Below are 72,089 nucleotides of genomic sequence, written 5' to 3'. Positions count from 1 at the left end.
GTCCGTCTTGTACTTATTCACCAGTTCGTGAATTTCTATTTCTTCCAGGAACATCATTCCTCTAGAAGTATGCATGATTGTCTGAACTATGTTATCAATTCATTGTCTCTTTATTTAGAATTTAATTTGTTGCATTAATTTAGTAAGCTGTTAGTATTATTAACTTGCTAAAATATCATTAAGAGACATCACGAAAACAATACATTTACTTTTTTAATGCGCATGATTTTCTCGTGGAAACATCTGCAAAGATGATGAAGGATGTAACTAATTTGTTCAATAAAGTGCCCAAGAGTGTTCTTGTAGGAAGATGATCAAATAGATTTTGTGTAGTTTCTATATAAATATATGCATGACCTATTTTTGAGAGATGTTGTCTATTTAATTGCGCCGTTACCTAGCTAGAATGCTTTTTATTATGTAGTCAAGAAGAATAAATAACACATGTTTGATTGATACTTTGTAATTAGCTACATACGCAGATGGCCCTTATTTGAAAGTTTATTAGGTAACCGTGTTGACATGAGTCGACTACATTATCTTCTTATATATGTTGTTACTAGTAAAAACGTTGAATATTAAAAGGTAACAAGGGAAAAAACTAAAAACAAATAGCGCTATTAAAAAAAAACAAAAAAACAAAACTGTTTCTCATGGTCTATTTTGAACTTTCAACGGACCTCAATAATGAATCCAGACGTGGCCTAATACCGATGACAAAGAACATTTCATCACTTCCTGCTTCCGACAAACTAGTTTTTACTTTGATAAATAAAATTAAAAAAAAAACACAGTGCTTGTACTTTGTTCGAGAGAATCTTAACAAGAGCTTTCCCAAATAAACTGGGTTTACCGTTTGTATGTAAATTGGCACAACTTATTTAAGGGGTATTTAATATATTAGTAAACTAAAAGTGACACATATGACATGGACGTGAAAAATGCAACAAAAGAGAGTGCGTACTGCTATTGCTTCCACCTCCACATTGAAGGCATGCATGACCATATCTTACGTTCATCCTCCAAGTGACACGTCAGCTATTCGTATGAACGTGATTTTGCCAACAAGAATATATATATATATATATATATATATATATATATATATATATATATATATATTATAGTTAAAATGATGACTTTTCTCACGTCAAAATATTTACAGTTAAGACAAGCAAAAAAGACATGCCATCAAGAAAGTGTTATATATTGTGGTCGAGGGCCAGATAGAATCGAATAATATCTCTAATATCTATCAGCTAGTGTTTATTCTCTTCCTTTCTCTACCGATGACACATATATAACTCGTTGTACACTGCAATAATAAATAAAACAAGACATCTAATAATAATAAGAGGGATTCATGGATAATTTAATTCTTACGGCCGGACCTATATGGATTTTTCCATTCTCATAATTGACATAATGTTTAGCGGATATCTATTTGATTATTCATTCAAGTAACTAGACCCTCTGCCATAGTTGGCAATCTCAACATTTTTTTACAGCTCAACTCCTTGAAGATTAGCTGTTAAACATCATTATTTGGATTATTTAGTCTAGCTACTTGAGCCAAGCCTTTGACCTTGTAGCGACCCTAAGCTTTTAATTTTATTTTAAAAGCTCTTGAACTACTCTACAGCAACATGTTAACAGTTACTTGCTATTCCATTAATGAATTAATGACGACATCTTCATTTATATTCACAAGTTTTAATGTATATACATTTTCAGCATTAATCAATGAGAATAGCTATGATTAATTTATGACAATCAACTCCTTAACTCATCATTTTAAGTTTTTTAAAAAAGGGGGTAAACATTATAATTAAGTTTACAATATTGATTTTCATCGGTAGCTCTTTGCAGATACTGCTAATGTGAGCTAGAAGGTGGGTCTCACCCACTGATTGCTCATGATACTAGCTATTTTTTAAGGCGTAAACAATTATATTTCTAATTAATAAATTAAAAGATAAATTACATTGTTCCCCCCTCAACTATGGCGTTGGTAACGTTTCACCCCCGAATTCTAAAATTGTGCATGACAGACCATAAAATCCTACATTGCAACAAATTTACCCCTTCTGTTAAATTTTATTGACGGACGTCCAGTTATTTGTCATGTTTTGGTCATGTGACCATTTATTTTTGTGATAGTACCAAAATACCTTTATAAAAGTTAAATAAGAATACAATTTTATTTATCTCTCTCTCTCTCTCTCTCTCTCTCTCTCTCTCCTATTCTTCTTCTTCTTGACCCTAAAAATCCTTACGATTTTTTTTAATAAGGCAAGCTAGCAAGATCGATTCACAGTTTGTTGTCGATCAAAGGAGCGAAGGTCGCGACTCACGAGCATGGTAATTTGTAGATTGTTCAGAAAATTGTCGCAGCCACAGAGATTAATCCCGCCGTTCTTCAGGCTAGCGAAGATCAACCCTAGGATCTCGAGTTTAGGATTAGGTTGACGGAGATCGACCATTTCGCCGCGCTCCGCCTCACGAGGCCCTTGACTGTGTTTTTTTTAACAGAACATGGTGAAAAATGTGGGAGAGAGAGAGAGAGAGACGACGGTGACAAGATTGGGAGTTTGTTGAAGTGCTGGATCTTGGACTTTATTTTGTTGGTATAAAGAATGAGATTTCATGGCCCTGTTTGGCTAATTTGTTGACGAAATGGAGGTAAGGTGTAATATGGCCAAAATTCTTGTGACTCCATAAATGTGTTTTCAAGGAAAGAAAAGAAATTTTTTAAGATTTTAATGTCTTTACGAGAATTAGAAACCAAAGATTAGAGAAGGTTTAAGGATGTTATAATAATTTTGTTGCACTTGGTTTGATGGGTTTGTTTGACAGGTTGACTTTGTGGGTGTATTAGCAATGGTTTTAAGATATGGATTAATTTCAGAGGAAGAAAACAGAGAGAGCTATAAGTGATTCCAAGCAACAATGTAAGGCACTCCGATTCCAAGCACCAGACTCAGCTCGAAAAACATCACCGGCATGGAATCACTAGTTCCGTCAGAAAAGCCACAGATCGAGCATGAGCTGGGTTAATGTTTTTTTTTTTAGTTTACATAAAGTTGTTATTAACATTGGTGTGTTTATTCCAATTAGAAATAACGACTTCAAAATGATTTTACACTTTTATCCCTAAATATTATCCCATATGAGCATTGACCGTTTAAAATCTGATAATTACTTAACTGAAGGGATAAATTTGTTGTAATGTAGGATTTCATAGTCCATCATCCACGATTTTAGAATTCAGTGGGTGAAACGTTACCAGCGTCATAGTTGAGGGGGCAACAATGTAATTTATCCTAAATTAAAATATACACAATAAATAGAGTTTTTAAAGCCCAAAACAATAAACGCTGTTTTTTTTAATAAATAATGTAAATATCAAGAAAAATGGTTTATAACTTTAATAAATTTATTTTTCGCATAAAAAACTTGACGCAACTCAACTCGGACGGGAGATCGGAATCACGTTCGCGATCCACCTAATGCTAAATCCCCAAAAAAGGGAAGATCCCGACTAAGAGAGAAAACACTCAGTTTTCTATTTCAATATCAAAATTATCTGTCCCCGTATTACAAAGCATCTGTAGGTATTTATAATCAACATACAAAAAACGACGAATACAGATAAACGACAATATAAATTCAAATGACATAAAGACTAATAAACAACAAGATAGCTCCTACAAAACTTTTAAAAATGCTGCAATTATTACTTTCCAAAAAATACTACCACAGCTAGTTTCACCATAATATAACTATTGAGTTCGTAATTGTTTTTTTCTCTTGAGCTCAATTACTTGTCCATCCTCAAGAACATTGTACAATTGCATGTGATATGATATGGACCATATGGTGTTTTGTAAACTTATCACAATAGTTTTATCATGAATATACCGCATTTCATTTATAAGCGATCATTTTTCTCTTGATATCTAAACATTTAATTTTTAAAACATATTTACTACTTTGTGTTCTATGTTTAACATTTTTAGCAGTTTAATAAATGTATTAATATAATTTAATAATTACTCATATAATTTGCATAGTCCGAGCAAGAGCCGAGATGCACCGAGAACGAAAGGAATTCAGCACGGAGCTCGAGTTAAATAGGCCTTAAGTCTCATTAAGTCTAAGGAACGACCCGTGCATAAGTTAAGAACGAAACCTATCGAACATAACTTCGGAGAGAAGAGAAACTAGTAGGTCAAAGATTAGTCAAACCAAATATAAATACGCGCACATCAACAATTATACCGAGCGCTCGAGGGAATAACCACCCACTAGGCACGTTAGGAATGGTTACTTGATAACTGCCAGGAATGTGGGATTGATCACTCCACGTACTCGACTCCGAGGCCTATAAATACAAAAAGACGCCATTGAAACAAGGGATGGAATTTTCACACACACAAACGCACGCCTGAAGTTTAACCTATCGTTCAGCACTCTCAATTACTTGCTCTTTTTTTTATTAGATTCGTCTATATTTAGAGCTAATCTTATTTAGACACTCGGATTTCTCGGGACTGCGTGCTCGAAACCAAGTGCTCTTTGTGAGATAGTTGTTGTAATAAGTCATGGGTTGTCTCTGAAAGTCATGTTATAAAATTGGAAAATACCTCAAGCAACTTTATTTAAAACTTAATCCTTCAAATTATCATTTTCTTTTATTTCACAAATAGCTTGTTTATAATATTTTACTTATTGTTTACCGTTTAATTTGATTTTATTTTTTTCATGTTCAATGTTCATATAGAATAATGCTAAAACCGTACAAGAATAAAAAAAAATGATATATATATTGCGAAAATGGTAGATTTTCTAGGAATTTCCATCTTTAAGTGTGTATATGTGTAATTTCTCCCGATAAAAAATAAATTTATATCTTTACCTTTGCTGTACCTATTGGACTTGGGATACTATTGGTACACCACCAAAGTACTGAAACCCAAACTGCCAATTTAAATTGTGGGAATTGTTTCGGGTAGCCGATTTTTGTTACTTTAACACGAAATTAGCATGGTTTTTATTACGAAATAGTCTTTTTTAAGTTGTAAATAATTCTTTTTCTTTGATGTTTACAATTTTTTTTTATTTACTGGGCTTTATATAGCTTTATTTACTCTGTACAATTTTATTTTTAAAGAAAATAGTTATTTACCGTTTGGAAAAAAGACTCTTTTTGAAAGATTTGATATACCGTTATTTTGGAAATGCTACACTTGAAAACGGTTACTTTTGTGATTTCCCGATCTAAATTAGCGTCCACAAGTACAAGAGGAAATAACGAGCATAACGTTCCTCGGTGCAGAACATCTGACGTGTACACAACAACGACCATGCTTATGCTCAACACAGACCCACAATAAATAAAATAAAAATATTATAAATTATAATTCAATCTAATAAACAAAGGTTTAAGCAAAATCATTCTCGTTAGACGAGTTGGGTTTTCAGATTTTTTTATTCATAGTTGAGAGAGAGAAAACCCATTCGACTAAATACACATTCACTAGCACTGCATTCGTTGTAATCTCGGTTTTCATAATTCATGGCTATGCACGTGAGCAACGCGTGGTGTCTCTCTTCCGTTATGAGCCGCGGGAGAGTGAAACGCAGTGTCAGAGCTGTCGTTTCTGAGAACGCTTCTCCTCCGAAGATTGAGGAAGAGAACAAGGTCAGACTCGGCGCTTCAGATTTGAAGGTCACACGCCTTGGGATTGGAGCTTGGTCGTGGGGTGACACTAGTTATTGGAACAACTTTGAGTGGGATGGTAAACTTCCATTACGATTTTTTTTTCTTTCACTTTAATTTCTGGGTTCTGTTTTGGTTGCCTAGTTGAAATGACTTGGTGAGTGTTTGTTGTAATTTTTTTTTTTTTTTTTTTTTATATGGTCATGTAGAAATTTTGTCTGTCCCAAACTAATGCTTGGATACAGATACTATACATATATTGTGATTCTGTGAATTGTGAATCAAGTCTATTGTTATATTGTTTCCTTTTGGTTTTGTGCAAAACTTCAGATAAAAAACTGAAGGCTGCCAAGGCGGCTTTCGATGCCAGCGTGGATTCCGGTATAACTTTATTCGATACAGCCGAAGTTTATGGCTCAAAGGTGAGAGAAACTGTGTATCATGGGATTCCCTTTTTCAATGTTATTATCTTATCTTACAAAAATATATAATGATATTCTTGCAGCTTTCTTTAGGTGCAATAAATTCCGAGACTCTTCTAGGAAGGTACAAGTTGTAGGAAATTTTGTTCTCCTGTTCTCTCTATTATGAGCTGTACTAAAAAAACAGTAGTGGGTTTGATACAGATTCATCAAGGAAAGGAAAGAAAAGGACCCCGAAACGGAGATTGCTGTTGCCACAAAGTTTGCAGCTTTGCCGTGGAGGTTTGGTCGTCAGTCCGTGCTCGATGCCCTTAAGGCTTCTCTTGAACGACTTGAACTTTCTTCGGTTGAACTCTATCAGCTTCACTGGTGCGTTTCATCCTCATTTGTTTGTGAGCTTCGATTAAATATCAAGTATCATAGAGTTACGACTCAATATCAACTAGCAAGCTTTGTGGGATCTTCAACGTCGAACTAACAACTCTTTTTCCCCGTGATTTTCAGGCCGGGGATTTGGCAAAATGAAGGTTTTGGCCACGACACAATATTTGCCTTGGATCATTTATCAGATAAAATCTACACATGAAAATCTCTTTGCTATAGCTTATCACTAATTAGCTGAATATTTTAGCCTACATTGATGGACTCGGAGATGCCGTTGAGCAGGGATTGGTGAAAGCTGTTGGCGTCTCAAATTACACCGGTAAAAACAACGTTTACTTTTTTCTCTAATATTAAATTAAACTTTTTTTCTTTCTTTCTTAATTTGATTGAATATTTGTAACAATGTTTTTTCAGAAAAGAGACTAAGAAGTGCGTTCGAAAAGCTTAAAAAGAGAGGCATACCATTGGCATCAAACCAAGTGAATTACAGCCTTATTTACAGGAAACCCGAGGAGAACGGTGTGAAATCTGCCTGTGACGAACTCGGGGTCACTTTGATCGCATATTCACCAATCGCTCAAGGTGATGATCCGTTAGTTGCTGATCTGGCATCCTTTGGTTTGCTCAAGGAGAATAATCGATTCTCTGTTTTTTTTTTTCGTTCCCACAGGTGCTCTTACGGGGAAGTACACGCCAGAAAATCCACCAAAAGGGCCTCGGGGCAAACTCTACACCCCTGAGTTTCTGACCACAGTAAGTCCTGTTTATTGTGACCACACTGTCTTCAACTCCCGGGAAAATATCAAATGTACCCCTTGTGTGTTAATGGAATTTTGCGTTTATACTCTGTGTCTTACACTTGATCATATTCCTCTCGTGTGTTTAACATTAATTCCGCTCGCGTGTTTACGATTTGTTTCAATTTAGTTGACTTGTAAGTGTTGAATTGTTAAAAAAAAAAAAACGCTTCTGATGCTCAAGATATTATTTAAGAAAATTAATTAAACATGAAATGTTTTTAATTAAGTTATTTAAGAAAAAAAAAAAAATCAGTCCTTTTCTTTTGTTCCAAGCTCTTCTACTCTGCTGAATTTCTTTTATTTCGCTGTGTAGCTTCAACCATTGATAAAACGAATCCAAGAAGTAGGAGAGAAGCACAGTAAAACTCCTACGCAGGTAAAAGAAAAAACAACTTATGATCTCGTTTGAGAATTCCAAGTTACTTGTGCAGTAAGTTATATAAAATTTTGTTCCTCGCTGCAGGTTGTGCTGAACTGGCTTATAGCTCAAGAGAACGTTGTACCGATCCCGGGAGCAAAAAATGCCGAACAGGCTCGGGAATTCGGGGGCGCGCTCGGGTGGAAGCTCAGCGACAACGAAGTGAGCGAGTTGCGATCTTTTGCATCCGAAATCAAACCGCTCATTGGTTTCCCCGTCGAGAATTTCTAGATGTTCATATGATTAAGTGACACATTAAATAAATAAATAAGTAGAAGATGTCATCACTAGTTCACTACTCATTACTCATTTCTCTGATTAGTCTTATCATTATACAAAAATGATAAGGGTTCTCGCTGTGATAGCAAATCAATGATAACATTAGTGGACAGACATTATCCAAGATGACAAAGAAAGGATGGGTGTGAATGTAATCATATGCGATAAGGACAACTTAGCCGCTTCTTGCTGTGAATAGTGTGAACAACTTTTTCTTTTCTTTTTTTTTTCTTTTTTTTTGAGGGAAAAAAACGGTTTCATTAAACCTAAACCAAGGAGGAAATATCCTTTTGAATACAGTTTTCAAGCCACGCAAGGCACTGGAAAGACACAAAATCTGAGCTTACAAAATTCATACGAGCCTTAGCAATACAGTTTGCTGGTTCATTACAAGATCTCGGGACCCACCGGTAAGTAAAGGGGAGGCGCAGCTCAGCCTCGACAGCGACAATATCAGCTATAACCGGTCCTTGAAGGCCATTAAGATGTCTCCCTCTAACCAACTGGGTTGCTCTGAGACAAATAGTGTGAACAACTTTGGACCAATTGTTCATTGACTAATAAGAATTGAAGAAATGGCTCATTGACTAATTCACAAATTTCAATTTATGTTGATTATGAATATTACTTTCCCACCATATTTGTTCCTAAATAAAAGGAGACATTTTTGTAATTTGTATTTATAGTAATTTATTTACTGATTTCTTATCGCTGAAATTTAGACAACTCGAAATTCACCGGAATACTGGAACGATAGATTGGATCGCAACAACATACGTGCAAATGGAGACGGGTTAAGGGTCTTTTTCCTCGGTCAAATCACATTTTGTCCCTCAAAGCCATAAACCATAAAAGAGTAGGTCCGAGATCAAGAATTGTCTCCGGAGGCAAACTTGATCATAATTTACCTTGGCTTGCTCTTTTGTAGGGATTACGTAATAAGCGTTTGAGCGATTTGAACATTACGGTAGCTGTCGGGTTAGATCATATAGTAATTTCATTTTATATTTTATAGCAGTACATTTAAGGAGGGGTGAGAGTGGATGAAAATTATCTGTAAACGGCTAGCTCTTTTTGTTATTGTGAACATTAGAAGACGATTCAAGTCAAATTCTGTTCAAAGAGTTGGACAGGGTTGATAAGACCAACTATTTGGAGGTAAAACTTCAAAGTAGATTGTGACACCTCAAGACTTTATATGATCGAGGTATATATCCATAATTCAATTTTTTTAATTATCATCCTTTGTTTGCATAACATTTTGAAGGCAAACATAGATGCTATGTAGACAAATTAATAACAATTAATTGAGTAATTATGCCACTAAAATTTGAAGATTTTATAAATAGTCAATTTTTTGTAAATTTTAAATAAATAGTCATTCTAGTGATGTGGCATAATTTAGACGTTTTTAACATTCTATTTATGCCCATGGATTTTGATGATTATTTACAATTATTAACGAATATTTATAACTATTATGTCTTTTTAGTTCTGTTAATAAAATCTTGCGACTCTTTACTTAAAATTTATCAAAAGTTGGTTATATGACAAAATTTAAGTTTTTATATGGCTATATATATAGTCCAATTAATAATTGCATAAAAATTAGAACTATGAAAACAAACTGCCTGCACAATGATTAATTATATCACTACAACAAAAACTGGCAACAACCGCGACAAAAGTCATGGTTGTTGCTATGAAAGTCGTGGCTATTGGAACTTCAACCACAACAACAGCCACGACAAAAGTCGTGGATGTTGCTCTGTTGCTATTGACCAACAGCCACGACGACTAGTCGTGGCTGTTGTCGCTGCTGATTTTGGCCACATAATTTTGCCGGAAAATCCGGGAAACCTATTTTCCCGCCAATTTTTCCAGCCAATTTTTTCCCGTCAATTTTTAAATGTTTCAAATGTAAAAATAATTACACAAATAAAATCTTATAAATATATATTTCATTCATACGATGAATTCATAATTATACTAATAAAATGTCTCATACTAATAAACTAAAATACAATACTAAAATAAATAACGCTCGCGGCGCTAATAAACCAAAATATAACATACTATCAAAAGTAAAGTAAATCACTACTTGCACTGAGTTCTCAAAGCAGACCAACCAGTTCTCTTCTTAGCTCTCTTTCGTGCTACAGTAGGCACACTCCCAGAGCCAAATCCTCCTTCAGCTCGCAGTGGACGTGAAACCGAGGGCGGGGTCGTCTGTGCCGGAGGGGGTGCTTGAGATGGCTGGGTCCTCAATGTCGGTGTGCTCTCTTAGCCTGGTTCTGCCTCAGATGACTGTTGACGTGGCACTGAAGGCGGAGTCCTTTGTGCTGACGGAGATGCCTGAGTTTGCATGTCTGCTTGAGAAGGCTGCGTCTAAGTGCTAGCGGGACCAGCACCAAATTGCGTACACGTCTACAAAATCTTGAAGAATCGGAAGCGGAGCACCTGGATTCATCGTCTTGAATGTTGTTATGAGAGTATCGACGACCCCAAATAACGCTCACATCATCTGATCGGGCTGGCATGGTGCTGATGGTGGTGCTGACGATGATTATGATGCGGCATCGAGTCGCTCTGCGTCGACCAGATCTCTGTGCTGCATAATCGGGTCTATCCCGGTAATATGATCACGTCTGACACCTAGAGTAATATGCATCGCTTCCTCCTGAAACGCCTTTTGGTCATCGGCTCGACCGTCGTCCAACACCTTATCATGTATCTCTTTGGAGAGTTGTATCATCTCATCCTTTATAAAGAACAAAAAATAAAGAGCGGGAAAAAAAGAACGAATATAATCTGTCAAAACAAAAAGAAGTGTACAAACACTTACGTATAATAATTCTTCAGTAGGATTCTTCCACTCTTTCTTCGCGGTCTGGTGTAGGACCTTCCAGTTTTCAAGTGGCAATCGCATCTCACCTCCAGTATGTCGTGATTGCAAAATAAAATGAATATATTTATCAAAAGTATATTCTAATTAATAGTAATATAATTGACGAGAACCTACGTTGTTGTAGCGATGCCCAGCAAAAGAGACAGTTCCCTTATGGCCATTAGTCCTCTTATGCTTTCGATTTTCCGAGTTTCGCTTACTGTTCACCTACACATCTATAAATAAGATAATAAATCTGTTAAAAAATACATAATTTATATAAAAATCGATATACTTCAAACAAATTTCACCTTAAACTATTGAGATTCAAACATTTCAACCGCCGCACGCCACTTGTCGGTGTCCTCACAGTTGTTTGGCGGGTGGCTATACGCATATTCAAGACCTTTATGGCACTTTTTTCGAGTAGTGCTTTGAAAACTTGCTTTTCGTCTCTCGTAGACACTTTGCCGCGTCTCGTAAGATCGCATTCTCAATCACGTGAATGCTCTCGCCCTCTGCTCCTTCCACATTGGTAATTTCATTCCATTTTCGAATGTCATATCGTGTATGCATGGTAGACAAGATAGCCGTATGCTGCTAAGCTGTCGTATCCTTCCACGTGAATGTGTGTGCAGGAACAACCGCCCGAACCGCCAAACCCAGTGTCACACTGAAGATCGATAGAGATGTATTGTGCACTCGCTCTGGCTGCAAGAATGTCTGAGAGTTCTCGTCGTAATGTACCAGCTCCTTCCTATGCTATGTCCATGCCATCTGAGAAGTGGCTCCAGTAGTACTACCACGCCTCAAAACACTTTCATCATCCTCTCTTTCACTCCCCGAAGGCACTGAAGTTGACATGTCTGCAAAAATAACACATTTTTAGTAACGTTACAAAATCATTAACAAAAATAAACACAATCATCTTAATAGTAAATTACTCATTCGCATTCTGATTCGTTTTGGATATCAGCATCAAATTCAATATCTTCATCAATAAAATCGTCATCATCTCCGACTAACACTACACTAGTGTCTTCCTCATCTTCAACGTTTTCATTTTTTGTTCGAGTAATGACGTCACTATCGATCACAAGCTCGGGTAAAGTTGTTTCGTGTCGACAAGGTAAATCATCTACATATGTCGGTTGGACTGCCAAACGAGTTGTAGAAGATGAAGGATCATCAATAGTGAGAAGGCCTCACATGTGTTGATGGTTACATTCCTCTACAACCTTCCATCTTCACCCATTATAAATATCGTCAATGTAAAAGACTTGTCGTGCTTGAGTCGCAAGTATGAACGGATCACCGTCGAACCATGTCGTATCCATATATACACTTGTCACTCCAAACGTCTTATCTTTGCGAGCTCTATTTCTTGGATCGTACTTGTCTCCATACCAAAGACATTAGAATAGTACGACATGACAATCGTTACGATACGACATCACAATGACATCTTCCATTTTCCCATAGAAATCGTGACCATCTTCTGAAGGCACATATACACCATTGTTCTGAGTTGTTCGGTTCTCGTCTCGCCGACAAGTGATGTATTTCACCCCGTTGACCACACAACTTGGATAGATCTTAGTGGAAAATGGTAACGGACCATAGCGAGTACAACTCATCTGACACATATGACCCTTCGCGTCTAAGGTCATATATCTAATAATAAGAAAAATGGAATAGTTAGATCATATATAATTGATCATTTAAACACATGTATTTAGTCTACATACTCGTTTCCAAATCATTCTTTAAATTCCTTCTTGTGTGCCTCGTCAACATTAGGACGGTCTTCTGCTTCCAAAATATCCAAGTGTTCTCTAATTTACCAATTCAATGTATTAGTGTACGAGTAGAAACAAAATGATTATGTACTTGTATTGAAGCTTACCTCAAGTATGTATCAACTTCAATACAGTTATTTAAGATGTACCACTCTGCTAGCGTACAAGTTTTCTCATCCAACCGCATCGTCTTCATTGCTCCAAAAGGCTTACAATTGTGAGATTTAAAAACTGAAAGCTCGGGCTCTTTTACTTCAAAGTTTGAAGCAACATCTGTATGACGTCGCATGTTGAAACGACTATCAACACTTTCTAGATACCTTGAACAAAATGTTAAAGCTTCGTCTATTACATATGCTTCCGCAATAGAGCCTTCGAGTTTAGGTTTGTTCTTGACAAAATATTTTAGCGTTCCTAAGTATCTCTCAAACGGGTACATCCATCTCTTATGCACTGGTCCTCCACTCAATGCTTGATGAATTACCAGATGAACCATGATGGCGAAAAACGTGGGCGGAAAGATTCGTTCCAACTTGCACACTATCAAAATGATTTCATCTTGCTTTCTCGAGGTCATCTGTGAACAAGGTTCTAGTGCTTATGATTTTAAAAAATCGACAAAGTTAAGCAATTGTCTCGCGAATAGGCATTTGGCATAAATCCACGAATTCCAGGAGCCAACAACCTTTGCATGATCACGTGACTATCATGAGACTTTAACCAAGTCAGTTTTCCATCCCTCGAAACATTTTTCTTCAAATTTCTAGCAAATCCGTTAGGGAACTTGATTGACATAAGGAAATCTGTAAAACGCTTTCGCTCTTCTTTAGCCAAAATATATTTAGCTGGGGGTTTGTACCACTTGTCACCTTGCGACTCCAAGTGCAAATCCTTCTTGATATCCAAGTCCATCAAATCTAACCTTGCCTTATCTGTGTCTTTACTCTTCTCTTTGTTGAGCAAAGTTCCTAAAAGATTATCGCACACATTTTTCTCTATATGCATAGCGTCTAGGTTGTGTTGCAAACAAAATTGAGACTAATACGACAACTTATAGAAAAAGCTCTTTTTGCTCCAATTCAGCTCGAGGGTCCGCGTTTCCGTTTCTTTCCACCAAAGTTAATGTGTTTTCCCGGTGTTGCTTGAGGAACGTGTCGCAACTGATACCACTTGTTGGTGAATCGAGCGCGTATCAGACACGAACAATCGTTTGCTACTCGTTTGAGATGATTCCACCATATAATCATATTAATGCGGAAAAATAATTAATTACGCTGATCATAAGCTAATTAAATTATGGTTATAATTAACAAGATCTAGTTATGTTTAATTAATTTAATTCACGAGAACATATTTATCAAGCAACCGATTTGAGCGAAAAACGAATACTTACATTGATTTTCGGTTCAGCTACAGAACGCTCCTAAACCAATCGCGTACTCCCTGCGTCGTCTTGATGAAAGACTCTATGATGACACCTTAGTCTTCCGAAACGTAATCTCCGAGACGAATAAGAAAGATGAGTGGGCACAGTCTTTATCTCACTAGATCACGAAACTAGGTGTTTCGAGATCTCTCTCTTATTTTAATAAGAATGGAAACGAATTTCCGAGGGGAGGGAGAGGCAAAAGTTTCACACGGCCAAGGGAGAGCCACGAAATTATTAGGTCAAAATCCTTAATTGTTGCCTTCTCACGAACCCCTATTTATAGTAGTAAAAGGAGATATTCATTGAATCTTCCAGAATATTTTATTTCCTTTTATTGTGTTCACACTAGTGGATTAAATCTAGGCCATTGGATCTCAACAAGTGAATCCTACTTTTTCTCTCATCCATCAGATCAATATCTATGAGATATTATTCTCTATTTAAATAGAGAATATTTTATTTAGTGAGAGAATAAAGAGGAATATATTATTTCCCTTTAAATATATTCTCATATATTCTCCTAAATACTTTCCTTTAAATAAGGAGAAAATATAGGACAATATCTTATATTATTCTCTCTCCTTTATTTAAACAACTAAAGAGAAAATATTGGTAAATACCAATATTATAAAAATTGAATTTTAGGCACACAGCCAAGGGGAATTTGCGCAAACCCTAGTGCCAAAAAACCTAATTCGACTTTCATATTTTGTGCAAGGCCCAATTGCTTAAAACCCAATTAATTCTTTATTTACTTGGTCCAACAATAAACAAATAATTAATAATTGTTTATTTACTTGATCAAACAATAAATAAACAATTCTACCATAAATATTTATTTAATTCTGCGAATACTCGTTTTCCAGAATTAATGTTGTCAATCACAATTACAGCAAGTGAGATTAATAATGATAAACATTATTATACGAAAGTTCTTATCCGCCTTTATCAGAGCCAAATCGGGGACTATGGACCTAGTAATGGAAGCTTAACAAATCCTATGAAAAAGACGAAATAGTCCTTTCTCTTTTTCCATCGATTCGTCTAATCTTGGTCAAATACTCCACCTTGTAAGCCAAGACTGAACTCTCCTTTATACTAGAATTATATTTACTCATCGTGACGAGTGTCCACTGATATAGTCAGTTCGTGATCAAGATCCTCCAGGTTCAACCCGTGTCAAGAGAAGTCAATTTTTCCGTTATACTTCTCTTGATACATATCAGCCCTAAGCATTGTTGCTTCACCAGCGAAAGATTCTTTCGAACGTTACTTACTTCGAAAGTGCTAGCAATCTATCGGTTCTGGAATCAACCCTTAGGTGAGTGAACATTAACCTTCTTTCAGGAAGGCTGGATTCCGTATCTGTAAATCACTTCCCACTCGAATCATGCTCTGAGAAAAAACTCCCAAGACATAAGCTGTGATTAGCATGAATAGCCTTTTAGCGAATGAGTCAAAGAGCTCAGTAACATAACCCAGTGTCCATGATCACTTCAGGATTTAGATCAAGTCTCACTGTGACCATCATAGTGGCCTCGGTTAGTGTGTCGTAACGGTCCTTAAACGACACATCTACACCAAGACCTGTCCAGATCGTACACTTACCACAAGTGTAGAATGCTCTCACATAGTGATCAGCCTTCACCCATGTGTTCCACATATATGACTTTAGATATAACTTTCCAGGCGTATATCAGTCATCGACCTCATTTTAGCTCACCGCCCGAACTCAGGTGCCCAGCACGTGACTCAGTTTAATACGGAGGCTATGGAATATAGTTGTTATTGATTCTAATTGTTTAGAAATCAACCCACTAATCATATAATGCTAATAAAGTAATCTTATTATCGAATTTAATAATCATTTATTCATTATCTTCAAGTGGGCAATATTCCCAACACAAGTAAGTCACTCGCTGAAAACTTATGTGGAGGCAATGTTTTCTCATTTCGTTTTACGTAGTGTATGCTCTTTCTCATCGGGTGTCCCGCTGGCAAAAATCGACAATGGTCGTAATAGACAATTTTGCTTCTACACATCAACGGAGGTGTACCTTTGTTGCACGTAGAGCATCCAAGAGACCATTGTCCACTCCACCCAGACAAACTACTTCGTGCTGGATAATCATTTATTATCCTTCCATGGGCTGGCGGACAACAAGTAGTGGCTCTGAACGCTGCACGTGGAACTGTCCAAGTGGGTCACGATTTACCTAAAGGACGTGTTCTTCGCTAGAACGATCCCCACCCAAACCCTCGTCTTGAGCTGAATAAAATTTCAAACCTTTGTGAAACAAGTTGATAAACCACATTCAGTTTCAACTAAAAGTGTAACAAACTAAAAGCTCCAATGAAACTAAGATCAAGGAACGAGTAGAAAAAAAAATAACTAGACCCGACGAGAATCTCAGCACCCTCGGCGAGGAAGAGAGTAAGATGGTTGGTGAGGTTGAACGGCGGAGTGAGCCACCGGCCTTAGCGAGCTTGGTGGCGACAGAGATGGCCCGCTTGAAGGCCTGTGTGTTTCACAGAGGACGAGGGATCAGCCGCGTTTTACTTCGACGGGTTCGTCCACAAACACACGTCGCTTAAGGAGTTCGTCAAAAAATATGACCTCGCCCGGCACAGAGGTCGAGGGAATGTCGATCTTTGACACGAGGCGGGTCGGCGCCAGCGGGGTGGGCGGAGGTCTTCGATTTGGGGTTAAGAAATTTCTAGGGATTCAATTTGGGGTTAATAAATTTCTAGGGATGTGAGTCATGGCGGTCGTCGGGGTGGAATGGCGGAGCTGGGCATTTTGGTTGTGAGGCTGTGAGATCGAGGGTCGGAGAGTTAAAGAGGGTGAGAGAGAGGCGGAGAGGTTATGAGGGTTGGAGAGGGGTCGAGGGTGAGAGAGAGGCGGAGAGGTTGTGAGGAGACTCGAGAGTTAGAAATAAACTCAGAGTCGAGAGAGGCGGAGAGGTTGTGAGGAGAGAGTCGAAGGTTTGTGAAAAATAAAGTCAGAGAAAACACGTTTAAATAAATTTTGACCTAGCAATAGCTGCGACTTGTCGCGGCTATTGTCGTGGCTGATCATATTTAGTCAGATTTAGCCACGACAAATTGTCGTGGCTATACAAAAGTAGCAAATACTGAGTGCGAGAAAAAGTCTGCTCAAATGAAAAGATGAAAATAGCAACAGTCACGACAAGTCGCGGTTGTATCATCAAAAGTCGCGGCTAATTAGTCACAACTTCTCGGGGCTATTTCCGAGAATAAAAATTGTGGCTATTGTCACTGTTTGTTGTAGTGATTTCATGGAAATTTTTATTAATTTATTAATAAACATATGTGTTTTCCAACAACTTACTTCAAAAACCTAAGGATTATATAGTGAATGTTCATAAATGATGTTGATTACTGAACATAACATATATTTGATGCATGGATTGAAACTAGCAATAACTATATTAGAAATTAAAAAATATATATAAAAAAATAAACAAGTAGACGAACAAAGAAATTGCAGGAATTCTTTTAAGACACGCACTCCATTTACTGCACTGCATATGTTAATTAAACTTGATTTTTTAAAAGTGGTTCCCAAAAGAATTGAAGAAAAAAAGCTTTGCTTAACAAATATTTATTGTTTGACAATAACAAGAAACCTATCCACCAGAATTAAGATGTGTTCAAGTGGCTAAATAGCAACAGCTTCAATCCTTTGAGGCAGTTATATTAAATGTTATTCAGTAGTCACTTAATATTAGTGGACACTAGCCAGCCAATTTTTTTTAATTTTTTTTTTAAGTAGAAGTGACGGTGGGCTAAATTAAACATCTAAAATCTGACTAACAATATACATATATTTATAATTTTATTTATCATTTTTTGTCTTTGCGGTCACTCGAACTCTATGTGTGAAAAGAAAGATAGAATGCTTGCCAACTCTGCTAACCTCTCTCGTCAAAAACATAAACAATCTAATCTTCATTGTATTATATTTTTTATAATATTTTTATTTTATTTCAAGGGATGACGAAAATGTCCATAATTAAGTCCAGTCAAATAACATATATATACACTTTTTTAGCTACATACTCTTGACTATACATATGTACTAAATTACAAATAAGTGTTTATTTAGGTGTTGCATATATCATACTGTGCTCGTTATGTTTTTAAGAGTATCATTATAGTTTGAGACAAGATCAATTTTATTCCGACGGAGTTGGCATATACACTTAAGTTGAATATAGTTGTCATATCATTAAGTCTCTTTCGATGTTCATGACACAGTGACACAAAATGTTCTTGATATTTAAAGCATAAACAATAAAGTTACATTCATTAAATACACACACATTCATGGTGAAAAATATTCGTGCCAATTGTTTATATATTTTATGAAAAAATGTTAAAATTGTATTGAAGCCTAAAATCAACATAAAGACAAGTCCGAGTATCAAGTTAAGTACAAAACAATCACTTGAGACTATCCAAGAAAAACCTGCTGTGACGACCCGACTTTTCGGACCGTCTTACTTATCTTACTTATTAAAAACTTAGAACATTCTTTTAGAAAACTTAGAGGATTTTTTTTTATTTTAAAACACATCGAATCAAGGCGAACTAAAATTTTGAAGATCTTAAAAAAAAAACAAAAGCATTTAAGAAAAATATGGAGATTGCATATTGAACACTTCATGAGAAATACTTAAGTAAAATTGAAAATGCGAATTTAAAACAAAACATAACAGCAAATATACTAAAACATAATATTCCATATTCTAAATCTCAACCAAATTAGAAAACTCTTTGAAACTTCATAACTTTGAAATAATTGAAAATAAAAACTTTAAAAAATATTTATTTCTAAAAGACTTGTAGCGGAAGACATATTTCTTAATAACGAAGACAAAACTTTAAATTTTATTACTTAATAACTGGTAGCGGAAGACTTATTTCGTGAATGGAAACCATGACCCAACCCTCTCGCTATCGACGCCGCTAGTCCGCCCTGCTCAGTTCCTTGTAAGATGTTTACCTACAACACAGACGTATTTTTTTCGAAGAGATGAACTTACGCTCAGCGAGAATAATATAAAGCTCACAAAATAAAAAGAGTTATGCAATGCATGAACCGGTTATTAGTATTTTAAAACTAAACGGTGACTTGATCTTTCTTTTCTTGATTCTATCAACTTTTAATTCGGGGTGCCCCTAGGGTAGTCGTACCTATTTCAGTGCACACTTTAGAGACGAAGATATGGGGTTGCAAGGTCTCACACTTCGCTCTATCTTATAAACTTATTAGGGCCTCGGCCCGAGAAATTTCCCCATTTGGGCCCCTAAGTCGGCTCGAGAAATTCTCCTTAAGACCTCCGTAGCTCGAGGCGGTACGACTCCCTTGCTTATCTTTATCTTTTCACTTTTTATTTTCGTTACATGTACGAATTACGTGTGACATAAAATATACATGATAACATGACTAGAAAAAGAACATGATATAAGTATTCTAATTTATAACATATCATCACCTAACATATCATACCATCTCATATCATCACATAGCATACCATACCATATCATAAACTCAGCATATCATAACATATCGTTCGTAATTTATCATACCATACCATATCATTACATAACATAATATACCATATCATATCATAAACTACGCATACATAACATATCATTCATAATTTATCATATCATACCACACATATGTCAACAATCACATAATAACAATAAAAAATTATTATTAACTCATTCAGATCATATACTTATCGTATTTTATTTTGAACTAATCTGTGTTGCAGTGAGATTATTCTCACCTTGACAAAACGAGAATAAAGCTCTTTGGGTCGAAGACGGATTAGAAGCTCTACTTGACTCGAAACCTAATCGGGGTAAAATACTATCGGGGATCAGCTAAGAAAAGGATTCAAGACATACTTTAGATTATGGAAGTTTTCAGAAACGACATTCAAAGTGAAATTACAAAAATACCCTTGGCTATTAGGGTTTCGGTGAAAAACTAAAACTCTGAGAAAACTTCTGTAAACATTTCAGTGCGTATAAAAATAATTTTGATCACTTTTTGTGAAGGCATCACGGCCAAAATAATTTTTTAACTATTTATTAAAAATAAAAGAAGTGCTAAAATCTAACTTTAAAATTTTTGTCAAAAACTGTCTGCGCACCGTTTTCAAAATAATCAGAAAATATTCTGTATTTCATAAAAATATTTTTCGGTTAAAATTTTAGATAAAAGACATTTAAACCTAACTGTTCCAAAAAGAATCAACGCAAAATCAAATTTGTTGAATCCACAGTAAGCGTTTAAAGTCTGAAAATCGGAAATAGGTCTCAGGTCTGTGTACTGATTTGAAAGTAATCGGAAAATATTCTGTATTTCATAAAAATATTTTTCGATTTCGTATTTAGATAGAAGACATTTAAAACTAAGTTTTTCCAAAAAGAATCGATGCAAAATAAACATTTTTGAAACCAGAGCAAGCGTTTTAAGAAACCGTTTTCAAGGAATCCGAACCAGATAGAAAAGAGAGCATACCTATTTAGAGCTACGAATTTCCAAACAAAGAGAGGAATGGGGAAGGGAGAACAGAGAAGAAGCGTTAAAAGAAAATGATGGGATGCTTATATATGGTTTAATTAAACTCTAAAAGCCCAAACTTTAAAAGCCCAAACCATACTCCTACTTATTTTCTTAATATATTAATTATTATTATTATTAAAATAAAAGATACACGGCTGATATATTTATATATATATATAAGTGTTACGGGATAAAATAGTCAGACTCCGAGTAGGGTAGTCGGAACCCCGAGCAGAATGCAAAACCCAGCACCGAACTCAGGTAAAATAGACCTAAGAGTTAAACACTGAAAATGAACGACCCGTTCATAAGTTAAGAACGAAACCTACCGATCAGAATTTCGGAGAGAAGAGAAGATCGTGGGCCAAAGACTAGTCAGACCAAAAGAAAACATGTTTCAAATGCTTAAACGCGCACCTTGACGGTTCAGAAATCGTGTAACCATCCACCTCAGTGAGATGGAATCGACAGTTACCCAAAAAACCGTCTAGAACGTGGGATTGATCACCCCACGTTCCCCAGAATAACCGTCAAAACCCACAACCACGAAGCTACACCAGACAAGTATAAATAGGAGCTCGCAGAGGACTTTAGGGGGAGATTACGGATTGATTGATACTTAGAACCTCTAGAAAACATTGCTCTCTTGTATTAGATTCGTCTGTATAAAGAGAAAGTCTTACCTAAATCATCTCTGTACTCGGAGTCCTTGCACTCGGAGTCTGTGTATTTTCGTGAGATATTGTTGTACTAATTTTACAGGTCAACAGTTGGCGCTAGAAGGAGGGGGCAACTGAAGAATATGGCTAGCTCATCCACCCCGATCACTATCCCCAACCAGGAGACGGAGATAGAACACCACAATCGCACCTTGCCTCTCACCCTGGAGGAAATAGCTTAACTTCTCCCAAAACCTAGTCTCGAAGAACAATTCAGACAGATGCAAGAGCGTCTTTCGGTCTTAGAGGCGAATAACAGGGAGCTGAAGAGAAGGCTGCATGCAAAGAAAGTCACACTGCGAAGCGCGGTAGTGATCCTAGATGAAGAACCCGCACACCGATCAGGGAAAGAACCCGTCGGGCAGGATCCGCAGGTTAAGAAATCTCGGAAACATGCTAAAGATCGGTATGAGAGGATGGAAGATGACTCTGAATCCGAGAAAGAGCAGTCCAGTCAGGAAAAGATTCCTGATCGGTACCAGCCCACTATGGACAGAGGTCATTCAAACACTTTCAGAAATAGCATGGTAAGCTCGGAAACTGAAGACAGCGCGAGCACCAACAAAACAAATTTTAGAAGATTGGAGCGTCGAATCGAAGAAGTGTCCCTAGGTCAGAAGGAGTCTATCCCGAAAGTTGGAGAAGTTGTCTCCCCTTTCACAGCACGCGTGTTAGAACACCCGCTGCCTGATCGTTTCAGGATGCCGAGCATCCCAGTATACGATCGAAAGACCGACCCAGGAGACCATGTAGACACATTTTCTTCTTGGATGCTGTTGCAAGGGGCCGGACCAGAAGTTATGTGCAGAGAATTCTCTATCACTTTAACTGGCTCAGCCAAAAGGTGGTATAGAAAACTAAAGCCAAACTCCATAGGATCCTGGAAGCAGTTATCCAAAAAATTCATGGAACAGTTTGTCGGCTCCAGCTCGGGAAAAACTCCCAAAGAAAGGCTGCTAGCAGTGAGACAAGCCAACGACGAGTCATTGAAATATTTTATTAATCGCTATTCGGAGCAAGCTCTTCAAGTTGACGATCTGAACGAAGACTTTAAGCTCTTCGGGATCTCCTCCGGCGTCCGAACAGAATCGGAGTTCTGGTGGTCACTTCAGAAGACTAGTCCAAGGGACTACAACGATTTCCTGAAGAGAGCTCAGAAGTATATTAACGCGGAGGAAGCAAGGTTGGCGGCAAGAAAAGCGAAGCCACCGAAGAGCTACCGAGAAGAGCACAAGGAGCGACATTCTGAGGATAACCGCCCACCAAAGAAGAGCCGATCTGGAGCAGGACCTCTGAAGCCTTTTTCCAGTAAGTTTGATAAATATCATAAACTCAATGCCCCGATAGAGGAGATATTTAGTCTTACACAGGACAAAGAAGATTTCCCTAAGCCAAGGCCGATCAAGAAAGATATCTCAAAGAGAGATAAAACAAAATATTGTGCTTTCCACGCGGACATCGGTCATCGCACTGCAGACTGCTTCAACCTCAAAGAAGCTATAGAAGCTCTGATCCGAAGAGGAGCACTGGAGAAATTCAAGGCCGAGCACGGGGATCAAGAGGATCAAAAAGGTGAAGCATATGCTGAAATCTCGCTCATAGTCGGAGGACCACATGTGGGAGGAACTTCAAGGAGCGCTCAAAAGAGCTATGTAAGAGAGGCCTACGCGGGCCCCCGACAAATCTTGTTCACAGCCGAACAAAGGCCTAACAAGATAGCCAAGCCTAGCTCGGAGCCCATCACCTTTACAGCAGAGGATGCTCAGTGGGTGATGTTTCCTCACAACGATCCACTGGTCATATCAGCTCTTATCGGTAACAGGAATGTGCACCGAATATTGGTGGACACTGGGAGTGCCGTCGACGTGCTCTATGAAGACACCTTCAACAAAATGGGTCTTAAGCAAGATGCATTAGCTCCTTCTCCTGAAAATCTCTATGGTTTCACAGGAGACTCAATCTAGCCTAAGGGAGTAGTCTCACTCCCGATAACTGTAGGGGAGAGCCCGAGGAGTAAAACCACTAACACAACATGGGTGGTGGTCCCCGGAAAATCTTCGTTCAACGCGATCATTGGCAGGCCAACCTTGCAGTCCCTTGTGGCTATCGCTTCTGTGGAATATTTGAAAATGAAGTTTCCTACCGAGCACAGGGTAGGTGAAGTAGTCGGTACACAGGCTATCGCAAGAAGCTGTTATGCAAATTACCTCAAAGAGAGTCAGGACAAAGATGTCCACAAAGTTATGATGATCGACTCGGATTTCGACCCACGCCTTCCGAGCCGAGAAGAGATTGGCCCAGGGGATGAAGTCGAGGAAATCACTCTGGATCCAAAACAACCTGAGAAGAAGCTCAAGATTGGAAAATATCTTGAATCAGGTACCAAAAATAATTTAATTACTCTCTTGTCTAATAGCTTAGACATATTTGCCTGGTCACAGTCCGACATGACGGGGATAGATCCCCAAATAGCGTGTCATAGGTTAAATATAGATCCTAAAGAAAAACTCATTAGACAAAAGAGAAGGGCTTTGAACTCCGAAAGGTATATAGCCTTAAAAGAAGAAGTAGATAAGCTAATTTCTAACGGATCAATAAAAGAAACTAAATATCCAAAATGGGTAGCCAATCCCGTCCTGGTCAAGAAACCTAACGGGAAATGGAGAACTTGTGTAGATTTTACGGATCTGAACAAGGCTTGCCCAAAAGATAGTTTCCCTATGCCGAGAATAGATCAGTTAGTAGGCGCCACAGCAGGCCATGAAATTTTAAGCTTCATGGATGCCTACTCTGGCTACAATCAAATCCCTATGTATGGTCCCGACCAGGATCACACGGCATTTATAACTGACCGAGGACTATACTGTTACACAGTAATGCCCTTTGGGTTAAAAAATGCTAGAGCAACATATCAAAGATTAGTAAATCATATGTTCGCTGAATTACTCGGGATTACGATGGAAGCATACATTGATGATCTGCTAGTCAAAAGCCAAAAAAATAAATGAACATACAGACGATCTTAGAAGATCATTCGAACTTTTAAGGCAATATCGCATGAAATTGAATCCTCTAAAATGTACATTTGGTGTCTCCGCAGGTAAATTCTTAGGTTTCATCGTTCATGAGCGAGGCATCGAAGTAAATCCAGAGAAGATCACAGCCTTATGGAACATGACACCACCACGGAACATAAAAGAAGTGCAAAAGTTGACAGGGTGCATAGCTGCATTAAGCCGTTTTATTTCGAGGTCAACCGATCGGAGTATTCACTTCTTTAATGCGCTCAGAGGCTCCAAGGAATTTGAATGGACCAAGCAATGCGATGAGAGTTTCGAGTCTCTAAAAGAGCATTTGGCATGGCCTCCTACTTTAAGAAAAGTACAGGAAGGAGAGCCCCTGGAAATTTACTTAGCCGTATCGGAGCATGCAGTGAGTTCAGCGCTAGTCAAGGATGAGGGAAAGCACCAGGTCCCGGTTTATTACACTTCACGACGTCTCAACGAGGCGGAAGGAAGACACCCGGAACTCGAAAAGCTAGCCTTCGCCCTCATCACCGCCTCTCGGAAGCTGAAACACTATTTCCTCACATCCGATTACAGTCCTTACCAATTTCCCGCTACGCCAGGTGCTGCAAAAACCTGATGTGTCTGGAAGGCTAATGAAATGGTCGATCGAGCTGACGCAATATGATATACGCTTCAGCCCCCGACCAGCAATCAAAGGACATGTAGTAGCTGACTTCATTGCAGAATTCACATACAGACCAGTTGATTTCCCAATTTGGGACATGTACGTGGACGGAGCGGCCAACGAAAAGGGGTCCGGGGTCGGGATTGCGCTATCCAGCCCAGAAGGAGACAAGGTAAAATTCGCTTTAAAATTCGATTTCAATGCTTCAAACAATGAAGCTGAGTACGAAGCTATGATACACGGGCTACAAATAGCAAAAGATTTAGAAATCAAAAAGCTCAAAGTATATTCGGATTCTCAGTTAATTGTTAATCAAATGAAACTTGAATTTCAGGCAAAAGGCGAAAAGATGTCGCTATATGCCGAGAAAGCCAGAAATCTGGCAAGCAAATTCGAACTTTGCGAAATCACCCAAGTTCCCAGAGCCATGAACGAAGAGGCCGATGCATTAGCGAAGCTTGCCACCCAAGGATCCGACTCGGAGTCAATCCCAGTCATCAAGATTGGGCAACCTAGCATTGAGCAAGCTCCCCATGTGCTTCAGGTCGACCAACGAAAGTCATGGAAAACTCCGATCAGGGAGTACTTGCAGCACGGAACTCTGCCCAAAGATAAAAATGAGGCTAGGAACTTGAAATTCAGAGTTGCTCGCTATTTCCTAGAAGGTCAAAATCTCTACAAAAGAGGATTTTCTCAGGCTCTCCTCAAATGTTTAGACGAAGACGAAGCTGAGTACACTCTCAAAGAAATCAATGAAGGGATATGCGGAAGTCACATCGGATGCGAAGCATTGGCGCAAAAAATCATCCGGCAAGGACTCTACTGGCCAACGCTAAAAGCCGACGCTCGGTATATGACACAAAAATGCGTCAAATGCCAGAAGTTCTCTAACATCCCGAGGCTTCCTCCTAATCCACTCATCTCCCTCTCATGCCCGATCCCATTCGCAGAATGGGGAATAGATTTGATCAAAGCTTTGCCAACAGGCCGAGGTGGATGCAGGTACGCGATTCTAGCCATCGACTATTTTTCAAAATGGGTTGAAGCCGAGCCCTTAAATAAAATAACAGCTCATGCAATTGAGAAATTTGTATGGAAAAATATTATCACTCGTTTTGGAATACCAGTCAAAATTGTATCTGACCACGGAACTCAGTTTGACTGCGATTCCTTCAAAAGTTTTTGTGAAAAATATGGCATTAACAAGGTTTTTTCTACTCCAGTAAGACCACAGTCCAACGGATTGGTGGAGGCCGTCAACAAAACAATAAAACACGGCCTAAAAACGAAGTTAGGCGACCAGAAGTCAGAGTGGGTGGATATGCTCCAAGAAGTCATCTGGTCATACAGAACCACCGAGCACTCCGCAACTGGCGAAACGCCTTTCTCCCTCGCATACGGTTCCGACGCGGCCATCCCGACCGACGTCATGATACCAACAGTGAGAAGAGAAAACTACTTGACAGAGGTAAACAACGACATTTTAAAAATTAGCCTAGACTTGCTAGAAGAAAAAAGGGAAAAAGCCAGATTAAGAAATCTCGCTAACCAACAAAAAGTTACTCGGTATTTCAACAGGAAAGTCCGACCAAGATTTTTCAAAGTCGGTGACAAAGTCCTCAGAAGAGTTTTTCTCCACACCAAAATCCACCAGGAAGGAGCCTTCAACGCAAACTGGGAGGGACCCTACATCATCCGAGAAGACTTCGGAAGCGGGGCATACCGACTACAACAGTTGAACGGTGATATGGAGAAAAACCCTTGGAATGCCGAGCACCTTCGCCGATTTTACGTTTAAGTTTTTTAATTTGTAGATATTCAAAAAGCGGCTTGGTCGCATGTATTGTGTTTGTAATTTCAAAAAGCGGCTTGGTCGCACGTACTTGTGATTTCCAGAAGTTATTTATCTTTCGTTTCTCTACTCGGTGTTTAATCGCATGGTTTTTATAAATTACGGCTAAATAAACTAGGCGGCATGATAATTAGCAAACAGTTGTTTAGAAAACTTAAAGGAAATATACTTAGTTATACTTTATTTTGCCAAAATTCAGAAATACTTTTTACTCTTTTTCGCCAAAGTCAGAAACATAGATAAATTAACATGGATTATAAATCCGACCAAGGATCAATTGTTCAAAACCCGAGCGGGTTAACAAAAAATTACATAATAAAATATCCGACCACGGATCAATTGTTCAAAACCCAAGAGGGTTAACAGAAATTAAAATGCAAAAGAAAAATAAAATTCTACTCCTGGTCGCCTCCATCCGCGTCATCACTAGCTCTTGATTCCGAATCCTCATCGAGATCCGTAGTATCCAGAGTAGGATTCTTCGGGCCGAGGATCCGAACGGCCTCGTTTATCCCAGCGGCAAAAAGGTCATCGCGCATGTTGCGATAATCCTCGGAAGCCTTGTACTCTTCCACCGCTGCTAAACGAGCAGCCTCAAGATCTGCTTGGAATTTTTGCGTGAGCTCCGTGAGCTCCGATCGGGTCTTCACCGTTTCGTCCCTGGCCGCATCCCTCTCCTTGAGAAAACGATCGTTCCGTTGTCTCAAAGATGTGAGCTTGGAGCCTAGTAATCCGACAAGGCCGACCACACCAACGAAAACCTGTGGTAATCAAAAGGTCAGTTACAAAATTTGTCAAGGAAAGAAAAGAGATACCGACTAGGTGAGTAAAAACGTACCGAAACCGCGGAGTCGGTGACCTGGTTAAGCCTCTCTAAAGGCTCAGACCCGAGAACCGCTTGGACCTTCTCGGCAGGAAGATGCTCGCGAAGGAAGGTAACGATCGGAGTCAGGTGGTCGGATGCAGAAGAAGTTTCGATCAGGCTTTTCACCGGAGAAGAACTCGGAAGTTCCGAAGCCTTTGAAGCAGACGCAGTCGCCCGCTTACTAGCAGCCGAAGTCTTGGAAGCCTTAGTACGTTTCGGGTTAGGAGGAACCTGTTCAGGAGCGGGTCTCTTCTTCGCCATCTGTGCAATCTCTGTTAAGAAACAAAAAGTAAGAACGAGAAAAGATTGGAACATATGCGATTTGATAAAAGACGAATAGAATGCTCACTCGAGTAGGAATAATAATAGTATTGATCGAGTAAGTCTGGGTCCGACAACACAAACGTCGACCGATCAGCCTCCGAAATGTCAAAGATCTCCGAGTGGAGTGGTCGCTCGTCCTCGGGATACTGTGGAAGGGACCCTGGAACCAAACATAAAATATATGAGGAAACCAGAACAACGAATCTGGTCCAGTTTATCAAATAAGAATGTTGAACCAGAGTCACACCCAGTTCCGAGAACGAAGCTCTTATGGAGCACCTTTCGTAAGAGGCGTTCCCTTCAACCCAAAAGAAGTAATCCTTCCAATTTTTCTGGCTGGAAGGAAGACGAGTAACCACCCTAGATTGGTCATCATGGGCCCGAGCATAATAATAACCATGTTGGCCGGGAGCCGACTTAAACGAATAATATTGCGAAAAATCTTGTAAAGTGACGGGCCGATCGTAAACTTTCGCCCATAGTACAGCCATACCAACAAAAATCTTATACACATTGGGGACGAGCTGAGTAGGAGAACAACCCAGGTCAGAAACGAACTGAGAAATAAGAGGATGCATCGGTAATCCTCCGATCACATTCAAGATAGCCTTGTTGAACGCTATCTTCCCGGCAGGAGGCTGATCGGCCCTCTCATTTTCTAAAGGCGCCGAGATGATAATTCCTTCTGCTATCTCAAATTCCTCCCTCAGTTCTTGTATATATTTTTCGGTAACCCGAGAAGTCCAAACCTTGGCCGAAAACTGGCCCTCTTTCCGTTCAAAAACCAAGGCCTCATCCTCTTCCTCCGGGAGATCAACCCCGAAAGTCCTCCCGCTCGGGCCTGGAGCATCGTGGGAATACTCGCGCGAAAAGGAAGGACTCATCGTCTCTCGGGACTCCGACTCGCTTCCCCTCCAAGAAGCAGACGAAGACGATATCTCCAGAACCATGGTCTCCCTACACGACAGGGAAGACGAATCAAAAACCTTTTCCTCGTTATCAACCCCCTCGGACTCAGGACTGGGATACACGCATGATTCATCAAAAGCCATTACGGGGCGGTCCCATCCGATCTCTGGGACATGATACCAAACGCGACTCCTGAGGAAAGGAAACGTGGACCCATCCGACAAGATAACACTATCGGGATCAGGCTCCGATCGTCGAACGACACGAGGGTCAAAACTCAGGTCAGGACGCGCAAGTCCTCCCATGTCCCTAAGGAAGTCAAAAACTATGATCCCTAAAGTCCGAAGGGTCCGAATACGAGAAGTAAAGGAAAACACAGATCACCGAATAACGATCTCAAAACAAAGAGATGTATCAGATTAATGATGAAGAAGCCTTACCCGCGAGTTTGAAGATCGAAAGATCCGAGCAAAAAACGAGAGAGCCGAGAGCACAGTCTGAATAGGCAGATCAAGCCGAGAACGCTCTGAGAGTAAAATTTAGAAGAAAACGTGGAATGAATCCAAAAACTTAGGAGAAGCCTTATATAAAGACCACGCGAACGGCTTGGATTAAGCTTGTCCAAGAAGCCAAGCAGATCCAACCGTCAAAAGCGAAACGACGTGATGATTCAATATCACCAAAGGTAAACGACGTCGTGCGATACCCTACAAAAAGATAAAAATGTAGAACGTTACTCGGATCATTCCGAGACGAACAAGCAAAGATGAATGCGGTAATCTGTTAAACCGAAATAGTTTCTTACCATTTTTGCTGAAAATACTAAGAAACTGGAGGGCTGCTGTTACGGGATAAAATAGTCAGACTCCGAGTAGGGTAGTCGGAACCCCGAGCAGAATGCAAAACCCAGCACCGAACTCAGGTAAAATAGACCTAAGAGTTAAACACTGAAAAGGAACGACCCGTTCATAAGTTAAGAACGAAACCTACCGATCAGAACTTCGGAGAGAAGAGAAGATCGTGGGCCAAAGACTAGTCAAACCAAAAGAAAACATTTTTCAAATGCTTAAACGCGCACCTTGACGGTTCAGAAATCGTGTAACCATCCACCTCAGCGAGAGGGAATCGACAGTTACCCAAAAAACCGTCTAGAACGTGGGATTGATCACCCCACGTTCCCCATAATAACCGTCAAAACCCACAACCACGAAGCTACACCAGATAAGTATAAATAGGAGCTCGCAGAGGACTTTAGGGGGAGATTACAGATTGATTGATACTTAGAACCTCTAGAAAACATTGCTCTCTTGTATTATATTCGTCTGTATAAAGAGAAAGTCTTACCTAAATCATCTCTGTACTCGGAGTCCTTGCACTCGGAGTCGGTGTATTTTCGTGAGATATTGTTATACTAATTTTACAGGTCAACAATAAGTAACTTTTATATATATATATATATATATATATATATATATATATATATATATATATATATATAAAAGTATAATAACGTATTACTTTATATAAAAAATAAAGTGATCATATATATATAAGTATATATATAACGTAAAACTTTAATAGACTGAGTATATATATATATAAGTAATTTTAATATATATATATATATATGTGTGTGTAAAGTATGTATATACATACATAACTTATTTATAATATATAACTTATATATATTGTATCCATAATTTGTATTTTAAAGAGTATTAAAATTCAAAAACACACCAAAACACACATAAAAACTACAACGTCAAAACTACCACATAACTAAATAATTCACTACTACTTTATTAAAAAAAAATATACTAACGTCACTCGAACACCAATATTTTAGCTTTTTAATTAAGCTTGAAAATTTGGGATTTCACACCTGCCTCATCCACACTTCATTTGGCGCTCATCCAATCCTCAACCAAACCTTGTGTCTCACTCTCATTCGGCACTCACACATGCCATATCCAACATCAGTCCGCACCTCGGTTGCTGCTTGTCTGTGCCCCGCGTATGATCCAACGTGATCAAAGGTCGCCTATGTTTGGTCTTTACTCGGTCCATTACGTGTTCAATGTCCATTTTACCCAGTACATTACTACAAAAATTGTATTTAGAAGCGATATGTCGCTTCTAATTAGAAGCGACAATTCGCTTTTAGAAGCGACATGTAACTTTTAAACTAGTCACCAAAATATTAAAAACGCAGTCTTTGAATATTGAAATTTGAGATTATAAGCGATAATTGTCGCTTCTAACTTTTATAGTTCGTACATCTAATTTTTGACAAAAATTCAAGAGATGTGTTGTGCCCCTTTTTAATTTGACCTGGGTTTTAGAAGCCATCGCTTCTAAAACCTAGATCAGACCCCGATTTATAAATTTTGTTTTCTTCTTCTTCTTGCTAATTCGATTTTAATTTTTTTTCCCACAAAATCTCTCTCTCTCCGATATTGCTCGTTCTTCCGCCTCCTCCAACTCCAGTGACTCTCATTTTCTTTAGGAAAATGTCAGTTCTCTCAACTTAGTGAAACTTTGCTAATCTCTCATATCACTCTCTCTCTCTCTCTAAAACTAAAACAAACTTATTTTCTCTACCTATAAAAACGAGATGAAAGCCTAAACCATATATATAGAGTTTTTTTTCAAGTGACGATGGGTCAAAATCCTCGACTAGGCAATGATTACAAGCTAGAGGATATAACCCTCGTTCAGATCATGTGCGGTCATAGAGCCCAACCCTAGATTAAGCCAAATGGGTTCTAACTATTGATTTAAAAATAACATATGGGCTAAAAAAAGAAGATGACTCTTGATTTAAGTCTTTATATGTATACTTGCCCAAAGATGAATGAGATCAAGGCCCATTCACGGGACCTTCCTTCCACAACCACGAGATGGGAAGTTCTCAACCCTCGTGACACCATCTCGCTAAGGCCTTAAGGAATTGAGGACAACTGAAAGGCTCAAATCACCTTAATTAATTAGCAAGCTTGACAATCACATGTTCACCTCAACAACTGCTCACCTTGGTGATTATGAACCAAGGATTACAAGCTAACGTTTTCACTCCATTGCTTTAAAAATCGTATACATACATTGCTTCAGTCAAGGCTTTTGTCGCTCCGATTCAACCTTTTCTAGGAGGATGATGTCCGACCCAATTTAGACCCCAACTTTGCTTGGCATCCTCGCAACCCTTTGTCTCACACGAACAAAGAATTGCGTTGTCATTCATTGGCTTACACCATCGACAAACATCCTCACTTTGCAAGGGATTGGATCGGCTTCTTTCTACCTTCCTTCAATCATTTTTTAGCCCAACGTCCACTTGCCTTTGCATGGTGCTACCCCATTTTGACCTTAGTGTGTCCTAGGTCATTGTTTGGTCCGACCCCAATAACTAAAGTACGAACAACATGACGTGGCGGTTGGTTGTTACAAGAAAACTAACTCCACCAAAATAAAGGCCGTCCCTTGCGATACACCACAATATCCTTATGAAACTAAGATCAACCCATATGACATGTTCATGCTATGCTCCTCGATACATTAACTTTTCTCTTTCTCAATTGAGTTGATATTATCCTTCTTATCATTGTGCTTAAGTACCGTAACCATTTTAATTTTTAATATTTATTTTACGACCCATGTAATTGCTTAAATTATCTTGTAATTCATGTTCGAATTTAAACCACGAAGGAGTTTTTTTTTTTTTTTAGATGAGTTTGATTTTTTATTTATTAGATCAGTTTGTTTATTTCTTAATGCGGTTCCTCTGATTCCATTAATAGGTTGATTTCAAGAGCGACGAAAGTCACATTTAGTTATCTTGAAAAAAAAAAAAAAAGTGTTAATGGAAGAGAATTCGATTGACTGATTGGGAACTAGATGGATCTTCCTATTATCCTCTTCCCAACCAATAAAGCATCCACAATTATTTATTGCTATTTGCTACTAATATGAACAGAGCTCTTTCAAGTTGAGATATGATTCCCTTTTCTTTTAGGAAGATTAAATGGTCCAAACGTGGTCCTTTATTAAATGGTTTTCATTTACTTGGCTTTCAATATTTTTGATCACTCTAAACTTCACATTATTCGAATCGAACCCCAAACCATTGTTCGACCCAAAAAAAAGACTAAATATATTGGTCATTCATATCTATGCGACCTAGTCTTAATGATACTAAAGCGATATCAATGCATGTCAATTGTCATGGACCATAATAGATAGTACCATGCACCGGTCTCTTTCTTTCTTTTAAAGGAATCATATATACCAATTCTCAATTCACATAATTGAACAATTATGCCCACTTTCTTTCTTCAAAACAATTATAACGTGGTTTGTTGAGTGAAAATTTGGAGTGGATACAATTTCATTGAAACATTTCCCAAAAACAAACGCAACAACAAAATCTTCGATTAAAAAAATAATAATTTGAATTTTCGTGAATTGCTCATTGAGTCATTGCTGAGTATGAGATAACATTTTTTTTATTATTTTATATTGTTTTTTTATTCACACATCGTAGATTAGAAATTAGCTGTCAAAGGCTTTGGTTCTGACTTCTGAGTTCTGACAGTGGTGGGCTTTGTTCTTGCAACCGTGGCACAATTCTCACACACTTTCGGATCCCACCCACTCTTGGATTCATCTTCTAGATTTTCTACAGAGTTTTCTATATTTATTTATTATGAAAAAAAGCCAGCTATCTCCGTACCCAAAAGGTCAAAATTATATAGTTATTACTTATTAGACACAAGCAATATATGATAATTAATATATTTTAAATTGAAAAAAAAATACAAAACTATATCAAAAAATATTTAGGTTTGAAAAAAATATATTTAAAATAAAAAACTTTTTTTTATCTTTCTAATAAAAAATCGGTACGAACACTACTTGTGTTTATGGTCCAATTTTTTTTTTTTTTTTTTTAAAGTCACGATATACTGTTCATAGTGTGTTCATAGTGTTTCTGAGGGAGGCTCTCCTCTCAATAATAATAATAATAATAATAATAATAATAATAATAATAATAATGTGAAATTGTAATTATTTTCCATCAAAGAAAAATGTTCATTTTCAGCAATAAATAACAACTCCGGATTTTTTTTATTTGATTGTTGTAGTAGTTAAATTTTTTCATTTTGTTTCTGGTATTTATTTGATGACTTTTTATGCATAATTATAATTCAAGTTTATATAAATACTAATAAATTTTCACTCATGATAAAGTTAGTGAAGAGATAGATAAACAGATAAAGTGAAATAGATAAACAGATAAAGTGACTTGTCTAGTTGTATAACTAATTCTAAATAACAAATGCTCTTTATAAAAGAAACGTTTGGTCAAATACAATCTTTTTTACCAAACATGTGCAATGATACACCTTATCAACATCAACTCAAACTCGTATGTTCTTATCATCATCAGACTAAAATCCTTTATTTATATTTATATATATATATGCGAAAATTGTGACATCTATATGACACCTTAATAATAATGTAGTATAAGAGTATATCCAACCCACTCTATAATAAAATGGAATTTCACAAAATAAAGTTGAATTTATTCCAATCCAACTTCATTTCTCATTCTATTATAGAGTGAGGGGAATATTAAAACTTCATAAATATAGTTTCATTATTTATTTTACTCCATTTTGGAGTGAAATTTTATTAACGTAAAATTATTTCAATTAAGTACAAATCAACCACAATACTTATTATAATTTTATATTTTGTGTGTAATTATATTAATTTATCACAAAATTACATATAAAGATATTTTAGTTTATTCTAATTTGATATAAATAATTAATCTCGATATGTGATAAAAAAAATTATTTAATTGCAAACTAAAAAATTAATAACATGGTACTAATATAGATAAAAAAAAACAGTATTTCTATATGATATTACTTTTTAAAATTTTGAATCAAATAACTTAATGTGGTATTTATTTTATTTTTTTAAAATATAAAATTATTGGATGCAAAGTATACAATATAAATAAATATGAGTTATAGTATAATAAATATAAAGATGTTTAAATTATAGAAATAATAAAGTTATGAAAAATATGATTTTTTGTGTTAAAAACTTAAAATAAAGTATTGAGTGGAGATGAAATACTACGTGATTTGATGCGATAGAAACTACATCAAGAAGTTTTTGGATAAAGACAATCGGTTTAAAATCCAGTGAGAAATAGTTAAAATGCTGTTTACAATTATGAATCTCCTGTGGGACTGACACGTGGAGTCCGTACCCGAAATGACCACGAGAACCGAAGCGTACAGTAGTTTTGTTAAGCAGCGAATCTTTGCTCTCCAAAGAGAGAGAGAGAGAGAAAGACCTTCGTGTGTGTGTGTGTGACTTCACTGTCTGTCGTAAATTGTGTGTGTGCGTGTTTAAGAGAAAAGACTTCTGGTATCTCTCTTGCCCAATTCTCAGTTTCTCTTTCTCTCTCTCACTCGCTCGATTGAAAGTCCTTTAAGTCGCACATACCACAAGAACAAAGAGCGGGATAGATTGTTTTTATTTTTATATTTATATGTATAAGAAGAGAAAAGAAATAAATTTATCATTTGCCGAGCAAGAACAACCCAGTTAGTTTGTTGTTCAACAAAAAAAGTAGTCGCAGATATTAGCTTCTTTTACTCAGGTATGTTTTTATCTTTGCCCTTTATGTACTTTGCACTTTTCGAATTCTACTTCTTCTCTGATCTTCTCTCTTAAATGGGTTTCACTTCACTTCAAAGTTCAAACTCAAAGATCAAAGCTTTTTGTTTGATTGTTTGTCATTTTCTCTTGCTCTCTTTTCCTTTTGATTTTCGTTAAACATACAACAAGTTGGAATTTTCTGTTCCTTTTCGAGTTCAGCATTTTTTTTTAATAAATTATCCGATGCCACAAAAAGATGACTGCTTGTTTACCTAATTATTTAAGAAAAAGAATCAAACTTTAAATAGACCTAATTCTTACGGGCTAATTTTTTTTTATTTATTTTTGGTTTTGTGACTGAACCTAGTTCCGTAATCGGTAAAGAAGCAGACTTATAATAATGGTCTGCTTCTCTTTCCAATAATAGTAAATTAGCATGTTTGACTAAACTAATCATTTTATGTTTCTGACTTAACCTCTTTTATTTAATTAAAACCTTAAGCTTATGATTAAGACAAACCCTCAAAGATACGATCAAAGGAACACGCTTTATCTAGTGATTTAATAATAATAATAATAATAATAATAATAATAAACTAATCCTTCTTTTTGCTTCTTATCATTTCCCAGCCGAGCAATGAACAATTACATGTCCGATTGGAATTTCGAGGCTGATCTTCCCGTAGCAGGCCAAAAGAACCCCTCATCAGGGTCTGTGTCACTCACAATTCCCAAAAATTTATTCCATTAAAAATTAATAAATAAATATAGATCACCATTGATATCGATTCGGACGAAATCACAGGGCGGACCATGATCTGGTTGAGCTGTTGTGGAGGAACGGACAAGTGGTTCTTCACAGCCAAACGCACAGAAAGCAAGGTCTGAATAATATCCCCATCGCCGAAGCTCCTCCGAGAGCTCAAGAAGAAGAGACGGCCTCGTGGATTCACTACCCGATCGAGGACTCCTTCGAGAAGGAGTTCTGCTCCAACTTCTTCTCCGAGCTCCCGTCCTGCGATCCGGCGAGGCCTCCGCCGCCGCCGCCGCCGGAGGTGGGGCTGAGCCACTGCGGGAGCAACCAGATCGCCGCCCGGCCGGGACCGCCGGCCCTGCCTCCGAGAGCTGCGCCGGAGCCGACGGCCACAAGCTCCTCCGGCGGATCCGGAAGCAGCTTCGGAAGGGCTTGCAAGCCCTGCACAACCACCACCACCACTAGCGGCAATACCAATAACAACAACAAAAGGAAGAACAGAGAAGCTGAGGAATTGGAGTGCCAAAGTGAGGTGATTGAAAAAAAAAAAAAAAAAAAAATTGGTATTTTGTTTTGGTGTTGATTCAAAGCAATGCGTTTTTTTTTTTTTTGGTGTCTGTCAGGCTATGGAGCTCGATTCCGCGGCTGGGAACAAGTCCTCGCAGAGGACCGGGAATTCGCGGAAGAGCCGCGCTGCCGAAGTTCATAATATGTCCGAAAGGGTATATTGATAAAGTCCATGAAATTTCTTACTTTTTTTTTTTTTACATTGGTGCACTTTAAATTTTGAAATTTATTTATTGGGGATGGTGTAGAGAAGGAGAGACCGGATTAAGGAGAAGATGAAGGCTTTGCAGGAGCTCATACCTCACAGCAACAAGGTTTCATCTCCTAATAAACTTGTTATCTACACTTTAAACAAAAAAAAAATACTTATTCTCCACACTAGTAATTAGTGTTTCCTTTCTTTCTTTCTTTCTTTTGTAGACAGACAAAGCATCAATGTTGGATGAGGCAATAGAGTACCTGAAGTCACTTCAGCTACAGCTTCAAGTAAGTTGAGTTTATTTTATTATTTTTTTTATTTTTGTTTAAAAATAGAAAAAGGTATTAAGAGTGGAATGAGTGGATAGGTAATGTGGATGGGGAGCGGGATGACACCGATGATGTTTCCGGGGATGCAGCACTACATGTCGCGGATGGGCATGGCAATGCACTTTCCGCCTCGGCCCCCGCCCCCGCCCATCACTGTGGCCCAATCAACGGACCAACTCCACCAAATCATGTGCCAAGCCCAAGCCCAAGCTTTTAACCCCCTCAACTACCCGATGCAAACCGCCTCTTTCCCCGACCAATACGCTCGTTTCATGGGGTTCCATCCCATGCAAACCGCTTCACAGGTTAGGCATTTTTATTTATTTCAATTAATTGAGTAATTAAGTCACCAAAATTTGTAGATTTGTTAAATAGTTAATTTTTTTTGTAAATTTTAAGTAAATAGTTATCATGATGATGTGTCATTTAGACGTTTTTAATTTTCTATTTATGTCTTTTGAGTCATAATTATTGACGAATATTTATATAATTTTTAATGTCTTTTCGGTTTTGTTGATAATAATCCGTGTCTATTTGCTTAAAAGTTATCAAATGTTGATTACATAGCAAAATTTGGATTTTTATATGAGTACATATCTAAAAAGTCATTTTTTTATGGCCTTTTATGATTTTGGAGTTATTGATTTTTTTTTTTTTTTGGACAGCCAATGAATATGCTCAGATTTAATCATCCTCAGGCGATGCAACACCAACAGCAACATCAAGGTCAATTAATGGCACAGCAAGGTATGAGCAATGGACCTTCAAATGGTGGAGCTACAATTGATGGGGGTTTGAGTGGCAAGAATATGGGTAAAGTCATTTTAACACCCCTTTTTTAGGATTAATAGCTTATAAATAAGCTTTTACAATTGATAAATGTGATTTGGGTAGGTTTTTTTTTAATTTTATTTATTTATATAAAGGCATATCACACGATGTACCAATTGGCTAGGAATAAGGGATCTCCAAGAGTTTTTCTTGCCTTATCTTTATCTTTGATTGATTCTCTCTCTCTCTCTCTTCTCTCTCTTGCCATAAGTGGTTTAATCTTTGGTTTTTGACATCATCTATGGAGACAAAACCAAGCCAATTATCCTTACGGCTTCACCATAGCAATCAGACAATTCTTTGTGTATTTTGAACAATGAACTTGTCATAATCCGGTCTCATATTTTAGGCTTTTTATTATTTTCGTGGATAATTTATTGTCCCTGTCTGATTCAAGTCCCCTGATGCTACAAATGTCATAATCACACGGCTCGGAAATGACCACATTTTATTTATTATATATATTCATTTCTATTTTTGCTGATGAATACAGGTTGATGATGGGACATGGGAGAGATTTCAAACTTATCCATTTCACAAGGACCCCACAACCACAAAGTCTATTCTAGCAAAGAGCACCTTTGCAATATGAGGTAAAAAAAAGTGACCACTATTGGTTGAGTATCTATTTAGGAGAATTGTTCTTGATTATTACACTCTAATTCACATATGTATATAAGGAGTTAGAATTTATACAATCTCTCTTGGGCATTGTAACTAGCTCTGTAAATCTATATGGTCTTTTTTTTTTTTTTGGGATCTAAATTCTTTGTTTCCACAAATCTTGAGAGGCAAAACAGCATTGTAACGATCCGATTGAATTTTTGTTCTCAGAAAATAAAAAATACATTAAAGAGAAGTTAATATTTCAATTTCTCTTCATTTATATTCCAAATTTGTATATGGTCCATGCTTGACAATAATGAAAAAAAAAAAAAAAAAAGTTATGGAGTGAAGTTAAACAAGTGAAATAGACGCAAGTACGTCTTAATTCGGTGGCTTACCAACCTGCCCACTAACCGTTTCAATGCTTTAAAGTATTATATATCTCAAGTCAATTACAAATTGCATGTGATCATTAGATTAAAGTCAACTTATTATATCACAACTTTCCTTAACGTGTACTTAACTCACTTTAGACTTTGTCAACATTTGCTCTACATTTTAGGTGTTAAATTTAGAGTTCAGGATCATGGCGAATTATGTGCATGTGCCAATGCTATTTCTCTAAATTTTCTTGAGTCAAGCTTCAATGACTTTTATGTCGGTGGTTTTGGACCCACAGAACAATCCAAAGAACGCTAATATTCCCAGCTTGCCAATTTTCCAATTAGGACAGCCTTCTATTTTTAAAACTAAAAAAAAATATTACAAAAGACGGTTGTCACACACAGCACGTACCAACCCATGAATGGAGATTATTTGGAGTTTCACATAAGCTATATTAATTAATAAGTGCGTGCATATGAGCAATCACAGTCAAGATTATTACAAAAGAATGTGTAAAAAAAACAGAGGATCAAAGTCTCTTTGAAATATTGGCAAGCATTCAACGTTTTTCGACGCTTCGACACTACTATCGAATTTTTTCACACTTTTATTTGATTCTTGAAATGAAATATCATACAGACTCATCTCTTGGCGGTAAAATAAGAGACGTAGGTTGGGCCTGGGTAATAGCTTTCGAACCCGTCTTTGGCCCAATACTGCGGACATGCACGTGTCGTGTTTAACTAAGGCCAGATGTCTAATGAGCTAGTAGTGTGCTCCACAAAACTCAAAAGTATATTCGTAAAAGAATGAAAGTTAGACTATTTATTTTATGTAAGAAAAAATTGTACAAAAATAGAACTTATTAATTAGTAAAATAGTTAAAGTTTCAACTTTTCAGAAAAATAGCTAAATTTATATTTTCAAAAAAAAAATTTACGATTAAAATTAAAAATTTTAATGATTATTATAAACAATCTAAGTAATTTATCACTTTTAAAACAATTAATTTTGGGGTAAAAAAAAAATTTTGAAACCAAATTACTGTACATTTTGATTATTTCACTAAATTAAAATAGTTCATCGCTTAATTCTCTCATGTCTTATTTTAGTTTGATCTATTTTCTTAGTTATTAAATAATTATGAAATTTTAATGTAAGGGTAAAAAAAAACTATATTCTAACTCTCTCTATGTTATATTTATTTTTTGTATGATAATTTTCCTTTTCGTGATTAGGTAAACATCAGAAGTATATAAGTTATAACATAATAAACGCATATAAATACACAAATATATATATATATAACACAACATTTACCCGTATTTTCTATAATAAAAAAAAAAAAAAAAAAAAAAAAAAAAAAAAAAAACTATAACACACAACATGTTCCTAGTAACTTAAGAAAGAAAAAAAAAATCGGCTAAATGGAAAGGGAAGGGAAAAGTGATAACTTTGGCCCAACTAAACCAATATGGGCTTTGAATTAAAAAAAAAAAAAGAAAAAAAAAAAAAAAAAAAAAAAAAAAGAAGAAGAAGATAAACCTATTGAACTATAGGGTAACAATATTTATCTCACCTTTTTTTTTTTTACAATCATTTACCTCGAATTTGTTAAGTTTTTTAAAATTTACCCTTTAGTCAACTTTTTTAACAGAAATAGACACATTTCAACCCATAAACGAATTTGAAATTGAGTTTACCAATATATCCCTAAATATATTGTTTTTAGGGCATTGTAGCAAAATAGCCACTTTGAAACTATAGATTTTGTTTTTAGCCTGTGTTTCATAACTTTTAGGGAAATAGCCAACGTGCTTAGGTGTCAATAATTAATAGACTAATTTGCCCTTTTACTTAATCAAATGGAAATAATGAATATATTTATATTAAATAATAGGCAATAATAATATAAAATAACAGAAAATTTCAAAATAGTTATACGTGGCACGCTAATCTAGAACGGCTCACCAAGATTAGCGTTACTATTGAGAACCTGTCAACACAGATAATAAACGTAAATTACTGGAAATTATCTCATTCTTGAATGGAAATAAATGGAAATAATTGTAAATAAATCATCTGTAACAACACAGTCTGTACTATTTTTTTAAAAACCAGATCAGATCTGGGTTAAAAAAAACCCAGATCTGGTTTCGAAATAAATGGAAATAATTGTAAATAATATACTACAGAAGCTTAATTGTAAGGTGCGCCTCCCCTCGGGGAAGGCCGGGCCCAGGCTGCCCGGGCCTCCATCGCCGCCGCTCGCCTGCCAAACAGTCTCGGCGTCGCCGCCCAGGGCCGACACGACCATCTCAGCACCCGGCTCGACCTGCGCGACTCCACCCAGGCCACGCGCGCCCCCATCCCAGCGCCCGGCCCGACCTGCGCGACTCCACCCAGGCCGCGCGCGCCCCCAGAGCCGCCTGGGTCTCCTCTGGCGATGCTTCCGGCGCAGACAGCGCCGACGAGGGCCGGCGCACCTTCGCCCGGGCCCGCCTCGCCGAGCACGCCTCCACGCCGGTCGACTCGGCTCTCCCCGGCGCTCCTAGGCCGACGCCACCCGGTGCCGATCTCGCCGGGCGCAGCCACGCTCGGGTTGAAAATAGAGAGATAGAGAGAGAGAGAGAGAGAGAGAGAGAGAGAGAGAGAGAGAGAGAACGCCCAGAGTTATTTTGTGGAGTGGCTGGAGAGAGAGAGAGTGAGAGAGAGAGAGAGATATTGAACGTGGATACTAATTCAAAAGCAAAATAACTGCCTAACAATTAACGCACAAAAAAAGGAAGAAAAAAAATATGCTAATTAAAAAACTGAGGACAAAAAAGTAAAACATAATTTGCCACCTATTACGTTTGGCTATTTCCCTAAAAAACTACAAACATAGGCTAGATCCCAAACCTAACGTTTTAGGTGGCCTAGTTGCTTATAAAACTCTTGTTTTTAATAATAATTACTTATTTTCTTATATATTACCCTTATATTAAATTTTTTTATAAATTAATATACTATTTTTCCTCTCTCCCTCTCTCTATCTCTCTCTCTCTCTCTCAAAAACGATCATAACAACTATTATTTACATACCACAATTATGTTCAAAAGCAACATTTTTTTTTCTCTGAATTAGCTCGTATAAAACTCAAATTGTGTATTAAAAATAAATTAAAACTCAAATTGTGGAAGCATGGCCAAGAATTTCAACAAGAACAACGAGGAAGAAATTGTTAATTTAGAGATTTTATTTTTAATATTTAGGTACCCCTTAGTTTTAGTTTTTGGGATATTCATAAAATATATAAAAGAACAACAACAACAACAAAAAAAATGAAAGTATGATTTTACCTTAATTTCCGTTACATATTTGACAGAAGAATGACTCATGAAAAAAAACTCAAAAACACATGGTTAAAGAAAAGGTAAGATAAAATTGTTACGGGCCTAATAGTTCAGGGGCAAAAATGAAATTTATCCTAAAAAAATTCAATATTGAAAATTACTTGAGCTAGCTAATTTTAAAAATATATTTCAAAAAAAAAATTTATTCTTATTTTTATATTTAATTTTATTTTTAGAATATCTTATTTTACAATATTTTCCTTAATGTTTCAATTTTTTTTATTATATACAATTTCATTTAAATTTTTCTTACTTGCTTCTAGTTTCATTTAGGAAAACAGCATAATCCTCTGAAAATTAAAATAAACATTTTTGTCTATAGAAAATTTGAGATATTTAAGGATTCACCATCTTATTCATAAAATTTTCCAAAATCAATAAGAACTTAGGTAACTATTTCGAATGAAAGGCGCACAATTCTAAATTTTGAAATCACAAGGTAAATATCCCGACAAAAATGACTTAGAGATTATAATTAATACCTGCATAAATTATCGCCGAAAAAATAAGAATGAGGTAAAGGAATAAAGTGTTTTCAAAATAAGAGGCAAAATCGAAGGCTTGAAGTATGAGAATTATATGAAATACACATGTGAAATTAAAGCTATCAATTGGACCGGGCCACCCACGGGCCACCCGGCCCGGCCCTTATTTTAATTGGTTTTGGGTCGGCCCAGACCGGATTAAAGAAGGGTCGGGCCGGTCCGGTTTTTAAATTGGTCCTGGTTTGGGCCTTCGTTTTAAGCCCAAAATCCGAGCCCGGTCCGAAGCCCTTGAAAAGCACAGAACCGGCACGGCCCAGGCACAGAACCGGCACAGCCCAAGCACGAACCAGGCACGGCCCAGGCACAAGCCCGTTTGAGGCCCAATTTTTTTTTTTTAATCTCTAAATATATGTATTATACATATAATATTATCGATAACACTTGTACTTGCTTAACATTAAGTACTTTTTTAAATATTCTAGCTCCTAGTGTTTAATTCTCTAAATCGTTCATTTTCTATGTAACATTCTCTATATAAACTCAAGAGATTTATTTGATACTGTTGTACATCTTAATTTCTCAAGAACTACGAGTGGGATCCGGCTTATTACTTACATGGATTTTTTGAAGTATTTTGCAAATGCACATAAGTATTATCAGGTGTATACTATCCAACTGCTCATCTTGCATTACATGAATTATTTAATATTTCAAACGCTTTTGCTACTTATAGACAATACGATCTATTAAGCTAATTATTTTACCTATGAACAAAAATTTACAAATTATTGAGAAGGAGTGCCGTTTTTATATGTCATTGCAACTTCATTAGTTCCTAGATGTCAATTATTAGTTGGTACTGATGGTTAAATAAAAGATATTGCCAAAAATTTGATTCATAATTCGAGACATCATTCGTCGTCGTCATCTTCTCAAACATCATTTTCTAAGCTTGTGAAATATTTGGAAACTGAATTTTACACAGAGAATCCAGACGAATTTGATATTCTAGAATGGTGGAATAACAAACAAGGGCGTTATCCAACACTGTCTTTAATTGCCCAAGACATTCTTGTCACTCCGGTATCAAGTGTAGCGTCAGAGCAAGCATTTAGTGCAAGTAACCGTGTTCTCGACGACAGAAGATCAACAATGAGTCCAGATATTTTAGAAGACCTAATGTGTTTCAAAGGATTGGGAGGATGCAAGAAGGCGATAACAAAACAGAGATGAAGACTCGATTGCGACGTACTTAACAATATTAGAGGATGAAGTTTCTGCTTCTTTAAGCTGTCACATATAATCAATCACAATCTCAAAATAGGCCTTTAAGCAGTCAAAACAATTAAAAAAAACAAAGAGCCCAAAACAGGACCGTTAAAAAAGCCCAAAACAGCTCAAACATGCCAAAAATTAACCCCAAACAAGGCCCAAGACCATGCTCGAATCAAGCCCAGGACCAAGCCCAGACCCGGCCAAGACCAGGCCTAGACCCGGCCCAGGACCAAGCCCGGCCCGTGACCCAAAGGGGCTTGTGCCTGGGCCCGGCTGGTCCTGATGGTTCTCTACTATGGGTTGGGCCGACCCGGGCCCCTTTATTATTGGGCCAAGGCCCGGACCTACTAAGGGCCTCATTTTTTTGGGCTGGGCCGGCCCGACCCAATTGACAGCTTTATGTGAAATGAGGTATTTTCTGAATAAGAATGATAGGGGATGTATTATACGGAAAAGATTTGAAAATGGTATTACATAGGTAATTTTCAAAAATCAATATTTGCTTATTGCAGCTATTTTAGGTAGGGCTACACATACTTAAAAGACGTCAATTATAAAATGCCTCATATTTTCAAATCTTTTATAAATGTGTCTAAATAAAACTGTAAACTGCAAACTAGCCCATGTTTGGTAAATTTTGCAATCTAGCCATTTACTTAAATATACGACTATGGAATACCTAATATACCCTTGTGTTATTTAAATTAGTTGAAAAAAAACAATAGCCAATGTTTGAGGAAATTTACACGCTTGGATTCAAATTTGAATACTTAAAAGAAAAATCGTTAATGCATATAATATAGGAAAGAAATAATAATTGATTTCAAAAAGAAAATTTACTTGAGTCCGTCTAATAAGAATATAAAAGTCAACAACGTCATCACGCCAAGATTCAAATTTGAATGTTTAACCTGTAATATAGGAAAGAAAATATAAATTGATTAATTCACCTAATCACATGCGTGTAAAGGTGGCAACATTAATGATAACAAAAATATATTCAATAAAGGCAAAAGCTTTTGTTTCTCTCTCATGAACCGTCCCTTTCTCTCCCCACCATCTCGATCTAACCTAGAAAAACCCTAAAAAATTCTTCTCCGCACGTTCGCTACCCCACATAGATTCCCTAACTACCCCGCATAGATTCCCTACCCTAAAAAATTTGTCGTGACCGAAGATTCGAAAGTGGTAAAAAAATAGGAAAACGTTGGAGCGAGTTTAAATCTTCGAGGAAAAGACGTGCAAAATCATCAACTAAGGTATGTTAAATATTATATTTCATTACTAAAAGCACCTAGACCTAATACTAAGTCTATGTATCGCAGATGGGTGAATTTGTAGTATAACCAGAATTATGGAACCCAAAGATAAGTATATGTCAACATTTCGAAATTAATTACTGACAAAACAAATAAATAGATATTAATAAAGATATACAAAAGAAAAAAAAATTCGAATAATAATAAACGATTACGAAATCATTACCATGATTTTTTTTTTATCATCTCAGCAACTTTATATGCAAGTGCGAATATGATTGTTTGAAAGAGCCGCGAATCTTTGTTAAAGCATCAGCACGACCTTTTCAAGCCTTAAAATAGCTTATTTCAACCTTAAATCGAGTGCGCATAATATCTATAACACCCTTAGGTTTAATGGAATCAGCTTGATCACCCATAAAATCTTGCTTAACCATTTTGCTAATCAAATTTGATGAACATTGTCCGTTTGTTGCCGAAGTGACTTGGCTATAACAATTATGAGTTTCATAAAAGTACGAATCACCCAAAGCTTTGATTCACGACATACCGATGCATTCATTTTCCAAGACAATTTGAAACCTTACAAATCAAGTTATACCGCGAATTGCTAGATCTAGACAAATGGACCTCAAAATTATTCCATACGGCTAGTACACCAAAAGCATCGACCATCACCTTTTTATTCACGAACATATTATTCACATTCAAATCAATGTTCATCGGGAAGTTGTCCACATCAACCTGACCAAAGAGAAAAAAAATTACTCTTCCATGGAATCCTCGTCGTCAATCATAGCAATTGATGGCGACTGACTTAGCCTCTGTCTCTCAAACGTTACAAATGTTAAAACACGAACAAATATTAGGAGCGGTCCATTAATCTAGTATGAACAAACAATTGATAATTTATTGAATACATACTTGATTCAGACAATGAAAACTGAGAACCACTCATGATGCTCTTTCGAATGAATCTATGACACAAAAATATTCAGAGTGAATCAAATGTAACATACGTTGCAATATATTTCAAATACGTTACGAAAATAAACTAAAATAAACTATTCTTACCAATAGGACTGCGTTCAAAGAATATTTTTTTTTCATGATAAACAAACTCTTATAAGAAGCAAAGGCTTTTATTTCTGATAAGAAACATTTAGAGAAAATGCGGAACTAAATAATTCAAAATTTGAATTCCGTAACAAAATGAATCCATGAAAATATGTGAGATAATTTAATTCAAATCTGTTACTTACAAAACGAAAATAAAAAATCCCTAAATAATGGGATATACAATTTATATTCTAATAGAAAGTAATCGAAATCAAAACCACTTTCCTGATTATAACGATATTATAATCTATTCTATTATACGTGGTTACAAATTAGGAAAGTCAAATTCTAAATGAATAACGAATAACGTGTCTGTATATTTGAAGGATGCCGATTAAATCTTTTTTTTTAAATGAAATAGTAGACCACGTGTATTAAATGCAAATTTTGGCAGATCAAACGTTGCTACAAATTTTGTTAGCCAAATTCTTGTAGAGGATAATATAGTATTTAACTTCATATATGATTAAGTCACATCATCATTTTTTGCTAGAATAGAAACTTGGGCGAAACGTTGGCTAGATTGCAATATTAACAAGTGGATTAGTTCGACTAATTTTTCTATAAAAAAAAAGTTACAAATAAATCTGAAACATATAACAAATGTAAGAATATGTATCTATATTACAAATTAATAATATATTTATATTTTGGCGAATTAAGTTTGAAAAAATGAAACTGCTCCTTCCATTTCATTTCTCTATATATTCCATTTGATATCAGGTAAGTTTGTATAGAGACTTTGCTAGCCATCACACAATAGGGGTATTATAAAACTTCACCTAAAACAATTTTAATTTTGATTGTGTAAAGATGTACAATTTTTTTTTTTTTTTTTTTTTTTTATAATTATGGGCCAATACACTAAAACTTTTATATGATTCATGTACTAACAGTTAAGCTTGAGCATTCTTATCAAGATCTTTGAGAAATTTAGATTAAGAACTTAAAAATAACTATTAAAAAAAAAAAAACCAATTAAAAGAAAACAGTACTATAAAACTAGGAGTTCTCAATAAAATTGTCAATTAAATCAACTTGATCATTCAAATTAAGCTGTTTTATTAATTAAATTGTCCCGTCATAACTCAAATTTAATCGCATTGTTACCAACTCAAAACACAAGTCTTTCAAGTACGTTGGGGATTTGAAGTCACATGATCAAATGAAAACAAACCAACCAATATCGTTAAGTCTTTCATTTTTATTTTTAGATGGAAAACATATCTAATAATTACATAGAAGTGGTTATTAATTGTATGCGTTAATTTCTTTAACATGTGAATTTTGTCCAGATAAGAAATGCCTAAATATCTAATAATAATAAAATAGTACAAATTAAGAAAAGACGCGTGTGCCATACTATGAAGAATTATGCATGAGTTGAGCTATAACTTTATTGTGAAAATATAAATAAGATTTTCGTCCAAAAAAAAAATTGTTGTAATGATTATTGTACATGAATGATTATTTTTGCCTATACAATAAGTTAGTTAGGTTGTACATCTTGACACACTTGCCCAAGGGTCGATTACCTTTGCCAAGGGTCTACTAGCTCGTTAATGGCCTTCTCTGACTGCCAAGATGCCTCTCCATATCTTAATGATCCGTACTTTAGCTTAAAAATACCTTATTTCACCAAAGGAAGACGTAAAGGTCATTTTTATTTAGAAAAATGTCGTCAAAACTCTTTCTCTCTCTCTCTCTAGCTAATAAAGACGCAAGTATTTCCATCGCTCTATATAGTAATCAGATTAATGTTGAACATTGAAATTTATACTTTGCGCTCTTTTAGCTTACTTTTTTTTTGTCTTATCCAATTGACCAATTCTTCCAGATTCAATTTTTCTGTGAATAAAAGATCAAGATCGACCGAACCCGATTTTATTGCTTTCCTATATTCTATAAAGATCGTGGAATATTTGAAAATTATGTAAAATAAATAAAAACTATAATTGGATATAACAAACACGTGGACTAAAATAATAAACAAATAATTGGCTGCTTAAGCCACGGAATGTGTAGCAATTTAATTTTAGCCACCCTTTCGTTAATTTCTCGTAAATAGCCATCTTGCTTACGTGGCAGCTTATTAATTGAATTAGTTTTACATTTTTGCCCTTACGCTATTTTAATTAGGCAGTTTTTTTTTTAAAATTTCGAATTAAATATTGAAACCGAATAGGGAAGTTTTCAAATTTAAAATCTGAATTTTGAGCAGATTTTGAAAGTTCTCAGCCATTAATTGTTATGTATTTGGAAATTTTCGGCGTTGACTTTAGGTAATTAGTCTCTATTTTCGTGCAATTAATTATGGATAATATCTGTAAATATATTCTTCATTCATTGCTATTATTTGTCTTCCATATATTTATAATTTCCAGAATTTTCGTGCTCAAAATATTTCCAGAATTTTTTTTCAGTGCAAATACACGATTATACTGTAAATATACTGTAAATAAGCTTTGTATTTACAGTGAATATACTGTGAATATGCTTTGTTTTTACAATGAATATACTGTAAATAAGCTTCGTATTTACACGAATATACTGTAAATATGATTTCTATTTACACGAACATACTGAAAAAAAAAAAAAAAATCTGTTCTTCGCGGAGTCCATAATATTGATCGGGACCTTTAGACGCAGATTCTTCTCTTCTCGGAAAATTCAAACAGGGAGCACGAGAGAAAAAAAAAATCAATCTCTTGAATTCCGACGTTTCTCTTTGATGAATACCTTCTCAATTTGATGAATTTTCACGGGAAATACCTTCTCAATTTGATGAATTCCGACGGTCCTCTTTGATTCCAGCCGAACTCCTCGACAATCTCTTCTCGGCAACTCCCGGCGACTCCCCGGTCCGAGCGCGCGGATTTTGGGTCCGCTCATGACGGGGTGTTTGGTGGTGGTCCGGTCGAGCGTTCTCTTCTTCCTCGAGCTCTCACTCCCTCGATCTCTCTCTCGGCTCTCTCTCTCTCTCTCTCTCTCTCTCGGTTCTCTTTCATCTTTTTTTTTAAAAAAACTATAAATTGGAGCGGTTGTGGTTAAGTGTGAACGCAGCTACACGGTTATAATTACCTCATTGATATTCGCGAGCATTAATAACCAAATATTTGACTTGATTACGTGTAAATAGCCGATAGAAACTGGGCGGGAAAACAAAAGGGTAGTCTAGTCATATTTTGGCTGTAAATAAATCCTCCTGGCTATTTACCATTTATTAACAAAATGTGGGTTAAAAATAAATTGCCTATTTTCAGGAGGCTATATAGCTTAATTACCCAATAATAAATAAGTAAAGAAATTTTTTTTAGTGTTAGAGTAAACGCGTCCTTGAAGTATTAGCTCATATTACCGAGACTTAATTTAATTAATTTTTTTTGGTGAATTACAACAATGCTACTGTAGCTTTCATATAAGATTCAATTAAAATATTAATAAACATGTATAGTTTTTTTTTTAATGGAAATGCAAACTGATATAATTAGTTATCATAGTTATATGCTACTTGCCATGATACATAAAGAAGCTTATAGTTTGAATCGATCGTGACCCAATAAGAGCTCAAAATCAAACAAATATTTTGTCTACTAAAATATTGCCTAGTGATCATGAGCTAATTGCTGAAACCCGATCTGTCAAATTTATATTTTCTTAACGTCACTTTTAAAGTAGTAAAATTTCTTTTCTCTCTCCTTCGGTAAGAGTCTCTCTCTCAAAACAGAGTAAAGAAACCCTAGCTTCGCTGCCGCCGCCGCCTCCTGGGCTCCGGCCTGGGAGGTGAGCATCGGCTTCGGTAGCTTCTCTTCACTGACGTGCGCGGCTCTAGGTGGCGTTTCTTCCTTCGTCCCTGCATCGGCTCAGCTCATCGTTACTCCGACGCGCCGGCGGTTCCTGGTGCTCGGCCGTGGTGAAGTCCGGGGAGTCGCTGGGGCTGGAGAGGCAAGAATTCTGAAACCCTCTCCACGGGCTCAAGGAAAAGATGCGAGCTCTGACTCTCCTGTACGAGCAACAAAAGCGATCCTCTTTCTCTCTCATCAACAACAACAACAATGGAAGAGGAGAAGCAGAAGAAGAGACCGAGTCTCGCCGATTCTCGACTCACCTCGGCAAGAAACAAGAAGCGAACAACAATCGAGTCATCTCGATGACGGCTCTGCCGAAACCGGCGAGAAATTACAGTCTACGCAGCGAATCGGCGAAGGAGAACGTGGTCGAAGCGAGGGGTCCGGTGGCGAGGAAGCTTTCGATGGGTGGGGAGAGCAAGATCAACGTGTTCGTGAGGCTGAGGCCAATGGCGAAGAAGGAGAGAGAGGCCGGCGGCTACGGTGGATCTATGGTTCGCAGGTGGCCTCGGTGGCTTCGGTGGGTCTGTGGTTCGCAGGTGGCCTCGGTGGCTTCGGTGGGTCTGGTCTCGGATCCCTTGGTGGGTCTGTGGTACGCAGGTGGCTTCGGTGGCTTCGGTGGGTCAGGTCTCGGTGGCTTCGGTGGGTCAGGTCTCGGTGGCTTCGGTGGGTCAGGTGGCTCCGGTGGGTCTGGTCTCGGATCTGAGAACGGTTTGGCGGCTCCGGTGGCTTCCTCTGTTTTTCTCTCCGACTGGAGTGATACGGAAGAGTATGCGGTGAGACTCCGAGCTAAGGATGGGAGGGACGTGGCTGAAGAGTTTTTCGGGTGCAGAAGTGGTCGGATCTGCCGATTTGGTTGTGTTGTGTTTTTTGTTTTGTGTTTTTACTTAGTTATGCTTTCTGTTTTTATGCTAGTTAGCTCATGTTGCGTTGGGTTTGACTTGGTTTATCTTGGACACGGATTAGCCGTTGTCCACTATCCCGTTGTGGATTTCCTGTTAGGTTTTGTTCTATACAGGTTGAAGAGGCATCTTCTTCGTGGTCATCAAACCGAGGTTGAGTGGATCTTTCCATCTACCAATTTTGGTTTTGTTGAAAGAGCCCTATGTGTGCTCAATTTCTGTGCTCGTCGTTCTTCCACTTGTCGGAAGCATGCACAAAACGTGCGATTACCGGAACTTAGTGTTAGTTTCACTTCGACTTAGGTTTGAGGTGTTCCATGTACTAATGTGTTTTTCTCCTGTATTGATGGGTTTTTTACCCAATTTTAATGGAAAATCCGTGACTTTCAAAAAAAAAAAACGTCACTTTTAAAGTACCAGTGGACTAGCGCACGTAGTAAGTTACACGTGAGTTATTTTCAATATGGACTGCCATTTGAGTTTGCCGATCTATGTTTATTACGTAAATCAAATAATTTTTTTTTAATTAAAGCTAAGTATATAATTAATATGATCATGTAACATGCGGATTAACTTTAAGGACCATCATGATAACCCACTAACTAGATTTTGTATTGCTCTATCGCATCTTTTCCGATCCACTATCTTTCTTCAGCAGTGCTTGCTTACTAGTGATGAAAGCAATAGGTCTTTTGGAATCGTTCAATAAACCTCTCTAAGTTTAAGTTTAAAGTACTTTTCTCTATGGCTCTCTAGATATATATTTATATAAAAAAATCAAGTTTGCTAATTTTTGATAAATTTTAAATAGAATAAATTACAGTAATTTTCCCTGAACTTTGGATTCGGAAACAAAGTTCCCCTCATTTTAAAATTTCCACAAAAAATTCTCTAAACTCTGAGTGTCCTTAAATTTACCGTCTTCCGTCAAAATTTGGGAATTCCATCCATTTTACTCACGTTTTAGTCACATAAGATCTCAGTTGAGGTTATAATGATATTTTTACCTATTCTCATTTATTTAATATGTTTATATCATTTAAATCGATTTAAAATAATTAAAATATTAATTCCACTATAAATATTAAGCTTCTATGTGATTCGACTACGGCAGTGGCTGAGACGTTCATCTCCGGCGATGATTCCGTGGCTGGAAGCAAAGTCAATGCCGGAGGTTGACTCCACGGACTTGGCTGAGGCGGCGGCGTGGGACGAGGTTGTCGGGCTTGAGGAGACGTAGAGACGGAATCTCCAGCGACTCCACGTGAAAGGCGTGTTGTGGAAGCACTGCGAGGAAGGCAATGAGATATCGGTTGTTTTCTGACTCACTCACGGCAGAGAAGTCTCCGTCGACGGAAATGGCCTATCCATGGTGTCGAGGAAGGCTATAGCGATGGCTTTGGAGCGTAAAATCAACGCGGGAGAGCTGAGACGACGTATAGTGTCGCGGTTCTTGGAGAATCTTAGATCCGTGACAGAGAAGGAGACAGAGATGATCGGAGCCATCATACGGAACATGTATTCGCCGGATCTGAGCAGTGGTTCGGTAATCCATGTCGTTCAGGAGGTCAAGCTTCTCGCTAGAATGATGTGAAAACAAGGTGTTTTCGTTTTTTCAGGGAATTTAGGAGTTCCTAATTATGCAATATTTCTGGTATAACAACAATCACAATGTTTGAATTCTGTAATATCCAATGTATTTACGGAAGGGATAATGCTTTAACAGATCAAGAGTTCAGAGAACTTTTTGTGAAATTTTGAAAATGAGGGTGCACTTTATTACTGAGTCCAGAGTATATGGGGAGTTGCTGTAATTTTTCCTTTTAAATAAATAGTTACGAGATTTACTGGTAAAGGATAAAAAATTATAATAGTTGTAAATATTCGTTAATAATTGTAAGTAAACATCATACTCCAAAGGCATAAATGGAATGCTAAAAACATCCAAACAATACCACATCACCATAATAGCTATTTACTTAAAATTTACAAACTAAATAAATGATAGTCGAGGGTAGGAATGACAATGGGTAGGCGTGTGCACGGTCCGATCCGGTCTAAAACCGGTCAAAAATTAAGCCGGATCGGTCTAAACGGTTTTTAACGGTTTTATAATACTGTTTTCATATCTATCGTCATCATTATTACCTCATATAATTAGCTAATATCTAGCTATATTTACATTTTTACATTGCTATATAGTCACTATTTCGTAAATACTAAGTAAATAGCTACAAACATAACGTGACATTCTTGATTTATCCTTTCATTGAAATGAAATGGTATGGTATTAATTTACATCAATTTACGCATATAAATATATGGATGTGATCATTTACCTAATACTAATGAAAGATTGACTATATAACAATGTGAAAGTGTAAATATGACTATATACATAATGGATCCTTATTATATATATATATATATATATATATATACTAGGATGTAGAACGTGCTTCGCACGTGGTGATTATAGATACTAATTGGTAAATTTATTTTAAAATAATGGTATGGCTTTTTAATACATCTTTGTTAAAGAGTTTTACCAGTATTCATCAAAGTAAAATACAATTGAAAAATAATATGAAATTGTAAGAGATAATATTCCATAATAAACCGTGGGAGTAAAATAAATTCAAATTAAGTAAGAGATAATAGATTTTGATTCTTCATCTCTAGAATTTCATCATTGCAATTTGGAAGAAGCATTAGTACCATGACCTTCTAAATAATTATGAACTTTCAATTATTTGCACCATTGCTTTACACTTGAATTTTGATGAGATTAACCACTTCGTCATTATACGGAAAACATACTATAATTACAAATGGGTTATATAGATGTATACTTCGAAAATATGAAACAAACCCAAATTCAAGAACAAAACATCAACCGATCCATTTGAAATTAACATCCAAAATAAAAAATAGAGAAAATTATAAATGAAATTAATAAAACAGGATTTGACAGAGTAATTCTCAAGGAGTGATCTACAATTAGTCCTAGCAACGGAGAGACATTGTACATGAAGCTCAGATTATATTACCTACCGGAAGCTATGTTCTTGCGCTCAGCATGGCTCGATAAAATTTGCTAGTATATAAGTAAATTATGCTTTCAAACTTGATAATATATAAGTAAATTATTTTTTTTTTTACATAAATAGGCTAACTTTGATGAACAACCACCTTAAATAAGAAAACTCCTATAAATTTGTGACCGAAATCATGCCCTAGAACCGAATACTGCAAGGAGAAATTACGCAGGACATCAATCAATGAACTGTGAGGAGAAAATGCTTGAGACATCAATGTACGTACCTTGGAGAAGAGAAAACACCGAATCAAATTATTTGGACTGCAATTAAAGGAAAGGGGTAAAGTGAGTTTGTAATAGAGAGAGAGGGAAAATATGAACCTGAATTCGTGGATAAGGCCATGCTTAAGAGCTCGTCATCGAGGTAGAAGGCGGAACGTCGAGCTCGTCATTTTAATAATATTATAATATTAATAGATCATTAGTTTCATACACAAAGTTATTCATGTAATCACTATAACACAATTTAATTGAAGCTTGTAGCGACCAGTGAGTAGAATGTGCTGCAACCTACAAGCCCCTGCAATAACACACCCACAGGCACTGGAAATAACTACAAAAGAGTAATACTAACTACGTACTGAGCCAGACCAAATAGGGAGGTGTGAAAGACAAACTTCAAAGCCAACAACATAAAAATTCACACAAACTCAGAGTAATATAAAACAAGACCACATACAAGTATAAGCCTAAAAACATTCACCAAAGTAAAAAGTTAATCTCTTTATGGCTCTAGACGAACTAAGAAATGTGTGTATCCAAATCATTTAGATTTTTGAAATCCAACTTTGCTTCTATGTGGCAGTAATAGTGACCAAAAAGGACTTCTATGTATTTATCTATACACACACACACACACACACACACACACATATATATATATATATATAATAAACGAGCGAGCGCTTTCCCTAGCCCCCTCGTACTGTTCGATACAAGCAAATCCAACGTCGAGTTTTTATCAACCTTAATCATTGCATCATGAAATAAGGAAATCAAAAGGCGATTTTGGGTTTTTTTTTTTTTTTTGCTTACCTTCTGGTTATAACGACTATGCGTGGACCGGCTCGGCAATACTCCTCCAAAACCATGTTGGACCCGATCATCGTCCCGATGATGATTCCCCTGAGCCAGCTGTACCATATCAACACTGTCACCCCCTTCAAAAAAAAAAAAAAAAACCAGGTTCAAATTTGTATGCCATTAAACAATAAACATTTTCAGTACATGATTTATGTATTTATTTTAATTTTGTTGATACTTACCAGATATCCGAAAGCCAACTCCCAGGATTACTCCCGTACTCATCATCGTCACAATATATCTACTGATTTGGATGGCCATCTGTGAAAAACATTACATAATTCTCACCAGTCAAACTCAAATTACATAAACCCTAAATTAAACCAAAAGAATGAAGAATTCTAACCGAGGAAAACACTTCTTCCAATTTGGCCACAGCTTTACTATCCTCTTCATCATTCCTCGAGTTCAATCCCATACCCGATGTGACGGTGTAACTCAAAGACCCCCCAAAACTCGAACTTTTCGAGACCAAGCCTCCTTTTTCCTTCGCTTTATTCCATAATACCACCAAATATCAATCTCAAAGCCTATCCTTATCAATATACCATAGCTAAACCCTAGAAATGCCTACAGATAGGTCGTATTTCAAAATACACAAATATTGTTATAGCTTTTTTTCAGAGTTAAAATATCATACTCGTGTATAAGGAAAACACTAAGAGAGGTTCGACTCTAAAAAATCATATCCCAACCCAGAAAATATAAATAAACAGATAAAACCCATTGAAGAACCCAAACATCCCAAATGAAAAACCCATAAGAGGTCGCAATTCGGGAATATGACAACACGAGAAGAGATATTTGTTTACCTTGAGCGATTCCAACGATGAATCATAATTTCTTTTCCACTTGCTCGCCTAAACCCCCAAAACTGAAGACGAATTTCATCTTTGAACCTTCAAATCAAACGCAAGACGAAATTCTAGAATTTCGTATCTAAAATTCAAAAGATAACCAAAGGAAAACAAGGAGAGCCATACCTTAAGCGGTTGAATCCTCGTTCTTCATCCAATTCTCTCCCGAACTCTCTTTCTCGCTCCATCTCTCGCACTCTCTTTCTATTGAGCCTCTCTTTTTCTCTCTTTCGTTCTTCCAAGGCAAATATAACCGCTCAACCTGCCGTTGGATTCTCATTATATTAATGAAGAGAAAGTGATGTTGTGTCGTAATCTTATTGGATTACAAATAGTCACAACGAAAATGAATAGGCACTTAACATTTCGTACGCTGACAAAGTAAAAAAAAAAAACGGTTTGTATTCAAAGTGAGGTGTGAACATTTCGGAATTGGCTTACATGTCGCAATTTAATTGGTAGATCCTTATGAACAGTGATTTCGGATTTGCACTTATTATATTTTAATAGATATATATATATATATATATATATATATATATATATATATATATATATATAATGGAAGAAGAGTTTATTATTCATATAGACACGGTATACTATTTATCTCAAAGTGAAATTCGTTTGAATCAAATAGTATTAAGAGTCTGTGTCACTCATATAATAGACTAAAAAAGACTTCATACACATAAAATTATCAATGTTGCCATCCCCTTGATTTTTCCGGAACTTTCTTAAAATTGTGGTGAATTTTCAAACCATCTAGATATCTCTAGAAATAAATTTATATTAACAATGCCACTCATATAATTAATAATAAAAAAAGACCTCATACACAAATAACATTACCAATGTTATCCCTTGATTCTTCCCGAACATTTGTGAATTTTTCATGTCACTATAAACAAAGTTATATAACTACAAGCATGCACATAGACCACCAATGCCAATATAGACCACCAAATATCCATTATGCATAATAATATGCCAAGTATTGTTTAACTAAATTAGCATCTTATTCCACCATCAACATCAGGTTATCACTCGACAACCCTAACTCTTTCATTTTTTTGTTCCAATAAATTTAGGAATTTTAACTCACGAGAGATAATAAATACATTATAAATGATTACTAAATAGAATAATGATTTATTTTATTAGCATCATATGATTAGTGAATTGAGCTCTGAATATCAGAATCAATAACAACTATCATCCATAGCCTCTGTATTAAACTGAGTCACGTGCTGGGCACCTGAGTTCGGGCGGTGAGCTAAAACATGGTCGATGACTGATACATGTCTGGGTAGCTGTATCTAAAGTCATATATGTGGAACACTAGTGAAGGTTCATCACGACGTGCGAGCATTCTGCACTGGTGGTAACTGCACGACCTGGACAGACTTTGGTTGTAGACGTGTCGTTTAAGTACCGTTACGACACACTAACCGAGGTCGCTATGATGGTCATAGTGAGACTTTATCTAAATCTTGAAGTGATCATGGACACTGGATCATGTTACCGCGCTCTTTGACTCATTCGCTAAAAGGTTATTATCATGCTAATCACAACTTATGTCTTGTGAGTTTCGGGGCATGATTCGAGTAGGAAGTGGTTGACAGATATGAAATTTAGCCTTCCTGAAAGAAGGTCAATGTTCACTCACCTAAGGGTTAATTCCACAACCGATAGATTTTCAATAGTGCGTTCGGAAGTCTGTACGTTCGGAAGAATCTTTCGCTGGGGAAGCAATAGTGCTTAGGGTATATAAGTATCAAGAAAGGTATAACGAATTAATTGACCTTTCTCGATACGGGTTGAACCTGTAGGATCTTGATCACGAACTGACTAGATCAGTGGACACTCGTCACGATGAGTAAATATAATTCTAGTATAAAGGAGACTTCAGTCTTGGCGTACCTAGGTGGAGTCTGACCAACATTAGACAAATCGATGTGATAAAGAAAAATGACTTTTTTCGTCTTTTCATCGATTTTGTTAAGCTTCTATCACTAGGTCCATAGCCCCCGATTCGGCTTTGATAAGACGAATAAAGAACCTCTAATAATAATGTGTTTCATTATTATAGATCTCTCAAGCTGTAATGGTGATTGACAGCATTAAATTCAGAAAACGGGTATTTGCTTAATTAATAAAGTATTTATAGTAGAATTGTTTATTTATTGTTTGATCAAGTAAATAATCAATTGATCCATTATTTATTTACTGTGATCAAGTAAATAATTAATCAATTACTTATATTTTTATTGTTGGATCAAGTAAAGAAATAATTAATTGAGTTTTAAGTAATTGAGCCTTTCACAAAATGAGGAAGTCAAATTTTTGGGATTTGAGAACAAGGAATTGCGTCACTCCCTCTTGGCCGTGTGTCAAAATTCATCCATCATAATATTGGTACTTACCAATATTTTTTCTTTAGTTGTTTAAATAAAGGAGAGAGAAAAATATTTAAAAGGAAATAAGATATTGTCATTTATTCTCTCTCATGAATATTTAGAGAGAATAATATTTAAAAGTAAATAAGATATTGTCATTTATTCTCTCTCATGAATATTAAGAGAGTATAATATTTAAAAGAAAATAAGATATCGTCATTTATTCTCTCTCATGAATACTAGGAGAGAATAATATTTAAAAGGAAATAAGATATTTCCTTTATTCTCTCATAATTAAATATTCGCTATTTAAACAGAAAATAAAATCTCGTAGATATTTATATGATGGCTAAGAGAGAAAGTAGGATTAATGAGATGAGATCCAAGAGCTAAGTTTTGATTCACTAGTGTGAACACAATAAAAGGAAATAATATATTTTGGAAACTACCAAGAATATATCATTTGCACTACTATAGATAGGGGTTCATTAGAAAAGAAAAACAAGTCTTTGGGAGAGAAAATTTTCGTCCACCTCTCTCTCTCTCTCTCTCTCTCTCTCTCTACCCCTTGGAATTACTCAATTCCGTTCTCAGAAAATAAGAGTGAGATCATGAAACAACATTGTTTCTTGATCGAGTGAGATTAAAGAGTGTGGTCCCACTCCGTCTTTCTTTATTCGTCCGGAGATTACGTCTCGGAAGACTACGGTGTCATCAAGAGGAGTATGATGATCTGAAAACTTGAAGAAGAAGCTCAAGGCATTTGAAGACGGATTGTGAAAGCTTGAAGTTTCGGTTAGTGAGCTCAATCCGTAAGTATTCTTCGAACTTTATTCTTTGCTCTTATTGGTTGCTTGACATATTTGAATGCTTTCATTATTTAATTAATAAGTAAATCTACATTTTAATAGATAACCATAATATTAAGTAGCTCTTGTTAGTGTAATTAATTAATTCTGCAACTTATATGGTAATCAAGGTGAGCACATCACTATACAAGTGTTTTGAGAACGATTGTTCGTGTCTCATACCCGCTTGGTTCACCAAACAAATGGTGTCGGAACGATTGTTCGTGCCCGATACCAACCGTGATTAACCAATAAGTGGTATCGTAGCGATTGTTCATGTCATATAGCTACATGTTTCACCAGCAAATGGTATCAGAGCGATTGTTCGTGTCTAATACGTACTTACTTTTTACAGCAATATGAACCGTCGAGCTCGTCTCTTGTAATCAACATCATAACATTAATAAATAGTTCATTTTTCCCAAAAAATTCTCCTGTTTATTATTATAAATAATTAATATTCGTTTCTATACGACACCTTTCTGAGATCCATATATAAATATTCGTTCAGAGAGGGTAGCGCGCGGCGCGAGGTTGAAAATACGAGTAGTGCGCGGAAAGCAAGTATTGATTGGAGATCGATGGCACACTCTGTGCGGCACACGAAAGGAAGTGCGCGGTGTGCGGAGTCTAAGACTTTTGTCCTTCACGTCTCGTGTCTTCGTTTTGACCCTTTTGACTCATGATTGATTCGGTTTTTTTTTTTTTCGGAAAATGGCTCTCAATAGCTTATAGAGGCTTTTTACTTCTTTGAACCTATAAATCATCATAATCACTCTAAAACCATAAAAAACACTCGAGAACTCGCTAAATTCAAACCGTGAAATATGAGTTTAACGCGACGACCTTTCACCAACACGAACGAGTTCAAAATGTTTAAGGAGTCTCTAGCGGCCGAGCTTAGGGCCATCCACTCGAAGTTTCATAGCGCGATGAGCTCAGCCCCTAAGATCGACTAGTTTGTCGCTGAAGCGGAACGAACTCCCGTCATTTCGGGGATGCTGGAAAAGTTTGCCTCCCGCGATACGGCGGCATATTAAACCCCAAAGCTCATATAACATCCTTCTAAATCGCTATGGATCAAGCTCAATTAAGGGAACACGAGCGAGAAGCATGTTACTGCCTAAGCTCATTTTGCACGTTATTTTCATGCTATTCATCTGTATTTATCTATGTCATTAAGTGTGTAGCTATGGTGATCATGGTAGCTTAGTCATAACATTCATATGATAAAAGCCGCGCTGGTTCTATATTTATGCATGATGGGGCTAGATTGTTTAAGGAAAATAAAACCAAAATAGCATCTAGAATCGCGCATTCAGAATTCAGTAACATTATTACTATAAATATATATAGCTCAAGTGGGACATTGTTATGATATTATTTCCTTTAGTGAGCTGTTATATTTCTATAATTATGATAACTATTAAATTTTGATTTTTATTTTGAAATGAATATTGATAAATATTTTATAACTGATATGGAATGAATGAGTAGATACTAAATATAATTCATTACGAGAGTTACGGCTTTCCTTAGTAAATTATATATAAAGACTCACAAAATGGTTATGGTCTCCAATCCAAATCAATCAGTCTATTCTCTCCCCATCAAGAGTTAGACATTCCGTTTTTGTTGGAGAAGTAAGGTGATTATGCAACGGAAGACCATGTACTACCTGGCTCGTGTTCGTCCGACTACCGTTAAGCAAAGTTCTTCCGCATCAAGTGGTGATTGACCAAGATGGATGGTATCTTTAATCCTTTATAATCTAACAACATGTTGATTATGAGAAATACTATTAATATATAATTTTTCCATCGCACTAGCAACCATCAGGGCTTAATAAGAAGTTTTTGGCGCTAATATGCCAATATTTATATATAGATAAATATATATTAAAAAAACGATTCATTCTTCGCCATCAATGTTAACTAACTCATACTCGACAAGAAAAAGATTATTATCCTTGACGACGAACTCGGCCGGCTCAGTGACCTCAATGCGCCCCCATTTGTCGACACCCAGCCTCATCGATCCCTTAAACATGTCAATCTTCGCGTTTCATAGAATTATAGTTGAATGCACTTTCATCAACTCGACGATGGTTTTGGTCTCATCGCCGATGAGGCACTCGGAGATCCGAGCTGACAGAAGTGTTGCAAAACTAATCGGCCTTTATGAAGAACGGTGTTTGTGCAAAGGACCTTTGCGACGAGTGTGTGACTGGTGGTCCCTAGTTAGAGCTGGTCGATCCGTGAACTCGGGCTATCTCAGACTTCTCTTCGCGGCGTTGCTTTGCTCAGATTGTGCTTCCATATTTGACGCTATGGCTTTCTCATTCACAACCCAAACAATAACCCTAAATTTCTCATACTAGTAATTCCATCTCCTCGATTCAACTAGTCTCAAGCTCGATAAATTTTTAACTTTTATTTGAGATAAAGATTATTTTTTTTTGGATCACAAATAAAGATTAAAATATGATAAGTGGGATCTAGGTATGTTTGTGTGTATATGTGTGTCTGGGTGGACGTATGGGAGAGAGAGAGAGAGAAGAGAGAGAGAGAGAGAGAGAGAGAGAGAGAGAGAAATTGAATAGTATATTTCTTTCTTTTTAATTTTTCTCTTTTTTATTTTATTTGTTCAAAAAAATATATATTTATATATTAGCAAGATTATAAATTTACCCTATAAAAATTGATCATGTGAGAGTCACATACTAAAAAATTCAATGATAACAGAATTTTGTGAACAGCTACAGTGCAGCAAAACGAGAATACATAGTTAATTTTGTGGAAAAATAAAATTAAGGGGGTGGTTCATGACTCGACCTAGAGTTCGGGAAAAATTCATGTAATTAATCTTTTTTTTTCAAGTTTTTACCTGCTTGGAAAAGATTTTGCTAATAAATTTAAATCTGTTGACTTTCCTGCTTAAAAAAAAATGACACTTTTTGTTTCTCTATTAAACGGCAATTTTTAATTTTTTTGTTATTAAATTTTTTACATAACTACTTTTGAAAATTTTGATTGTTACTGATTTTAAAGGATATAATTCTGTTTTTTTTACCCCGAAATTATTAAGGGTATATTAGTTAATTCATCCACACTTAATATTAGAGGGAACGGTGCTAAGTCAGTTCTGTGTGCTTGAGGATTATTGTAAACAGCTTACAAGTTCTAATCCAGGTATTTTTGTGAATTTTCTATCTAATTGTGAATTTACTACGTAATTATGAATTTACTAATTTATTGATTGTGATTTTACAGGCTCTACAGCTCTTCTCAAAACTACTCTTATTGATGGTAAGAGAGTGTTTGAGAGAGCTTATATCTGCCTCAAAGCTTGTAAAGACGGATTCAAGGACGGGTGCAGGCCTTTGCTTGGCTTCGATGGTTGCTTCCTCAAGGGTTATACCCACGGCATGCTACTAGCGGCAATAGGTATTGACCCGAACAACTCTCAATACCCTGTTGCATACGCTGTTGTTGAGAAGGAGAATACCCAAAGTTGGACTTGGTTTCTAAATCTACTTCGGGAAGACCTAGACGTGCACAACACTTCTATTTTCACTATGATGACCGATAGGCAAAAAGGACTAGAGAAAGCTTTGGCGGATACATTCCCAGGGGCTGAGCATCGATTCTGCGTACGGCATCTTCACGCTAATTTCAAAACCGAGGGACACGGTAGCTTGACTTTGAAGCAACTGTTATGGAGTTGTGCCAAAGCAACGACTGAGACTGAGTTCAAGCGTCGTATGCAAGCACTCAAAGAATAGGACGAGAAGGCATACGATTGGTTGATGAAGAAACCACCTTCGCAATGGAGCAAGTCAGCTTTCAGAGTGCACGTCAAATGCGACATGTTATTGAACAACATGTGTGAAAGCTTCAACTCCGCGATTCTGCCTGCGAGGGATAAGCCAATCATCACACTACTTGAGAGAATTAGGTTCTGGCTTATGTGTAGGTTTGCCACTAAAAGAAATGAGGTTCAGAAATGGGTCAATGTTGTTGGGAAGCGTATTATAATGATTATAGAGGACCACAAACACACTGCCAAGTACTGTATGCCAACCAACGCAGGCAACGGAAAATTCCAGGTATTTGTTTTGATTTATATTTGATTTACTGATTATCTGAGACTTTTGTTGGTTGATTGAGAATATGATATTATTTGGGCAGGTCATGTTCCGAGGGACCGAGAGTTTTGCAGTGGACTTAATAGGTAAGACATGTACATGTCGCCTATTCGAGTTGACCGGAGTCCCGTGCCCACATGCATTAGCATGTATTTGGTCATCGGGTCTGCAGCCTTTTGATTATGTGGATGATTGCTACAAAAAGGATAAGTATGTAGCCGCATACTCTGGCATGATCGCGCCTATGACGAGTCCAGACAAGTGGCCAAACTCCGGTCTCAATCCAATAGACCCACCGCTTGAGCAGCGTCTACCTAGGCGTCCAAAGAAGAAGAGAAACAGACACCATGACGAGATTCCGCCAGGAACTACTCACGCCCCTCGAAAAGGACAAACAAACCGGTGCAGCAACTGCAAGCAACAAGGGCACTCGAGAAGGACTTGTCTTAATGAAAAATCGGTAGAGGTTAGTTTTTATTTGACCTCTTGTTTGTTTGTTCAGTTTAATCTCAGTTCAAGTTTAAAACACTACCTCTTGTTTGTTTGTTAGGACTCGGCTCCAAAGAAGAAAGGAATACCATTCTCGGCGAACCCGACCGCCGAGACACAAAAAAGGAACGAAAGAAGAAATAGGCAACGGGAAAGAGCTGCTGCTGCGGAGACTCGATTATAGGCATTAGATAATGGCTTCGTTATGGTTTTTTTTAGTTACAATATGGTGACCATTGCCATCTTTTGTTGTTTTGATTGGAATGAAAAATGTTACAGAATGATGTTTTGTACTATCAATATGTTTTGGCTGTTTTGATTGGAATGAAAAATTGCAGAATTCATATCAAGTCACAAAAAGCCATTTCAGTCCCGAAAGATGTTTTTTTTAGCTGTTATCTTCATCAATAAAGAGTATAAGATGAGAGTCTAGTGCTGTTTTTAGCTGTTTTTTTTAGCTGTTATCTTCATCAAGTAAAAACTGACTCTAGTGCTGCTGAAACTGAACAAAGAGTATAAAATGACACTTACAGAGATAACTGCAGAAGATTCAACAGGATCATAAGCGCTTTATTACATATTTAACACATTCATATGCCTCTTCAAACCCATATTAGAATTGCCGGGCATCAAGAATACAGTTGTGGGAAACAAATTCATTACCATTAACATGAGAGTCAAGAAAACAGATTTAACATGAGAGTCAAGAAAACAGATTTAACAGCCAAGAAAAAAACCAATTACAATTCCAAATAAAATTCCTGCGAAAATGTATCTAAAATTCATGCTTTGTGATTTCCTAATTGCTTGCTCTTCCTCTCTGCCCGTAGGTCGTCTGGATAGTTCGAATTCCAACTCGTTTACTCTCCTAAGTAATCCGGGAATTCCAACTCGTCTAGATAGTTCGAATTCCAACTCGCTTTGATCTTGGGCAAATTTCTGGGTCTAACCATTGAAAAAAGCTGCATTGTTCCTCAGGCTGAATAAGAAGAGAAGAAAATCATACCAAACAAACATTATCAGTTGAAAGAAATCAAGAATCTCCACAAGAGCAAATCAGTCCACATAGCAGCTCAAGAATCTCCACAAGAGCAAATCATATCAAACTTACACGTGACTTGTAGCAGCTCAAGAATCTCCTCCCGGGATTCAAATCAGTCCACGAGGTCCTCTGGACGAGTTCTACACCACACGAGCAAATCCAACCCCGAACGGCTCTCGACGTCGTCGATTCTCCACTTCCGCGGGGAGACCGGCGGCTCTTGGTGTTGCAGCGACTCCCGAAGGACGAACTCGATCCTTCCATGAGCTTAATTTCAGCGATTCTCAGGTAGAAGAAGTATCCAAAATTTGGGGATTTAGGGTTTCAAGTATTTTTTTTTCTCCTCATATAATGTGAACTGGTCTTTATTTCGGTGGTTTTATTTCGCCATTTCCTCTAATTTATTCCCATTTATTAAGTCTGATATTGTAGGATAAAGACATGTGACTAGCCGTTTATATTTAACGTCCAAAACACTAAAAGCGAAACGGAGAAGCGACTTTGGATACTTATGCCGCGAAAAAAAAAGTTTGGGTACATAAGTGTAAAACCCAAAAACTTTGGACACTTATGCCGCCATTTCCTCTTCACTTAAAAATAAAGACTATTGTATGCTTCATACATGCCTAGTCTTAAAAAATAAAATTGCCCTTTTTTAGTTGGTCAGGAAAAAAAGGTGAAAAAAAAAAAGAGTTTGTAATATACGAAATTTATCTCCCTCTTGTATAGTTGAAGCACGTGTTATAAAAACATGTTGCAGTCGCAGGCATCTTAATGACGTACATTTTGGACCGTGGATATATTTGTCAGTTGTGTGTGTGTGTTTTGTCAATTCACACGTGGTTGGTCATGCAGAAATTTCACGTCAATTCCTCCTTTTATTTCTTTAGTATATTAATACACTATAAAATATTTCAGGAATTGGCCCACAACGTGGTCGGTTGTCAAAATCACCAGTATTATTATTTATTTTGTTTTTTCGTTGAAGGATACGATTTTTTTCTCTCTTTTTTTTTTTCTATTTTTTTTTAAAAGGACTCTCTTTTTTTAATTAATATAAAGCTCTAGCTTATTAGCTTTTTTTTTTTTTTTAAATTGTGAAATAACCAACATTTCAATAATATTTGATAATTAGCTAATCTCTGATGTAATAAGACAAAATTATCCTTATACTTTCAATGATTCCTTGCAAAATATAAATTAAATAAAAATAATTTATCTATACTCAAATACTCTATATCTCTCTCTCTCTCTTCGTTACATTTGTCATGACGGAGGTAAAAAACAACATCACAGTTAATAGTCGATAATGTAACTGTTTTAATAGGTTTCTGGTAGAAATCTATTAACATCTATTACCGACTATTAGTTAAAGCAGAAACCTATAAAGAGTTATTGACGACTATTAATTTTAGTTTTAATTTTTTTGACATTTGTCCATGATTAAAAAATGTAACGAAAAAGCAGAGAGAGAGTAAACGTCTAAATTGAGAGAGGGATCAATATTAAATTAAATTTTATTAATTTCGAAAATAAATTATATCAACTAATTAATAAGGGTAAACATAATATAAATAATGTGCCAAATAAGCAGAATGATTAAAAAAAATGTGAAACGTATGACAAATGAAATTCTTAAGTTTGAATAGGGTTAGATAGTTATAAATTTCTAATTCATATATCCTTTTTAATATCATAGTTTTATTTCTCCGTTAGGATTTAGGACACGAGATCTGATACGATACCTGTTTCGAATATATTCTTACTGTCTCTATTTTATTGTAGAAGTGCGTGTTTATGAATTGAATTATTTAGTGTTGAATATCTCGAATTATTTTAATGTTACCAGCAAAGGCGGCTCGACAAAACTCGGAGCCTTGGGTGAGAGACAAGAAAAAGACCTATAATTATATCAAAATTAATTAAAAAAAATATGAAAATACAAAAAAAAAAAAAAAAAAAAAAAAAAAAAATTCATCTTTTTGACTTTTTTTTTTTCTACCTGATAGTATACTTTTATGTTTTTTGGCCTGTTTTTGTCTTTTAAGTTTCTAATCACTGTTAGTTTAAATATCGTAAAATTATTTGAAATGAGGATAAGTAAGAGAAAAAACAATAAAATGAGATATTCATGAAATAAGAAATGTCTCCATGATATATTTTTGTTAAGAATCTTATTCATTTCTATCATGATCAAAATAAAAAAATTTACGTGATTTTCGTTTAATGTTTCAGATTAGATTTGTAGTTTAAATTGTTGCTTGGTATCTAAATATATTTGAAAAAATCGTGTATAAAATTTAGAAGCTCTGCATAAAACTTTGTGAAATTTTTTGCGGGATCTTAACATCTTGGTTCGTACCTACGTAGAGAACATTTTGGTCTTGATTTAGTGTCCACTTTCCAAACTCAAGCTCTCAAATATCTTATTTATTTTTGGCAATAGTAGCAAAATAGCCAAAATAAAACTACGAAATTTGTTTTTAGCCTAAGTTTCACAATTTTTAGGGAAACAACCAACAGATTTATATGGCAATAATTAAGGTCTTATTTGCCCTTATTTATTAACAAATTCGTCATTTTCCCTCTCCTATTTTTTTTCTACATTTTTTTACATAAAAACTTCAAAAAACCATATCTATCTCATATAAACTCGAAATTGAGTGATTCCAAATCCTACGGATTCGTGACGCCGAGATCTTCAAAAATAGATCAATTGTATTTGATGAAAAATCATGTTTAATACCATAGATGTAGAAAAATAATGTTACTACCTTAAATATGGAAATAACTGAAATTTTTTGAAATTATCAAAGAAGTAAATGGAAACATAAATATGAGGCATTAAACATAATTTTTCATCAAACACAATGGGTCTATTTTTGAAGATCTCGACGCCACGAATTTGTAGGATCTAAAATCACTCAATTTCGAGTCCGTATGAGAAAGATACGTATATTTGAAGTTTTGATGAAAAAAAATTATTTGAAAAAAATAGGAGAGAGAAAATAACGAATTTGTTAATAAATAAGGGCAAATCAGACCTTAATTATTAACACATAAGTCATATAGCTATATCCCTAAAAATTATCAAACTTAGACTAGATCCAAAATCAAATGTTTAAAGTGGCCTAATTAGTTACAAATCTCTTTATTTTTTTAGTGTATAAATACTTTTTTACATTATTTATATTTTTTTATTTGAATTTTTTTGTACTATTTATAGTTTCATTTAGTTTTCTCCTTGTTTAACTTTTTCATTTATAATAAGGATAACATCGTCTAAAAACTAAAAATTAGGTAATTATTTAAAATTTTAAAATGTAAGGTATTCTAACAATTATTTTCTTCAAAGAAACTATTTGCAAAAATTATTTACACATCCCCTCTACCAGTCTTCTTCTCACTTCTACGACTCTCGAGAGATGAGTCGCAGCCCCGCCACCTCCGTGGGCGCCCGAGCGACTAGCTCGAGGCGCGACCTCCAAAGCTCCGTGCGCCGTCTCAAAGGGCAACCTCGTGATAACGAGAGCCAGCCCCGAGACCTGGCGAATGACCCCGAGGCCGCAGTCCGAGAGGACACGGCTCGAAGGCTCGCCGAGCTCTTAGACCGCCCCGGCGTCACCGGCGCGCTCATCACCGACCTCCTCGACTCCAACAATGTCGATGACATCAACCATGAGACCAACCTCGACCACGCTATTCACGAAAGTGGACACGCGCGCACGCCTCCAAGGGGACACCCTCGGGCGGCCGCGTCAAAACGTCAACTTTCTGGTGAGCACGCACACGCGCCCTCGAGGGGACACCCTCGAGCGACCACGTCAAGGCATCAAAGCTCGCACAATGCCCAAGGACGCTCGACCTCGAGGTCCCGAAAGGGACGCTCCAAGCTCACCATCCGCGTCCAAAACCCTTGTGAAGGTGACAACGTCGATGGTCTCGGCCTCCGCCAAAGGCGTCGCCTGAATGATGCGCCCTTAACAAGGGTGATAGGGACGGCCTCCGGAGACTTGAGAGACCGCCTCAACTCTCAAAGAGAGGATCCCGAGTTCGACTTGAGAGAAAAGCTCAACGCCCGACGCGAGACCGCGATCATCTTGGGGCAGCAACCACCCAACACTGATCGAGCACTCGACCAAGAGCGCGCAGCCACGCTTGTGATGCCGGCCGATGGTCCCGAGTCACGAAGGAAAAGGCGCCGGAAGGGTCAAGTCCCTAACGACCACCTTCTCCGAACCCGAAGCGATCCTTCGTCCCGCTCAACACAACGCCCGACCGGATCCTGCGCTCACGCCGCGATGAGCTGGGAAGCCCCGCTCCACTCACAAAGGACCCCGCGAAGCGAGATCGAAGCAGGTTCTGCGAATACCACAAAGATCACGGGCACGTGACGATCGAATGCAAGCAGCTCAAGAAGCGAATTGATTCCCTAATTCGAGTTGGGAATCTCAGGGAATTCGTCGCGTCTACTAGCAAGCCATGATGGTCGCGACTTCGACATTCACGCCCGAACTCGATCGGCTTCGTGGTCACTTTCATTTCAAAAATGTAATTTCCTTTTTTCAAAGAAGGCCAAGTGCCATGGCAAACTGTAATGACCCCCTTATTGCAATAAAGAGTTATTTCACACATGAAAAAATGTAACGCATGCTATTGCATACCTCTAACGCGAGAGTTTCTCAACCTTTGTCTCACAAACGCAAGAAACTCGGGGGGCTAACAGGGACCAACGCTCAATCAAAAAACAATTCAACAACAACTCAAAAAATAAAAATAAGAGAGACTCTTCGCATGTCTCCTCGAGATGAATTCGTTCATCGAGTCGAGCTACGAGTCCGCGAGTCAACCGATACTCCTCGCGCCGACTCTTCGCAAAACTCCTCGTGCAAGCTCTACGTGAGTCCTCGAGTCGAGTTCGAGTCCACGAGTCGACCAATACTCCTCGTGCTAACTCTTCACATGTCTCCTCGAGATGAATTCATTCCTCGAGTGGAGCTACGAGTCCGCGAGTCGACCGATACTCCTCGCGCCGACTCTTCACAAGACTCCTCGTACAGGCTTTACGTGAGTCCTCGAGTCGAGTTCGAATCCACGAGTCGATTGATACTCCTCGTGCCAACTCTTCGCATGTCTCCTCGAGATGAACTCATTCCTCGAGTCGAGCTCCGAGTCCGCGAGTCGACCGATACTCCTCGCGACGACTCTTCACGAAACTCCTCGTGCAGGCTCTACAAGAGCCCTCGAGTTGAGTCCCAAGTCCACAAGTCAACTAACTATTCCTCGTGCAGGCTCTACATGAGCCCTCGAGTTGAGTCTTGAGATCGCGCTCGCCGCCCAGCTCGTCGGCCGAAAGGCAACGAGTTACAAATGGGTTCAAGGCTTGCGTCCGCCAGGGCGTATCTGGTCAAGCCAGCGCCCACGGGAAACCTCGCCACACAAATGTGGCATCGCGCTCGCCGCCCAGCTCGTCGGCCGAAAGGCAACGAGTTACAAATGGGTTCAAGGCTTGCGTCCGCCAGGGCGTATCTGGTCAAGCCAGCGCCCACGGGAAACCTCGCCACACAAATGTGGCATCGCGCTCGCCGCCCAGCTCGTCGGCCGAAAGGCAACGAGTTACAAATGGGTTCAAGGCTTGCGTCCGCCAGGGCGTATCTGGTCAAGCCAGCGCCCACGGGAAACCTCGCCACACAAATGTGGCATCGCGCTCGCCGCCCAGCTCGTCGGCCGAAAGGCAACGAGTTACAAATGGGTTCAAGGCTTGCGTCCGCCAGGGCGTATCTGGTCAAGCCAGCGCCCACGGGAAACATCGCCACACAAATGTGGCATCGCGCTCGCCGCCCAGCTCGTCGGCCGAAAGGCAACGAGTTACAAATGGGTTCAAGGCTTGCGTCCGCCAGGGCGTATCTGGTCAAGCCAGCGCCCACGGGAAACCTCGCCACACAAATGTGGCATCGCGCTCGCCGCCCAGCTCGTCGGCCGAAAGGCAACGAGTTACAAATGGGTTCAAGGTCTGCGTCCGCAGGGCGTATCTGGTCTAGCCAGCGTCCACGAGAAACCTCGCCACACAAATGTGGCATCGCGCTCGCCGCCCAGCTCGTCGGCCGACAGGCAACGAGTTACAAATGGGTTCAAGGTCTGCGTCCAAGCAAAGACGCGCAAATCGATTATGCCTTCGTTGGCAAGTCGAGAAAAGTAAGACGCGCACAACACAACGAAGACGTGCAAATCGATTATGCCTTCATTGGCAAGTCGAGAAAAACAAGACGCGCACAAAACGACAAAGACGTGCAAATCGATTATGCCTTCGTTGGCAAATCGAGAAAAGTAAGACGCGCACAAAACAAAAAAGACGTGCAAATCGATTATGCCTTCGTTGGCAA

General features: G+C 37.2%; 5 protein-coding genes and 2 pseudogenes across 8 annotated transcripts; 5 read left to right on the top strand and 2 right to left on the bottom strand.

The window, feature by feature from the left end:
- Window positions 1–5,460: 5,460 nt before the first annotated feature.
- On the top strand, window positions 5,461–8,221 carry LOC149407174 (putative oxidoreductase At1g06690, chloroplastic). Its single transcript, XM_089611715.1, has 10 exons — window positions 5,461–5,801; window positions 6,053–6,144; window positions 6,228–6,268; window positions 6,349–6,513; window positions 6,649–6,671; window positions 6,776–6,847; window positions 6,943–7,110; window positions 7,199–7,281; window positions 7,642–7,704; window positions 7,792–8,221. Exons 1-10 carry the CDS (start codon window positions 5,579–5,581, stop codon window positions 7,975–7,977), a joined length of 1,116 nt encoding a protein of 371 aa, XP_089467841.1. The 5' UTR covers window positions 5,461–5,578; the 3' UTR covers window positions 7,978–8,221.
- A 17,365-nt stretch (window positions 8,222–25,586) lies between these two features.
- LOC149407173 (uncharacterized) lies at window positions 25,587–27,250 on the top strand. Its single transcript, XM_089619024.1, has 2 exons — window positions 25,587–26,151; window positions 27,243–27,250. The coding sequence occupies exons 1-2, from the start codon at window positions 25,587–25,589 to the stop codon at window positions 27,248–27,250; spliced, it is 573 nt and encodes a 190-aa protein (XP_089475150.1).
- Window positions 27,251–35,471: 8,221 nt separating this feature from the next.
- PIF4 (phytochrome interacting factor 4) lies at window positions 35,472–39,342 on the top strand. Its single transcript, XM_089611709.1, has 9 exons — window positions 35,472–35,791; window positions 36,421–36,501; window positions 36,596–37,076; window positions 37,168–37,266; window positions 37,360–37,425; window positions 37,532–37,597; window positions 37,678–37,944; window positions 38,305–38,452; window positions 38,964–39,342. The coding sequence occupies exons 2-9, from the start codon at window positions 36,428–36,430 to the stop codon at window positions 38,966–38,968; spliced, it is 1,206 nt and encodes a 401-aa protein (XP_089467835.1). The 5' UTR covers window positions 35,472–35,791; window positions 36,421–36,427; the 3' UTR covers window positions 38,969–39,342.
- An 11,348-nt stretch (window positions 39,343–50,690) lies between these two features.
- On the top strand, window positions 50,691–52,128 carry LOC149407171 (uncharacterized). Its single transcript, XM_089626635.1, has 2 exons — window positions 50,691–51,469; window positions 51,518–52,128. The coding sequence occupies exons 1-2, from the start codon at window positions 50,980–50,982 to the stop codon at window positions 52,045–52,047; spliced, it is 1,020 nt and encodes a 339-aa protein (XP_089482761.1). The 5' UTR covers window positions 50,691–50,979; the 3' UTR covers window positions 52,048–52,128.
- A 2,565-nt stretch (window positions 52,129–54,693) lies between these two features.
- Window positions 54,694–57,081, bottom strand: LOC149407170 (uncharacterized). 4 transcript variants are annotated; one of them, XR_016301330.1, is made up of 7 exons: window positions 56,911–57,081; window positions 56,740–56,826; window positions 56,274–56,419; window positions 56,110–56,188; window positions 55,880–56,004; window positions 55,166–55,364; window positions 54,694–55,068 (listed from the first exon to the last, which is right to left on the bottom strand). XR_016301330.1 is itself a non-coding variant. In XM_089626159.1 (6 exons), the coding sequence occupies exons 3-6, from the start codon at window positions 56,343–56,345 to the stop codon at window positions 55,311–55,313; spliced, it is 330 nt and encodes a 109-aa protein (XP_089482285.1). In that variant the 5' UTR covers window positions 56,346–56,419; window positions 56,740–56,826; window positions 56,911–57,081; the 3' UTR covers window positions 54,694–55,310. The 4 variants fall into 4 exon arrangements, 1 of the variants encoding a protein (XP_089482285.1); XR_016301331.1 differs by having other exon boundaries at window positions 54,694–54,993; XR_016301328.1 differs by having other exon boundaries at window positions 54,965–54,993; window positions 55,069–55,364.
- Window positions 57,082–61,939: 4,858 nt separating this feature from the next.
- Window positions 61,940–62,813, bottom strand: LOC149407169 (uncharacterized protein At4g28440 pseudogene; annotated as a pseudogene).
- Window positions 62,814–62,974: 161 nt separating this feature from the next.
- LOC149407168 (uncharacterized) lies at window positions 62,975–64,848 on the top strand (annotated as a pseudogene).
- Window positions 64,849–72,089: the final 7,241 nt, after the last annotated feature.

This window comes from Urtica dioica, chromosome 1 (assembly GCF_054948205.1).
Source record: "Urtica dioica subsp. dioica isolate 48M chromosome 1, U.dioica_male_clone48M_v1_H2, whole genome shotgun sequence".
Classification (NCBI taxonomy): domain Eukaryota; kingdom Viridiplantae; phylum Streptophyta; class Magnoliopsida; order Rosales; family Urticaceae; genus Urtica; species Urtica dioica.
This window is presented reverse-complemented; position numbering and strand designations above follow the sequence as displayed.

Excerpts from the sequence above, each read along its gene's own strand:
- LOC149407174 (XM_089611715.1), top strand. The coding sequence starts at position 5,579 with ATGGCTATGCACGTGAGCAACGCGTGGTGTCTCTCTTCCGTTATGAGC. Across the intron at positions 5,802-6,052 it reads GAACAACTTTGAGTGGGATG|ATAAAAAACTGAAGGCTGCC; the intron begins GTAAACTTCCAT and ends GCAAAACTTCAG. Across the intron at positions 6,672-6,775 it reads GGGGATTTGGCAAAATGAAG|CCTACATTGATGGACTCGGA; the intron begins GTTTTGGCCACG and ends TGAATATTTTAG.
- LOC149407173 (XM_089619024.1), top strand. The coding sequence starts at position 25,587 with ATGAACGAAGAGGCCGATGCATTAGCGAAGCTTGCCACCCAAGGATCC.
- PIF4 (XM_089611709.1), top strand. The coding sequence starts at position 36,428 with ATGAACAATTACATGTCCGATTGGAATTTCGAGGCTGATCTTCCCGTA. Across the intron at positions 36,502-36,595 it reads CAAAAGAACCCCTCATCAGG|GGCGGACCATGATCTGGTTG; the intron begins GTCTGTGTCACT and ends ACGAAATCACAG. Across the intron at positions 37,945-38,304 it reads CCATGCAAACCGCTTCACAG|CCAATGAATATGCTCAGATT; the intron begins GTTAGGCATTTT and ends TTTTTTGGACAG.
- LOC149407171 (XM_089626635.1), top strand. The coding sequence starts at position 50,980 with ATGCGAGCTCTGACTCTCCTGTACGAGCAACAAAAGCGATCCTCTTTC. Across the intron at positions 51,470-51,517 it reads CGGTGGCTTCGGTGGGTCAG|GTGGCTCCGGTGGGTCTGGT; the intron begins GTCTCGGTGGCT and ends TCGGTGGGTCAG.
- LOC149407170 (XM_089626159.1), bottom strand. The coding sequence starts at position 56,345 with ATGGGATTGAACTCGAGGAATGATGAAGAGGATAGTAAAGCTGTGGCC. Across the intron at positions 56,189-56,273 it reads TGGAAGAAGTGTTTTCCTCG|ATGGCCATCCAAATCAGTAG; the intron begins GTTAGAATTCTT and ends TGTTTTTCACAG. Across the intron at positions 56,005-56,109 it reads AGTTGGCTTTCGGATATCTG|GGGGTGACAGTGTTGATATG; the intron begins GTAAGTATCAAC and ends TTTTTTTTGAAG.